The sequence below is a fragment of the Vulpes lagopus genome, chromosome 1 (assembly GCF_018345385.1).
Source record: "Vulpes lagopus strain Blue_001 chromosome 1, ASM1834538v1, whole genome shotgun sequence".
NCBI lineage: Eukaryota > Metazoa > Chordata > Mammalia > Carnivora > Canidae > Vulpes > Vulpes lagopus.
The window spans coordinates 70,972,464-71,044,291 of NC_054824.1; the positions used below are offsets into that span (position 1 = coordinate 70,972,464).

Sequence of the window (71,828 nt, forward strand, 5' to 3'; positions counted from 1 at the left end):
AAAATCCTAGAGGAGAACACAGGCAACACCCTTTCTGAACTCAGCCACAGTAACTCTTGCTAGATACATCCACGAAAGCAAAAGAAACAAAAGCAAAAATGAACTACTGGGACTTCATCAAGATAAGAAGCTTTTGCACAGCAAAGGATACAGTCAACAAAACTGAAAGACAACCTACAGAATGGGAGAAGATATTTGCAAACGACGTATCAGATAAAGGGTTAATTTCCAAGATCTATAAAGAACTTATTAAACTCAACACCAAAGAAACAAACAACCCAATCATGAAATGGGCAAAAGACATGAACAGAAATCTCACAGAGGAAGACATGGACATGGCCAACAAGCACATGAGAAAATGCTCTGCATCACTTGCCATCAGGGAAATACAAATCAAAACCACAATGAGATCCCACTTCACACCAGTGAGAATGGGGAAAATTAACAAGGCAGGAAACCACAAATGTTGGAGACGATGTGGAGAAAGGGAAAGCCTCTTGCACTGTTGGTGGGAATGTGAACTGGTGCAGCCACTCTGGAAAACTGTGTGGAGGTTCGTCAAAGAGTTAAAAATAGACCTGCCCTACGACCTAGCAACTGCACTGTTGGGGATTTACCCCAAAGAAACAGATGCAATGAAACGCCGGGACACCTGCACCCCGATGTTTCTAGCAGCAATGTCCACAATAGCCAAACTGTGGAAGGAGCCTCAGTGGCCATTGAAAGATGAATGGATAAAGAAGATGTGGTTTATATATACAATGGAATATTACTCAGTCATTAGAAACGACAAATACCCATCATTTGCTTCGATGTGGATGGAACTGGAGGTTATTATGCTGAGTGAAGTAAGTCAATCGGAGAAGGACAAACATTATATGTTCTCATTCATTTGGGGAATATAAATAATAGTGAAAGGGAATATAAAGGGAGGGAGAAGAAGTGTGTGGGAAATATCAGAAAGGGAGGCAGAACATAAAGACTCCTAACTCGGGGAAACGAACTAGGGGTGGTGGAAGGGGAGGAGGGCGGGTGTTGGAGGGGAATGGGTGACGGGCACTGAGGCGGACACTTGATGGGATGAGCACTGGGTGTTTTTCTGTATGTTGGTAAATTGAACACCAATAAGAATTAATTAAAAAAAATAAAAATCAGTGTTTGTTCTTAGGGTGATGTTTCTAGTCTTTAAATTCTTTAATGAATTTTATTTCTCTGCTGAAAGTCACTCCTACTGGCTATCAATGTTACTTTTGGAATCAAGAAAATCTACCACTTTGCTTTGCTCTTATATGGATGGATAATTGAGGTTTTCAATATATGTGGATTGCAAGAAACATTGATTATCTTTACTCTGTAAGTGTTCATAGCACCTGTTCTTCTGGTGCTATCCTGTGTGCAATGTTTTGATGCCCAGTGCCAGGGAGATGAGCTGCTGTAGCCTCTTACCCTAGTACAAAGCTGTAAGTTTCCCTAAAGGCCCCTCTTGACCTCAGTTAACAAGATATGGGCAAAAGGTACCTCCATCCCTTACATAGCTTGATCCTCACTTGGGCTCTGGGTCTTTCCCTGAGATTCTGGGGAAAGAGGTGGGGGATACAGTGAGCAGGGAGTCTTCCATGCAAAAGTGAGAGAAGGGTTACCACATTAACCCTTTGGCATGTATTATCCATCATTTGGAGGATATAGTCTTGAGTAGGAGCTTCAGTAGCATCAGGAATCATTGTTGGTTGACCCCACATGAATAGTGGAGGCATGTTCCATTGATTTCTGCTGTATCATGCCACACATGGATCATGCACAAGTGTACTCACTAAACAACCAGCACATCATTAAGTAATCAGGCACTGGATGATGACACTGTGGCACTCCTTTCTTGTTGCAGTTGGGTAGAATTTCTGTCAGTCTTCTGTGAAATTGATGTTATGTGTGGGAAAATAAGTCAACATATCCAGCTACAGCACTATATTTTGCCATAGATGAGACAGCAAAGCAATGGATGGTCACGGCCAGCAGCTAGAAACCACTTATGCAGAGCTTTGTACGTGTGTCTGGAGACCAAAAGGAAACCTAAAAGTGATAATCAGGTACTTAATCAAACTGCAGAGTCAGAGTATCTGCTTTATGCTGGCTCCCATCTAATGAAGGTGTGCAGATAAGGTGTCAGGATGAATGTGCTGTGGCTGGTGGCAAGATTAGGATGGAGGGGAGGTGATAGGTTTGCTGATGGCTCCCATCTCTACCCAGGCTATTCAGAACTCAAATCTGAAATTTTAAGGATGGGTGTCACCAGAGGTCCAGTACCACAATGCAAGAGACACTGGAGAAGAGGTAGGAGACTCAGACATACATTCTTTCTTTCTTTTGTGAAGGATTTGGTACCTTGTGGTGCATTTCCCTGAGAGGCCTGTTCTTTGGATAGTATCCAAGTTCTAGAGGCATCTCTCACACTTGAAAATCTGAGAAGAAAAGTGGCACTACCCACATGCTCAGCAAATCTTAAGGTGAATGGCTTTGGCAAGTTAGAGCAATACTGGTGCAGAAATTCAGTCCATAAATCCATTTTTAAAAATGGCTTTTTTTGTATTTCAACATGATTTAAAGTTAATTGTATGTTGACTTTTGAAAATTAAATGCATTTTGACAACAACAACAAAAAATTAGACCTAAGTTTGGCTCCAATGTGCTAGGGTGCATGCCAGGGCTCAAGGGGCTCCAATACTTTCTTAACAAAGGTTTCTGCCATGCTTCTTCCTTATTTTGTTTTTTTTTTTTTTTTTTTTTTTTTTCTTATTTTTTTTTTCTTATTTTGTTTTATTGCTTCTCAGGCTACCACAGTGAAAGTTGCCCAAGGCCCATCTGGAGCTATTCATGCAAAATTATGTACAATAAGAAAAGACTGAAAACAAAATCCAGATGCCCTTTAAAAGCGACTGGTTGAACAAATGGAGTACAGCCACACAATGCAGCACAGTGCACCTGTTAAAAGTAACCAGTGAGGGAAGGGAGGTGAAGCAGAGAGGTCTTCAAATAAAGGACTTTAAGCCAAGCTTTGCAGCTACTGGTAACTGGAGCAACAGAAGCTGCAACAGAAGTCAGAAGCTAAAACTGGTTCCAGAAATAAAGTGTACCTGAACACTGGAGGAAAATATCTCTTACTATGGAGAGCTGTCTAATTTCTCCAACTATTTTGGATTTCCCTCCATTGCTAATCTTTGCTTACAAAGATGTTTCTTCATGATTCCCATCCTCATCTCCAGGTGGTTCAGTCACCAATTCTGCTAAGGCCCTGAGGAGACCGAAGCATACTGGACCGCAGTAATTTTCCTATACTTGCCCCATTCTCCACAATTTATGAAAAGAAGAGGTTGAAAGTTAAGATCTGGGACGTTTTAGGATACAACTCAGTCTGAAGTCATGGTGCCTACTTAAAACTCAGTGGACAAGCCTGTCATCTACTGGCCACATGAGGAACTACAGTAACCCTCTTGGATGTGGTGTAGAGAGTGGAAAATGAATATAGAAGTTTGGCAGGGCAAGAACCTAGAAGTTTGGCAGGGCAAGCAGGTGCAAATGCAAGGGGTTCGGTAGGATGATGTGCTTCTCTTAACACTCTTTCTCTTAACATTCAGAAGATTCTCCTCATTCCAGTGCAAGACATGCCTAACTATCTCTGTGAGTGCACTCTCTTGGGTCCTGGGAAGAATGGAAAGGCATTAACAGCATTTGTAATTTTTCTAATTCCCCAAGTGAGGCATCAATGCTGGTTTGCAAGTCAACTAGTGCGAGCTTCATTGGTGCTTGTATCTCTTCTCAGGATTTGACTCCTACAGGCACCCACAGTGGAATTCATTTATTTTAATTTTGCCATTTTTAAAAAATCATGGTTGATATTAGTGATTGTTTTTAAACTTTTATAATTTTTTCATAAAAGTAAATTTAAAAGTAAAATAAGTAAAAATTTAATTTTAAAAATACACTATTTTTTTTTTTTAATTTGAGAGGAATGGGATTGTCACATAGGTTTTGGATTCTGAGACAGTGTGGATCTGATAGTACAAAGACCTCTTCCTTTTTGACAGACTGTAGGTCTGTCAGAACCAGGATATACCTCAGTTCCCCATGCCTAGATGTTTGGGTATTTCAAGTACCACTCTGCAGAAGTTCTATTGCCTTTTTAAAAAATTTAACTGACTTCTCAAATAAAAATGAAAACACAGCAGTTCAAAACCTTTGGGATGCAGCAAAGGTGGGCCTAAGAGGGAAGTATATAGCAATACAGGCCTTCCTCAAGAAGCAAGAAAAGTCTCCAATACATAACCTAACCTTGCATCTAAAGGATCTAGAAAAAGAACAGCAAAGATAGTCTCAATTCAGTATGAGAAGAGAAATAATAAAGATTAGAGCAGAAATCGATATAGAAATTTAATTTCTATATCAGATCAACAAAGAGATCAACAGATCAACAAAATTAGGAGTGGGTTTTTTGAAAGAATTAATGAGATTGATAAACCCTTAGCCAGACTTATCAAAAAGAAAGGAAGTTAATAAATAAAGTTGTGAACAAAATAAGAGAGATCACAATCAACCCTGAAGAAATACAATTCTGGAAGGAATGAATAAATTCCTAGAAACATATAAACTACCAAAACTGAAACAAGAAGAAATAGAAAAGCTGAAGAGACACATAACCAGAAAAGAAATTGAACCAGTAATCAAACATCTCCCAATAAACAAGGGTCCAAGGCTGGATGGCTTCCCAGAGGGATTCTACCAAACATTTAAAGAAGAATTAATACCATTCCTCTGAAACTGTTCCAAAAAAATGGAAATGGAAGTAAAACTTCCAAGCCCATTGCATGAGGCCAGATACCAAGCCCATACCTTGATCCCAAAACCAGACAAAGACCCCACCAAAAAGAAGTACTGACCAATATCCCTGATGAACATGGATGCAAAAATTCTCACCAAGACACTAGCTATTCAAATCCAACAGTACATTAAAAGGATTATTCACTATGACCAAGTGGGATTTATTCCTGGGCTGCAGGAGCGGTTCAACATCTGCAAATCAATCAATGTGATACACCAGGTTAACAAAAGAAAGGACAAGAACCATATGATCCTCTCAGTAGATGCAGAAAAAGCATTTGACAAAATACAGCATTATTTTTTGATAAAAAACTCTCCACCGTGTAGGGATAGAGGGAACAGACCTTAACATCATAAGACATACATGAAAGACCCATAGCGAATATCATCCTTGATTGGGAAAAACTGAAAGCTTGTCTCCTAAAAGTAAGGAACAAAACAGGGATGTCCGCTCTCACTACAATTGTTCAATAACACTGGAAGTCCTAGCCTCAGCAATCAGACAACAACAACAACAAAAGTCATCCAACTCAGCAAAGAAATCAAACTTTCACTCTTTGCAATGATGTGATACTCTATAAAGAAAACCCAAAAGACTGCCAAAAAAAATTGCTAGAACAGATGAAATTCAGCAAAGTCGCAGGATATAATATTAATGCACAGAAGTCAGTTGCATTTCTCTACACCAGCAATGAAGCAGAGGAAGGGGAAATCAAGGAATCGATCCCATTTATAATTACACTGAAAACCATAAAATACCTAGGAACAAACCTAACAAAAGAGGTAAAGGATCTGTATTCTGAAGACTATAGAACACTTAGGAAAGAAATTGAGGAAGACACAAAGCAATGGAAAAACATTTCATGCTCATGAATTGAAAGAACAAATATTAAAATGTCTTTGCTACCCAAAGCAGTCTACACATTCAATGCAATCCCTATCAAAATACCCATCAGCATTTTCCACAGAGCTGGAACAAACAATCCTAAAATTTGTATGGAACCAGAAAAGACCCCGAATAGCCACAGGAATGTTGAAAAAGAAAACCAAAGCTGGAAGAACCACAATTCTGGACTTCAAGCTGTAGTACAAAGTTGTAATCATCAATATAGTATTGTACTGGCACAAAAACAGACACATAGATCACTAGAACAGAATAGAGAATCCAGAAAGGGACCCTCAATTCTATGGTCAACTAATCTTTGACAAAGCAGGAAAGAATATCCACTGGAAAAAAGACAATCTCTTCAACAAATGGTGTTGGGAAAATTGGAGAGCCACATACAAAAGGATGAAACAGGGCCACTTTCTTACACCAGACAAAAATAAACTCAAAATATATGAAGACATAAATGTGAGACAGGAATCCATCAGTATCCTAGAGAAGAATGGTAGCAGCACCCACTTCTACCTCAGCCACAGCAACTTCTTGCTAGATATGTCTCCAAAGGCATGAGAAACAAAAGCAAAAATGAACTATTGGGACTTCATAAGGATAAAAAGCTCTTATATTGCAAAGGTAACAATCAACAAAACTAAAATGCCGTCTATGGAATGGGAGAAGATACTTACAAATGACATATCAGATAAAGGGTTAGTATCCAATATCTATAAAGAACTTATCAAACTCAATACCCCAATCCCCCAAAAAATTGAATCAGGAGGTGGGCAGAAGACATGAACAGACATTTTTCCAAAGAAGGCCAACCAATAGTCAACAGACACATGAAAAAATGCTCCACATCACTCAGCATCAGGGAATTACAAGTCAAAACCACAATGAGATACCATCTCACACCAGTCAGAATGACTAAAATGAACAACTCAGGAAATGAAAGATGTGGGTGAGGATTTGGAGAACGGGGAACCCTCTGTTGCAGGAATGTAGACTTGGTGCAGCCATTCTAGGAAAGAGTATGGAGGTTCCTCAAAAAGTTAAAAATAGAACTACCCCATGACCCAGCAATTGCACTATTAGGTATGCATCCAAAGGATACAAACATAGTGATTTGGAGGGGCACATGCACTTCAATATTTATAGCAGCAATGTCCACACTAGCCAACACTTGAAAAGAGCCCAGATGTTCATTGACAAATGAATGGATAAAGAGGATGTTATATATGTATAATGGTTGGCCATCACCTGAATTTCTCCAAATTGTTAGCAAGGCTCCTGACTCCTCTTGCCAAGTCTTTTCTTGCCATTTCCTATCTACTCTTTTTTAGTCACCCTTCTCTCCACAATGTCACTCCCATTACTGAAACCTATACCTAAATAGGAATTTTGTGTCATGATTATATTCTCACACTACCTTTTAGGAACATTTTAATATGAATACTGCATATATTAGCTTTATCCTTATTTTAAAGCTAAGGAAATTAAAGCCCTTAATTAAATTAAAGGAAATTAATTACTTTGAAATTATTCAAAGTAAAGTTTACCTAAATTCATAGCAAAACTAGAATTAAAATCTCAGATATCCTAAGCTCAAGATTCCTTTTGTCATACTGGCTGAGGGAGTCATGAATGTGTCATGCATGACAGCAGTATTTGGAGGAGGAAATAGTGAATCAGGTCTTGGGGAAAAGCCAGTCAAGGCCAAATGGTGAGCGTGTCTCTGCTGCCCTCTAGTGACCATGTAAATACATGATTCTTCTTCCCTTCTGTTCTGTCTTCTCTCAGATCCTTGTTCCGCCTGCCTGGTCTCCTCAGCATCTCCTGCCTTTTTCTCCCACGTGTCAACATGTCCCTACAAAAAACCGGACACCTGTAATTCATAGCATAATTCAGGACAGAGTTCTTATTTCCAAACTGGAAGACCTTGAGAAAGTATATGTAAGGGCTTTTTGAGAAGAGATGTACAAAAATTTAAATGAGCTTCCTTAAGTGGGCAGTTGCTACTACTATGACTGACCATAAATAAAATGCAAAGGTAGGTACTAAAGATTTCTGGGAGAATTCCAGCATCCTATATAATTGAGATGATATGGAATATGTGCAATGGGTAGAATAGTTTCACACCACAAAGTTAAGTGTAAAAAATTTTCTGTATTTTCCTATTACTGATCCTAATTTTTATGTCAAGCACTATAATGCCTTTTGGCAGAGGAATTAAGCTAGTAGTTGCTGGGGAAATTCAGTGGCATTCATAACAATTAATAATTTAAAAACATCCCTCTGCCTAGGGTTATTTCTAAGGTAGGGATGATGCAGGGTTGCTGTGGAAGGCTGTCCTCATATTTCCACCCCTGACTCCCACTATATGCCTTGGTAACATCTTGCCTCCTAGTGGTCACTGTCCTTCCCACATTGGTGCTGATGTTCTTTTCACAACATCCTCTTGCTGTATCATTCCACACCAGCATTTTGGGTTGCAAACTTTCCCTCCAGCATTTGAGCCTTACAAGGTCCACCTCTTCTTACGTTGGGTGACTTTCCTTTGCTGCCTTCATGTTATTGTGGGAGAGGAAGTATGTGGCACTGCAGCCATTCTAGGAATCAGAAGTAAAGTGGAGCACTTGCCTCATCTACCTAACTGAGAGAGAGAAAGAGTCAAGAGATGCTCAACAATGTTTAATTATTTTTCTCTCCTCTTCAAAATCCTCTTTCTCCACAGTGGTAAGGGTCTTTACCTACATCGAAAGATGAAGGGAAAAAATCTTACATTAAGAATAGCAGCTTCAAGTTAGGTGCCCAAATATGGGCTTATCATTCAGATTGTGAAGTGAAGACACTTCAGGAAAAAAATAAACTCAAACCATATCACATCATAATATCACAAATGCTTATATTTTATATTGAAATGAACATCTAACGTTAAATTTTAAATTATTCTGGAGAACTCTTGAATCCCTGAGAACATCTCTGCGGAACCCAGGGAGACTTGCACTCTGATTCAAGAAAATTGACTTAAGGGAAATTTAAGGGAAAATCTAACCTAAACAAAAACACATGCCAAAAAAAAAAAAAAGTGCCTGTAGTTTTAATCATTATTATTTTTGTGCCCAAACATCTGGTTGATAAGCTTATTAAGTTTTCTTAGTATCTCAGAGTCAATATCTGACTCCGCAAAGAGGGATAGAGAATCAAGATAAAAAGAGCAATAAACTTTCACATATGAGACCTTAGCTGGGTGCCATGATGTTGGGGAGGGTAATTCCTTTCTTTAGCCTGTTTTCTCACCAGTAAAAGCAGAGATGGGGCATTTGCTTTTCGGTCTTGCTTTTAACTCTAATCCCTAGCAAACTGCATTCAGAAGCAAACTCGACAGTAGGTGGGGGGACCCTTGATGTGTGGGAGGTGGAGAAAAGGTTGAGGACAGACCACCACTACTAGGTGCTGTGTGAGGGCCAGTTGGAGATGGCACAGACTAGTTGTCAAACTGGGCCCAGTGTTAGTGCCCTGGCTTTCTGGGCCTGATGAGGAGTGCTAATGTTACAATTTTGTCTGCAAGCCTGAAGAACTCATAACGAAACCCAGTCAAAGTCCACTTGTCGGAGTTTCACTTTTCTGAGGATTACAGTCAGTAGGAGGTGAACACGCTATTCTTTTTGGAATCTCATGTTCAGGGTGGGCCTCCAGGACTAGGTTTGTGCTAGTTTAGGTGACACAGCACAGTCTTCCTTCACCCAAAGCCAGGGGTCACCGGGAGCTACCTCCACACCATCTGGCTGTCTCTCAGTTCTCACGCCAGTAAGCACCCTCAGGACCCTGACCTGCTTTTGGACACCTTCTGCATGGATGAAGGGTACACCTGAGACCCACTGAGAAGACCCAGCAGCCTCTGGTTTTATCCTGAAGGAGAGAAGAGACACGTGAGTGGCTTGATGAGTCCCTGGCAGCTGATGACCATGGGAAATTGGGGAAGTCGACTAAGATGAGGAAGTGGAGCATGTGGACAGTCGGCACCCACAGGAAACTCTGCTACTTGCCATTATACCTTCCAACTTTCATCAGATACTTGTACCCCACTCCATGTTTTTCAAAGTCTGCCATAGCTTATGTGATCCTTATAGTATTGCTGTGCAGTGGGAGGGGTGAGGGCACTAGATTACAACTCAGAAAAGTAGGCTCATGTTATTCATTTGTCATGCATGTTGTTGTGCTTGTGTCTCTGGGCCTTGCTTGTGTGTCATGTGGTGATGATACAGCTGAGAAAATGTTAGGGATGAGAGGAGGGAAAGGAGAGTTTCAAGAAAATAAAAGGAGATTCTCAGGTCACAGAAGTAAACACAAAGTCACCTGTCTTCCAGAATTCTTATTTTACTTTGCTTTCTCTCTATAAAAATGTGTTAACATATAATCAATTATATCTATTTTTAAAATTAATACAGATACATAAACTTCAAACTTTGTGAACTTAATAAATTTATTCTCACCAGGTTATTACTGTGGTCACTTGGCATTTTGAGTATTTAACATTTGAGGTTTTTTACTGGAAAAAGAACCCACCTCTAATGACCCATGACATATAGTAATTTGTAAGTTTATTTGGTAGTAATTGTAACAGTGACCTTGGAATTCAGAATTGTTATTCACCTCAACACATGCTACCACTTATCACTCACCATTCCATCTTAATATTAGACTTTATCCAGAAAATTAAATGAAACATGGGTTTTTGAACATTCGATGATATATATACATATTAGATCACATTTCTTGACAATACCCAACTTTACCATATTCTGATTCTCAGCCTATGTTCAAATGGTAAAATAGAAATGTCAAAAGCCTTGTAATGAAAATGTTTTAATTTAAAGTTTGCAATGTAAGTCCAGTTGTTTATTTACAAAAAATCTACCAAAAGTTTTCATCATAGATTTATGATCTATGGCAGTGTTATTCCTTGGCATTATTGACACTTTGGGCTGGATAATTCTTTGATCTAAGGGCTTTTCTGTGAATTGTAGGTTATTTAGCAGCACACTGAATGCCCTCTTACCCCAGTTATGACCACCAAAAACTTCTGCAGAAATTGCTAAAGATCCTCCAAGGGCAAGACTATCAATTTTCCCATTCAGAACCCTAGTCGAAGGCAGTTATTCCCCCCGTTTATGCTTGCTCATGAATTTGTCTCTGAGCACCAATGAAGGTTAAGATGCATTTTCACAACTTTCTTCAAATGTTTTGTTAATTTGAGCAATTTTTTTCCAAGTTACATTTGTAGGTTTCCCCCTGCTTTAACATGAAAGACCTAAAGGAACACATTTATCTATAAACCAGTTTGTAGCAAATGTGCGTCCTTAGTTCACACGACTGAGTAGTGGTGCTTGGGATGAACTTTGCAGGCTTTATTTGCTCTTACCTGGTGGAATGAAAGGTTTCTGCTCTTCACAAGAGGAGGCATTGTCAATCCCCTTCATTCGGAGGGGAAGTGACTGATATGTATCCAGTGGTGAGCTACAGGCTGTCTATGCTGTCTCCTAACGCTCAGTCCTATTTTCATATTGATATTTGTGGGGGGTTTTAAAGATTTTATTTATTTATTCATAGAGACACAGAGAGAGAGAGAGAGAGAGAGAGAGAGAGAGAGAGAGAGAGGCAGAGACACAGGCAGAGGGAGAAGCAGCTCCAGGCAGGGAGCCCAAAGCCCAACATGGTACTCGATCCTAGGTCCCCACGATCACACCCCGGGCTGCAGGTGGCGCTAAACCGCTGCACCACCTGGGCTGCCCTCATATTGATATTTGAACGGCCTTTGAGATCTAGGTGTTGTGACTGGGCTTGTATCAGTTTCCCTAGAGCTATTTTAGATGAAAACATGCATTTTAAAAACAGTTATAAATAATCTCCTGAATCACTTGGTTTATACTCTCTATTTCAGTGACTGTTGCTTTTCCCCTGCCCTCTGGAATCTTACTGGCATTAGCTTCTGGGGAAAGAGAAACAATCATCAGCTTATCGTTGCTCCTCAACAAGTCCTTCTAGTTGGTGAGAGACAGTAAGATCCTGGACACTCAGATGGATTGAGTCTTAGGCTTCTTTCACTCTGCATTTCTCAGTTTTCGAAATTAAAGCTGGCATGTGATTTCTGTCCTGGTAGTCTTAAAACTTTTTAGCTGTGTGGAAATATTTTTATAATGCTGATATAATGAACATGTTGGGTTTGCCAATCTCTGCAGTTGGGCTATTTCTTTTACTCATTCCTAGGTGTTTCAAGACGACACTGAAAGGCCATTGAGGGTGGTCTCCTTGGAGGTATCTTACTGTAGTACCATTTCCATCACTCTTTCTTTCCCTTTCCAAGGTGAACCCCAGACCTTGGCCTCTCCCAAGGCACTAGCGATGGCTTCCTGGCGGAAGAGTGAGGATGCAGAGCCTTCTTGCTCTTTCCTGTACATCTAGGAGAGGGTAGTGATGAAGAACTTTGCAGGAGGGGCTGGGAGGAGGGCAAGAAAAAAATATCTGAATCCTACCCTATAATTTCTGCCTGCTCAGAATAAATGGACCTTAGAAAGTTTTTAAAAACAAATAAATATTGTTGTCGCTTTAACTCAGGAGGGCTTTTCATTTTAATCAGAAATCTTCCCTCAGACCTAAAAAATAGTTTAAAGTACAACACACTAAGTAAGTACTTAGTGTACTTCACTACTTCACAATGCTTACTAAGTAAACAGTCAGAAATGATCCGTAACCATAGAGAAATTGAGCCAAATCCATTCCTTGTTTGACTGTGGAGGTGCTGATGTTGTTGATTCCTCGTTGTGGCTATGTAGCTGTTGAAAACCACAAAGTGAGCTTGCTCCATTATAACCTCATTTGGGTGTACTCATATTTTTCTCTTGTGTTTGTTGCAGGGAGAATGGTGGATTTTCCAGGATACAGTCTGTCAGGTGCAGTTGCCTCTTTCTTCCTTGTACTGCTTACCATGAGACAGCCAGGTAGAATGCCGGTCTTCTCTTTACTGTATACCCCGATGCCCCAGCAATACAGTCCACATGCAGAGTTCCAGATCAAAAGGGATAGGACAATATTGGACTGAGTGTCCAAGAACCAAAGCATCTGTGTTCCAGAGGGTCCTCAACTTCCAGCTGTGTTACCTTTGAAAAGTTACTTGAGTGCCTTCTGCCTTAGTTTCCTCATCTTTGCAATAAGAATAACAACATACCTATGTCTTATAGGCTAGGACAGGCTTTAGAATTAAATGAGGCTGCACATGAAGTAGTATTTAGAACACATTAAGTTGCTCATGTATTTTTCTGTGTCCATGCAGGACAGCACTTTGGGAACAAGAAAAATGGCTGCTTCTTACCATCAATTAAGGAGCATAAAAATACTTGGAAACAAGAAATTAGAAATTTCCATTTCTTGGAAATCTCACTGGCTGAATTGTACCTTATAAAAAGATTATGAAAATTCAGTGTCAGAGGGAAATATCAGAGTCCCCAGAAAAGTACAGCAAAGCAGAAGTGGAAAAAACAGTGGACAGGGGACCAGAAGCGCAGGCTCCAGACTGAGGGCTGCCAGAAGCTATGTGATGTTGCATGAGGCTGTCCTGCCCTCTGTATAAATCAATTTCCTATCCTGTAAAAGAAGTTAATCAGATGGATTAGCTTCAGATTTAGCTTCATATTTAGATTCCATAAATGAAGAATGCAAGCGGGCCTCCCGTAAGTTCTATACTGAGCTGTTGACCAACATCAGTTTGATATTGATCAGCAAGGGAGCAAGTTGAAGTTCCTTCTTGGGATGATTGGGTGTGGCAGAGCAAGTGCAAGTGGCCCTGGAGCATTTTAGGAAGAGAAAGAATATAATATTATGACTTATGAGATTATTAAACATCATAACACCTGGATTATTAAATATCCTTTCGATTTGCAGATAATGACAAAAAGGTCAAACATGACTCAAAATTTTATTAAAAGGCACAGATTCTCTAGACAAACTGCTGTCTTTAATCCATCACAAAAAAAAGCTTCGCAAAAACAGCATTGTACATATAAAGCTCCAGTAACTGGAGTCTTGCCTACTCCAGACCAAAAATCTTTTTTGTTTTTATACCTTATTTTATTCAAATACCAGTCTGATCACACATGGTCCAAGAACACTCAAATAATAAGCCACATAGAAAGAGATGTTAAAGATTGGTCTTCAAACATTATAGCCAATGATGCCACACCTGCCCATGATCTCACTGACATAAAACCACATCCACACGTCGGTGGCCACCAAACCATTCAGCAGAGCTTCCTTAACTGTGAGCTGTTTGAAGCTACCAGTTTGAGCACTCTTGACTATTTTTTTCAAACTCTGAATAGCTGTAGGGATCTCAGCAGGGGTTAGAGGAACCAGCTCAACCGGCATAGTGCCAAAATGTGGCCAATCGAGGCTTCCAGTAAGTCACAGCAGCATTCACCAGCACCGGAGCCTTCTCAGCGAGGTTACGGGATGAACTGGGCCATGATTCCAGGATGGAAGTTCTGTCGCCCCGGACCCAAAAATCTTTTCAAGTTAAAAAATAATCCCAGTTTCTTAACTAGAACTTTACTCCTGAAAAGCTGAAAAATCGAACAAATTTATTTTAGGAAAAATGATTATGAAATCAGTCACTAACAATATAAAGTGAAATCATTAATTATAAAATAAATTACTATAAAATATAAAACACGAACAAAGTTCTCAATGTAAAAAAATCAATTTAAACATTAACTTCTTTGAAAATAAAAACAACCCAGAGATGGTGGCTTTGGTACCTTAAAGATGAAGAAATTGAGATTCCAAATCTCAGACCTCACTGAAAATAATGGGTTTGTCCCCCCAAATCACACAGCTGGTGACAGATTTAGCACTAACACTCAAATTTTTGAACTGCATGCTATTTTAAGTACACAAAATAGTGTTTTTAACAGCCAAATGTGCAAAGCATTGTGCTAGATTTCTCTAAATCACTGAAAATAAAGTCCTCCATCCTCCAGATGCCTCCATTTTGATATATTGGACATCCCAAAGCAAGCATATTAATCTTCCAATTGGCATTTTCTGGTACCTCTTTTTCACTCTGTTTTGTAGAAAACTGGAGAGTGATTGGTCCTACACATCCTATCCTGGCCAGGATTGGGGAAGATGCCCTACTAACCTGTCAGCTCCTCCCCAAGAGGACCGCAATGCACATGAAGGTGACCTGGTACCGCTCAGAGCCCAGCACACCTGTGTTTGCACACTGGGAAGGAGCTGATGTGACCGAGATGCAGATGGAGGAGTACAGAGGCCGGGTAGAGGTGATAAAGGATGGCATTCTTGAGGGAAAAGTGACTCTGAAGATAAAGAATATCCAGCCATCCGATAATGGGGAATACTGGTGCTGTATCCAAGAAAATAACTATTGTCAAGAAACAAGCTTGCTGCTTAAAGTTACAGGTGAATATCTTGGAAAAGACATAGAGTCTTGGAGGGAGAAGTATATTACTTTGTGGTAAGCTTATGGTAATGAACTGAGAAATACGTTGAAAAATTCCCTTTCAATCCTCCAGGTAATTCCTAATGACCAGTCCTCTGTCCTGATTCCTTTGAAGGCAAGTGATTCTGAAGTCTTCAAAGCAAGCTCACTTATAAACAATCTTCTCGAATTTTACTTACACAGTATTGACTATTCTGACTATTCTTGACCACTAATTGCAATCCATGACATCTGGTCATTAGCAATTTTACTGAGGCACAAATTTGTGCTGTATCAGGCTGGTGTGTTAGGGCAGGTCAATCACAGAGTGAGTGAGTCCAGCTAACTGCCCAGCAACCATATCTCAATGGAATGCATTGTTATCTACCCACCCTCCAATATGCAGTAACTAAATGGGAAAATTGTCTTTCTTTGTGGAATGCTCCCAGTTAGAAAGCTAATGCTGGGAACAAAGAGGTTAAGAACTTTATGTTTTTATTGAGATGCAGTTGGACATCCCCACTGTGAATGACAGGCTTTCGTCTGATGTTTTTGTATTAGCAAAGTGGGAAACAGTTAAGAAAAAGGGGATGACTTACAAAACTATTTGTCCTAGGGGAAAAACACGTATCTGAAAAGTAAATAATCATATGGTTCCCTGGCAAGAATAATTCCCCCACATGCTAAAGAGAAAAACAGGCAAATCTATTTATCTTCTCAGGGAAATAGTTCTCTAGAGATATTACCATCTCTGACTCAGACTAAGGCTGCTCCCTAACACCATTTTTTCTTAACACCCATGATTATTATTGTTATGTTCTAGGTGATTGAAGATGGATGTATTTCTGAGATCTATGTATTTCTGAGGTGTGGAGAGAGGAAAGCAGCTGTTCACTATCAGGAACCTTTGAAAATAAACCACACATTTTCTAAGGCTGTAGATGAAGGGAGTGAGTCTCTTTCCCTCAGCAAGTGATAGAGAGAGTTATCATCTATGGGAAATATAGTCCCTTTGTTTGGGTTTGAGAGCGATTTTGAATAAGGAAAGAATTTCATGAAACTAGGATTTCTCAAGAACATTTTCCCATTGATTGTAAGGAATATTTAGAAACCAAGGCTCCTCAAGGGCATCTCATTCTACATGCCCAGGTTATCTGCTTGCTCCCTAAGATCACAACCACCAACAGAAAAAAGTGAAGAGTAATCCCCTTTTAGTAATCCCCCTAAATCATCTCACCCCATTGAGATGATTTCTAGCTTTATAGTAAACATTCTAATTAATCAGAGTCAAGATATCATCTAAAATGCCAGACAGAGTTTGTAGCATGGGAAAGTTCAATGAATAAATTTTTTTTAATTTATTTATTTATGATAGTCACACACAGAGAGAGAGAGAGAGAGAGAGAGAGAGGCAGAGACACAGGCAGAGGGAGAAGCAGGCTCCATGCACCGGGAGCCCGACGTGGGATTCGATCCCGGGTCTCCAGGATCGCGCCCTGGGTCAAAGGCAGGCGCCAAACCGCTGCGCCACCCAGGGATCCCTCAATGAATAAATTTATAACACATCTTTGCTGGCAGTTCTAGTGACATAAGCAAAATGTCATTATGTCCCTTTCTCTTATTCTCTTCCTGTCTGGATCTGAAGAAAAATACTGCTCATATGCTAAAGTTTAAAGATCCAGAATGGGGAACAAGCAAAGTGTATATGAAATCCAATTTGAATGGGAAGAAGACCTTTGGATGACTTGTTCCCTGGACCCATGAACTCCTACCCTCTCCCTATGGGCGATTTCACTGGGATCTTGGTTTCTGTGATTTGTGCTTCCATGGTCTCCAGGCCTCAGGGCTGTGTCTTTCCTATACAGGTCTGGGGTCTGCCCCTTACATCCACATGGAGGCACCTGTTGAAAGTAGAATCCAACTTGTGTGCACTGCAAAAGGCTGGTTCCCAGAACCTCAGGTTTATTGGGAAGATATCACAGGAGAGAAGTTGCTGGCTGCTTCTGAGCATTTAATCCAATATGAAAATGGCCTGTTCTATGTGGAAGCCACTCTGGTGGTCAGGAATGACTCTGTGGAGAATGTGTCCTGTCTCATCCACAACCCCATCCTCAATGAGAAGAAGAGCTCAGTCATCTCCATTCCAGGTCAGAGCTCTGTCTCTAGGACCAGTGTATTCAGATTAGCAGGAAAGTCTCAAAGGACAGTTCCATAGCACCTAATATTTTTTTATCAAGGAAAATATCTAAAATTTAGTAATATGTATTAAAAAGTATAAACTATGACTGGAAATATATACTATATTTTTATTAAATAGTGATTGTTAATTTGTTTAGTTATTTTCAAATTCCACCTTTTCTTCTTTCTGAATTAATTTTCTTTACTCACAAATATACATTACATGATAGAGAATAAAACTATATTCTTTCAATTAAAATGCTTTCCTGTACCACATTGTGCCAATTACTTTTAAGAACCTGTCATGTGAAGATAATCAGAGATGGAGACAGCTATTAAATAATAGTATCTTACTTATAGCCTCATTTATAAATAGCAATAAAACAACAGTTAAAAAGGCACAATACAACAGTGGAGTGTTAAGTATCTTATGTGACTATAAATTATAGCATTGATGAAACATGCTGTTTTCAAATGATTTTAATGGTTGAAAAAATCCTCATGACGGACTATTTATATAAAGATTACATCTATCTATTACCTATCTACCCACCTATGTATCTATCTATAAACATTTCCAATCACATAAGGAATAATGGCTTTAAATAACTTAAAACTGAAAAAAAAATAACTTAAAACTGCACTAAGACTTTTGGTATATCTTCTATATTTAGATATAGAGATTTAGTTATTCTTACTTATATAAATGGATATACTAAATAACTTAAAGAAAACATCACATGTGAATGTTAAAAGCAGCTGAATATATATTATATAAATGCTTTATATATGTTTTGTCTCTCAATTTGGAATTATAGGTGATAATTATCTATGTCCATATATTTTTATAGCTTTTATGCACTTATAAGAATATGTATCAGTTTGACAAGATATTAAATATCAATATGTTAAATATCAGCAGAAATAAACTATGGTGGGGTAATAGAACCAAGAGGCTTTTATTGGAAATAAAAGGAAAAACAGCTGGATCACTAGGTGATCCATGGGAAGGAATATTTTTCTGTGTTTAATTTCTTCTTTACGGGGGCACCTGGGTGGCTCAGTGATTGAGTCTCTGCTGTTGGCTCAGGTCATGATCCTGGGGTCCTGGGATTGATTCTTTTTTTTTTTTTTTTTTTTTTATTTTATGATAGTCACAGAGAGAGAGAGACAGAGACAGAGACAGAGACATAGGCAGAGGGAGAAGCAGGCTCCATGCACCGGGAGCCCGACGTGGGATTCGATCCCGGGTCTCCAGGATCGCGCCCTGGGCCAAAGGCAGGCGCCAAACCGCTGCGCCACCCAGGGATCCCCTGGGATTGATTCTTGTATCGGGCTTCCTGCAGGAAGCCTGCTTCTCCCTCTGCCTATGTCTCTGCCTCTGTGTCTCTCATGAATAAATAAATAAAATCTTTAAAAAAAATTTTATGAATTGAGCTTTTCAATAAAATTTAGAACTTTTTTCTTTTTAAATATTTTCTCTCCTTTCCCTTAGATCAAATTCCTTAATATATTATTCTTGTTTTTTTTCCAGAGAAATTCCAGAATGAGCTAGGTAAGTAGATATTGGATGTGCTAGTATAGAGGAGACCCTGCTTGCCCCAAAGGGAAGCAATAACCTCAGACAAAGCCAGTGGGAGCTACCATGACAACTCATGATCCAGAAGAGAAACTGAGGCATGACTTTACCAAGTCAAGTTCAGTTAGTATCAGAGGGGACTGACAAAACACAGCCCTCCACAGGCTCCCTCAGGTACCTTTGCACTTCATGACTAAGTGTTCACGGGGACCCCAGTAAGCCTCAGATGGACACCTATAAAAGGCACAGACATAATCATTGCTCTATTTGGCTGGAGGAAAGGGTGCTACCTGTGTGTGTAAGGGATGGTATAGGATGGACTGTGGGACTCTGGGAGCCCTTTTAAAATCTTTCTAGTGTGAAGGCAGTGTCATCATGGTAACTAGAGTTCCCCACCTGTCACCTCAACCCTCTGGCCCTGCTGTGGTTTCTGCACACCCCAGTGGATCCAAACCTCATCACTACTGGGAGGGAGCCATAACTTTCCCAGATGTAGCCTGGAACACTGCCTGAGGCAATCAATCATTTTCCTGTTTTTCTTTTTCTTTCTTTACTTAACAGTTGGACTGCAGTATTACTTTACTGTACCTAAGGTAAAGATAAGTGGTTTAAAAAGTAACCAACTGATATTTGAGCCTCTTTCAGTTTCTCCTTTGCCTCCTTACCACTTCCTCCTTTCTGTGACCTCTTCTCCCAGCCCATGATAACCAGCCTGTTTCCTGCTCAGATACATATGACCTTGTATCACTTGTTTTCCACTAATCTCCTGCTCTCCCTCCACTCACTGGTTACAGAAATGTGTGTGTGCGCATATACCTATGTGCACATTAGGTGAGCTTGAGCATACTCTTCAGCCCAAGTAGGAAGTTTTGAGGAAAATCAGGGTGGCAAACACATCCCAATCTCTGCCAGAGTTCTAGTGTGACACTTTCGACCCCATTAGGCCATAAAGATAAATTTAGAGAAGGGCCTCAGGAGGGTCAAAGGTAATTCCACAATCCATGGACAGCTGCACCCCAGTAAGCTGTACCTTCCAAGTCAGATCCCCTGTTGCCTGGGCAGCATCTGCTTATAATAAGACAGAAACCTTGACCAGAAGAACTTGTTAGTTACAGACCAGAATGTCGAGCCAGTGTTTGGGGCAAGTGGACACATGGCTCTGTCCCTCAGGAAGACTTTAGGTGAAGAGTCACTCTGAGTTATTTGAACCAATTTGACAGGTCCATCGGAGACCCAGCATGCTAAGTACAATCTGATGTGTTGTTCCTAGTTGTGCTGACCTTCTGGGACCACAGTAAAGCACGATGAAAATATGGAGCTCCCCCTGGCTCCCTGTTGGGTGGGGGATACAGGGCTGCACCCTCAGGAGCTTTGAGGGCTTTTGATTGAGGACACCAGGAGCTTCACAGATACCACTATGTTAATCCATGAATTAGAACTCAAACACAAGGTCCCACTGCAGGTGGCTGCTGGCAGACTAAGCTTGCTGTAGAAGTCCCATTATGGCAAATAATCTCTTTTTAAATTTAAATTTTAGTTAGTTAACATACAGTGCAATATTGATTTCTGGAGTAGAATTCAGTGATTCATCACTTATATCCAACACCCAGTGCTCATCACAAAAAATGCCTTCCTACATAACTATCACTCACCTATCCCATCCCCCACTCATCTCTATAAAATAATCTTATTATAAAAATAATGACTAATTTAAAAATATTAATTATATGTCTGGTGTGATGCTAAATGCTTTTCAGAGATTATTTCTTTTTCTAACATTAATTTTTTTTAATTTTTTTTTATTTTCTTAATTTAAATTCAGTTTGCCAAAATATAACACCCAGTGCTCATCTCATCATGTGCCCTCCTTCATGCCCATCACCTAGCTACCTCATCTTGCCACCCACTGCCCCTTCAGCAAACCTCAGTTTGTTTCTCAGAGTTAAGAGTCTCTCATGGTTCATCTTCCTTTCTAATTTTTCCCCACTTAGTTTCCCTCCTTTCCCTTATAGTCCCTTTCACTATTTCTTATATTACATGTGTGAGTGAAACCATATGATAATTGTCTTTCTCCAATTAACTTATTTCACTCAACATTATATTCTCCAGTTCCATCTACATCAAAGCAAATGGTAAGTGTTCATCCTTTCCGATGCCTGAGTAATATTCCATAGTGTGTGTGTGTGTGTGTGTGTGTGTGTGTGTATCACATCTTCTTTATCCATTCATCTGTCGAAGGGCATCATGGCTTCTTCCACAGTTAGGCCATTGTGGACATTACTGCTATGAACATTGGGGTGTAGATGTTCCAGAGTTTCACTACATCTATATCTTTGGAGTAAATACTCAGTAGCGCAATTGCTGAGTCATAGAGTAGTTCTATTTTTAACTTCTTGAGGAACCTCCATGTTTAACTTAATCTCTGATGTAGTGTCAGGCTCTAAAACTCTGGATATGATATGTTATGATATAATTAATATAATATTATATAATATAAAAATATAGCATATTGAGGAAATGAGATAGCCATCTTATTTGAATATGCTGTTTGAAAGAGGATTGTATGACATGATGATGATATTATCAGGTTTCAAAGAATTGGTATATTTTTCAGTAAACTGCACACTCCAGAAAGGATTTAATTTTCAGTGAATATTTCAGTAACATTCAGGGCACTTCAGTAACATACATATAATACCCCCCAAATAAAACAAAGCAATAAATGTGAGCATAAACTGTGTGGAAGGCTATGAATAAAAGTATCTAAAGAAGATTATTCAGAGCTTATCTCAAGGAGCTTGTATTCTAGTAGAATATCAATTTTTAGCAGATTGAGTTGCATGATTTTTTCCCTGTTCCTTAAACTTTATTTTCTACTTGGATTCTGAAATAACAGGAGTTTCATATATCTATAATGCATCTACTTATATGGGTGATGGAGATTAGGAAATTGTCTATTTTACTAAGTAATTTACTGTAAAATATATGGAAGGAGAAATAGCAGCAGACTAATCCCTAGTTGAATTTTTTCTGAATCCTACTTTCATCTTCAGATTTTAATGGATACATTTGCAATGGAGATTTTGTTTTATGTAAAATTGAAAGATAAAGCAAACAAAATGCTGGAAATAGTTGGGAGTCAAATTTTAGCTAGAATAGAAGGGAATAATCTGAAAATTAAGATTGTGTAAGTTTTCTTTCTAAAGAAGTACCTAGCAGATTTTATCTAATTACATTTTGTCTTTGGTCATTTTGTCTTTTGTCTTTGGTTACTCCCATGTAACAATATACAAATTTATGCCCATATACCTATTAGAAATTATCATAACCTATGTGAAAGCATTTTTATCATTTGATAGAGAAGGATGACTCTCAATTTAGAACAGAGAAAAACTAGCATGGCCAGAGACTGATGAACTGGAAGCGTAACATAGTTTGGGGTCCAGGAAAGACATCAGAGAAAATCTCCAATTTTCACAATGGGAGTATTAGACTTTTTATGTATTCATTATTGTTTTGTGTTTTGTATTTTGGCAACATCCCCAGTTCTTGCTCTTACAATGTTTCTCAAAATAATCTAAGCACATTGAACCTGGTGTATGTTGAGAGCTCCACATACGTGGGACTTCAGGGAACTAAAATATGGTAGTTGGGTCTGACTTATAAGGTATAAAAATCAAACCAGGGGAAGGTTTCTTCATATTTCATTACTAAAAATTCACCTGAAACTCATCATCATCCCTTCTCTTTATCAAGACAATGGGATTGGTTTCTGTGCCTTCACGTCTCACGGTCTGCATGCCTTCACTCACACTGTATAGTCACCCAAAAGTTTTATATAGATTATTTTGTTTAACTCAGAACAATCTTATGATTTTGATGGTAATATATTTATTTCACAGTTTAAGAAATTGAGGTATATACAGATTGAGAAGTAGTTTAAGGTGGTCATACAGATATGAAGTGATAAAATGTTAATTTTATTCTAGGAGTATTAACTGCAAAATTATTTTATTGGGTTGTAATCTGAATAAAATAGGTAGAGGCAGGTGTGGGTTCTATTAATAGTTCCTTTTTTCAGGGACAAGGTCTATCCTGATTCCCCTGAAACCTCCCTCTCTCTGCAGGATGACCTGGTGCCTCACAGCTCCCCGGGATGCTCATGAGTCTAAACCCCACTGGAGATGTTCTTACTGATGACACTATTTACTCCATGTTGTGTCTTTATTGTGTTTTGTCTATTGTATCTCACAGCTTCCTTAAAAGTGATTGGACCTTCCCAGCCCATCCTTGTCAGAGTGGGAGAAGACATACAATTAACCTGTTATCTGTCCCCTGAGACTAATGCACAAAGCATGGAGGTGAGGTGGATCCAATCACACCGTTATCCTGCTGTGTATGTGTATGTGGATGGGGAACACGTGACTGAAGAGCAGATGTCAGAATATAGAGGAAGGACAGTGTTGGTGAATGATGCCGCTGAGGAGGGGAGACTGACTCTGCAGATACACAATGCTATAGTGTCAGATGATGGGCAGTACCGGTGCCTTTTTGAAAAAGATGGTGTCTATCAGGAGGCCAGTTTCGATCTAAAGGTAGTAGGTAAGGATTCCAGATATTTTGGATTCAACCTCTGCTCCTACTGCTTTAACATGCTAGTCCTTGGAAATTTCCCCTGGCACTTGAAATTTTTGGAATGTCCATTCACTTGTCAAATTTATATGCATAGAAACTGTAGTACATACTTAAAGTTCAGTACTTAGTGGGCTTAAATGGGCCAGATTTAATTAATTCTCTGGGTGTAGAACTTGTACACTCCCCCCAGATCTCTATAAAATGACCATACAATTAGTGAAATTTGAGAATTTTACTCCCGAACTTTACACAGAACTCATTATTTCACAGGGTGTTCTTAAAATTCTGGACAATGAAAAAAAAATTCTGGACAATGTATATAGTTACTAGGAAGAATAATTATGTGAAGACTAGACTGCATTCACATACAAGCAAAAATAATAAGTATCAACAGAACTGGCAGGTTGGAAGAAGAAAGACAAAATTGCTCCCTGCATCATAATCCCCCCCTGTTTTTATTTGTGAATAAGAGTTGACTTTTCAAGGTTAGCAAATAAGGCCAACATCTTGCATAATTGATTTGTTTCTCCCACTGATTTTGGATCTCAATCATAAACATATTCATGAAATATCCACAGGGGCACATGTTGAGAAGTTAAATGGACTCTATCATTTTTTTGCCGCTGGATGCACATATTTATAAAATCTGGATATTTGAGAATATTCTTTTACTCACTTTCTTTCATCCTATCCATGTGATTCATGTCTTGGTCAAAGCTATTTTGTTTTCAGATACAGAAAAGAAAAGATTGGATTTAAAATTTATTGTTCCTCTGACTCTGAGGATGACTTTAGGAACACACACACAAAAAAAAATAAAAATAAAAATAAATGAACATAACAAACCTAGAAACAACTCCAGCTAGTCTCATCCCTAAGTGGAGTTTAATTCCCCTATAAGCTTTGCTCTCTCAACCAAGCCTTTGAATCCCCCTCTTTCTTCTCAGTGAAGTTACTGACTATATAACCTCTTATTAGACACTCTGGGTTTTGTTCCTTGATCTCCACTCCGCAGGTCTGGGTTCTTCTCCGCAGATCACCATAAAAGAACAAAAGGACGGAGAAATAGAGTTGATATGCAGTTCAGAAGGGTGGTTCCCAGAGCCCCATGTAAAGTGGAAGGACATGGAAGGAAAGATAATACCAGCATTTTCAGAGGTTATGACTGAAGGCAGCCATGGGCTATTCCATGTGGAGACATCTCTATTGGTCACGAATAGCTCTATTGTGAATGTAACTTGTACCATTAGCAACCCCCATCTTGATGAGGAGAAAATGGCAACTTTTTCTCTCTCAGGTTGGTGATTCCATGTGTTTCTCTCAACTTTTGGAAATATATATGAAGACAACCCCAAACTTACTTATTTTATTGCTCTACTATTTTTAAATTTTTATTTTCTTCTCTCTGATAAAACCATCTGCTCTTACAAAACTGATCATCAGGACACCTGGAGATCCTACTGACCTCCTTTGACTTGACTAAAGCCCTCAGGTTTTATTGTTATACATACACTAACTTCTAAGAATTTACTCTATCATCACTGTAAGGATAAACTCTCTTCTTCTGATATGAAGCCAATATCACTTTGGGGTTTTTTTTCTTTATTGTGAATTGTCTTCAGGATTAGAAACTTGTTTTTCTTAATACCATCTTCATGCTTGTGGATTAAATAATTTTATCTTTTTGCTATTCTTGTCATTCCAGTGATGGTGGTGATATAATTGGAAAAGAGAAGGGAAAGAAATGTGTGTGTATTTATATGTGTGTGTATTTCTTACAGGAGCAAAGGGTAAAGCTAGCATAAACCTTGTGTCTTTCCTCAGCTTTTGCAGAGTAGGGAGGGACAGATCAGCTTCCTTCTTGAGAGATCCACTTCTCACCCTCTAACTCAGGAGCTGCTTAGATAAAAAGAATGATCTTGGAATTTTTCCAGTTTCATGACTTAATGGGATTCTGGGTTTTCCATTTTAGAGCCCATGATGAATTTTTCATGGAAGATAGTGCTTATTTTGGTATTACTTCTTGCTGCACTTGTGGGCCTGGTCAGGAGAAAAAGCTGTAAAAAAGGTAAGTTAGGTAAATAGTCAAGTATGGAGTACCTTTTGTAGGAGCAGCCTTGCTGTGCACTTTCCCTAACTTCTCTTTTCAGCAGTCACATAGGAGAGGAATTCAGTGAATATTCAACAATTAATGAAACATGAGAGTCCATGGCTTACATTCAAGGAATATCAGTGCTGAATGATATCAGAATTTACAGTGATAATAGAAGCAAAAGTATTAAAAGACAATAATTTGATCCCTCAGTTAACATTTCCAAGTTACCTAGTTAAGGGAGAAGAAGAAAAAAGTAGCATAGCCATCCATTCTTTAAAGGCTGAGAGTTGAGACTCGACTGAGATTCTGTTGGTATGAATATTTCACAAAGATCTTTAAAAATATGGTAACTTGCTTATTGAGGATTCTTGCTCTGTGGAAGAAGAACTTCTATGTGTGATAGGTTGTTTTGTGTGCCCTATAAAGTTCCTTCACTTCAAATTTCTTATGTCACTATAACTTTGGTTTGCTTGTTTGGATGTTGGTATCATGGAATATATTTAAAATACTCCCCACATTGGTTATTATCAGAATGGATTTTCTTTCTCTACAGCAAATATGACATTGTATCTAAATACCACTCACTCAGGACTGATCTTTTCTGAGGGATACAAACATGTGACCCATGAACATTCATGTAGCCATACATCCTACAGAGATTTGACAGCTTGCTCAGTGTGCCAGGCCAAGAAGGGTTCATGTCAGGGAGGTGGTACTGAGAAATAGAGGTTGGGGACAAGACAGCATGGGTCTCATGTATTGCCAAGGACTATATAAGGAGGGAGGGAGTCATACCTGTGTCATATGAGAATGTGTTCAGACAATGAGTTGTTATAGAAACCAGTAATGGGCCATTACCTTTCCTCCACGCATCCTCTCCATAAAAATGGCTCTAAGAAGGGTCAGAATCTTCCTTGACTAGTCTCTGGACACCTTTCCTTTTATAACATGACCAACAAGTGTTCTGTCTACACTTCTCTTTTCTTAAACTCTATACATCTTCATTTTTTGATCCTTAATGTAGGTTCTCCTGACAACTTTCCTACACCCAGGAGATTTTGCAACATCTCCAAGGGAAAAAAATAACTTTGGATTCTGGAAACAAAGCTTGTATTCCAAGTCCCAGTCTTCTTTTACCAGCTGCTTGAACGGGCTCACACCATCACCCAGCTATCAAATCAAGATGCTTTAATGTTACTCTGGCTTCAAATCTGATCTAGAGACTGATCCCTTCAGAGAAATATCCTATCCCAAGCTCTCTGATAGCCTGCCACTAATCACAACCTGATATATGACGATCAAAGACTCTTAGAAAATCCAATGGGAAATGTAATTAGGCCTAGACTGTTTGATAGGTTTCTTTATGAAGCTGACAATTTTCCAAGTGGGTATGAGGAAGTGAAAAATACAGGTAAAAAAGAGTAAAAGAAAATAAAGCTGAATAGAAGGAGGAAATCTGATCACTGAGATATAATCTTGAATATCATATGAAATGTAGAATTCCTATGCCCGACTTTTTCAGAAAGTGGAGACTTGGAGTGGAAATTTTTTTTAGAAATTATATTCCAAGACAAATACCATATGATTTTATTTATATGTGGACTATAAAAGCAAAACAAACGAATAAACAAACAAAAAGCAGAATCAGACTATAAATACAGAGAACAAATTGATGGTAGCCAGAAGGGATGGAGTAGGGGTGTGGGCAAAATGGGTGAAGGGGAGCAGGATGTACAGGCTTCTAGTTATGGAATGAATAAGTCACAAGAATAAAAGGTACAGCTTAGGGAATATAGTCAATAATACTATAACAGTGTTGTATGGTGACAGATGGTAGCTACACTTGTGAGCACTATATAATGTTTAGACTTGTCGAATTACTATGTTGTACACCTGAAACTAATGTAACATTGTGTGTTGACCTAAATAAAAAAAATTTAAGGAAAAAGAAATTCTAGTCCAAGAAGAAAATTAATTTCTTTTCATTGTATCTATATGAGATGATAGATGTTAACTAAATCTGTTGTGGTAATCAATTCACAATATTTGCAACTTGAGCCATCATGCTGCACCCCTTAAATTTATATAGTGATATATGTCAATTATTTTGCAATAAAATTGGAAAAAAAAGAGAAAATTTTGTATTGTGTATATGAAGATGCCAATTTTATTTTTAGAGCAAAAAAGTGCGCAATTAAAATTAATAATTATAAAATAAATAAGCATAAGCAATAAATACAACACATAGTAAAAATATTTTAAAGCCATAATGAATTAAAGAAAAGAAACTGTAGAAGAAGAAAGAATATGGAAAAGAAAGGCTTAGAAAAGTCTTGAAATCTTCTGAAGTGAGAATTAAGAATTCCTATTAATCACACTGCTGCTTTCTAGGAGGTAAACATGATAGTCATTACTGTCCTTCGAAAATCACTCATCTATCACACCCTGTAGTGTCTCTTTTGGTTCACTGCATTTTTTCCCTATTTTTTAAACTCATATGTTTATGTTTGAAACTATATTCTCCTACGTTTCTTTGACTTAGTTTTAAATTTTTTCAGTAGTGAAATATATATAACATAAAACTCATCATTTTAAAGTATACAATTCAGTGGTATATATACCTTCACAATAGTGTGCAACCATCAGCATCATCCAGTTCCAGAATATTACTCCAGAAGAAAACTCCAAACTATTAAGCAGTCACTACCCATTTTTCTCTTCTCCCCTGACCCTGGCAACCATTAATCTATTTTTTGTCTCTATGAATTTACTTATACCAGTTATTTCATATAAATAGAACATAAAATATATGGATTTTCTGTGTCTGGCTTTTCTTTTAACTTAATATTTTTAAGGTTCATCCATGTTGTACCATGTACTGTACTTTATTCCTTTTTTAATTAACAATTTTTATTTTTTAGGAGCTGTTTTGGGTTTATTGAAAAATTTAGTGAAAAATCCAGAGCATTTCCATATCCCTCCTCTCTCTCTCTCCCCATAATTTCCTATTTACACCTTGCCTTGGTATGGTACATTTATTCCAACAGATGAACCAATACTGATGCATTATTTTCAACTATAATCTCTATATAGGGTCCATATTAAGGTTCACTTTTTGTGTGTACATTCTGTGAAGTTTGACAAATGATTTACCACTTTTGGTACATTAATATACCCTTATATGTCCTTTATATTTTTGAAGTCAAATTTATTAGTAAATGTGTTGACTTTGCCTTAAAATATTTTTTATTAAAATATTTTTAATGTTATTCTATTTTGATTTAATGAACTAAAAATGTTTTATTTGATAAAATCTGAAGGTTAACTACCTCCCCTCTTTTTTGTCTTCCTTCATGATCAGTCTAACTTTTTGCATGTTAGTTTTATGTGCTTGTGTAGGCCCAATATATAAATATATAGGTTTTCCCTAGGAAGGTCTCAAAAAAAATTGTGTTTATCAGTAAAATCCTTTCACTATGTATTAAGAAATATGTTTTTCTTTAGCTCACCAAATAGGGGATTAATTTAATTTCTCAGTTCCAATGTCAATTAGAAAAACCTTGGGGGGTAGTGCCTGGGTGGCTCAGTGGTTTGGTGCCTGCCTTTGGCCCAGGGCGTGATCCTGGGGTCCCAGGATCGAGTCCCACATCAGGCTCCCTGCACGGAACCTGCTTGTCCCTCTGCCTATGTCTCTGCCTCTCTGGGTGTCTCTCATGAATAAATAAATAAAATCATAAAAAAAAAAGAAAAACCATGAGGAAGGAGAATGTTGGTGGCTTGATCAAGACACTCCAATCACTGATGCAGTCACTATGCCTGATGGATGAGTGACTGGATTGGCCCCTCAAGGATCCAGGTCCCTGTCACTCCTAATGCGTAGGGAGCTGGTTGCAGTCATGCAAAGCATGGCGACTCTCAGAAAAGATGTATAGATTGGATGCAGCTCAGTTTAAAGGAAAGGACTAGAGGAAACCAGAGACCAAATTTGTTAACCTCTCTGCAGAACTTTTTCCCCATTGTTAGTAGACATTAAGTTCCATTAGGGCAGTGATATTTGTGTGTGTGTGTATCATCACAAAGTAGAAGAGTGACATATATTAGTTGATCAATAAACATTTATGAAATAGAGGAGTAGATTCATAAATAGGATATTTATTTAATATTTTATATTTGGAATACACTGTGCTGGACTGTAGAGATCAAATGCATAGCAAGGCATAATTCCTGCTCTAATATAGTTCTTTATTCTAGTAAAGTCTTTCTTTTTGTTTTTTGAATGTCTTATTATTCCCTTATAGAGCTTACTCAGAATGGGATTGCCAGAGCAGTCCAGCAGTAAATATTTAATTAATGGAGTCAAGTGGTGAGTTCATGGTCACTACTTTGTGAGGAACTGTGGGCTACTTGGAGACCCTTCATTGCTTGTTGATTTACCCATCCTGAGAGATAAGGATATGATGGATGACGTTATCCCTGGTATTTCTACAACTATGATTCCAATGGAACATCAACCTTAACATTTATTTCATTGCCCACCTCTAGCTTTTGATCTCCAGTCTCGAAGCTTAGAAGAGCAAAACCCATTAAAATGAATGGAGGAGCAAGGGCACCTGGCTGGCTCAGTTGGAGAAGCCTGGGACTCTTGATCTTTGAGTCCTGACTTCAGGCCCACAGTGGGCATAGAGCTTACTTAACAACAACAACAACATTTGAGAGTCAAGGAGCCGCCTCCAGGTCACCTGATCGTCAGTATGCCTGATCAGTGTCTGCCACCATGGCACCATGGGAGTGCAGGTGAGACCATCTCCCCAGAGTTGGGCTCACCTTCCCCAAGCACAGTCAGACCTACATGGTGCATTACCTGGGGATACTTAAAGATAGAAAGAAATTTGATTCTTCCAAGAACAGAAACAAGCTCTTTAGGTTTATGTTAGGCAGCAGGAGGTGATCTGAGGCTGGGAAGAAGTGGTTACCCACGTGAGTGTGGGTCAGAGAGCCAAACTGACTATATCCCCAGACTACATCTATGTGTGATGCCACCAAGAACCCAGTCATCATCCCACCAAATGCCACTCTCCTCTTTGACGTAGAGCTTCTGAAACTGGAATGACAAGAATGGCCTCCTTCCTGAGTTCCCCATTCGCTGTGCCTGGAGGGATCTGGTGCATCTAGACGCATGCATGAATCCTGTGGAGGTTTTCCTGACTTTCCACTACACTCTTTGTATAAACATGACACTGACTGAATGTGTTCTGACACTCAGCTTTGCTCTTTCCCTTTCTCCTTTCTATGTGTCGACACTAAACTATATGCCAAAACCTTAAGTTTATCATATTATTTTGTTTTTGTTTTGGGGTGAAGGTTCAGTTTCAATCTTTTGGATCTAGGTTTCCACTTAAGTACTGGTAAGGTATTAACAGCACAAATAATGGGTTAACTTTAGGATAGAAATTGATGATGGTGGAGGGGAGGAGGCAAGAATATTTTATTTTATTGAATGAAAATTTTATGTATTATATATTAAACATTTTTGCTGCTGCACAGCAAAGTCATAGCAAATTTGAGGTGCTGTTGAGGGCCAAATTATTCTCCAAGTTGAGGGATGTCCTTGGGTCTAATTAAAAGCTCTACTTGAAACTGAAGTGGAGAGGGGAAGAAGCTTTGCCTCCGCTGACTGTTCCCAGCCTCCCCTTAAACCCTATGCCTTTTGAAAGTAGATCACTCTCACTGAGATGTTGGATACTACAGGTATCTGTCCCCAGGCCAGCAGGACCTCTGAACCTTCCTTGTGGCCTGATGTATTATTATTATTATTATTATTATTATTATTATTATCCACTCTGTGCTTTTTCTGATGGATATTTAGGAGACTTTTATAATCTCATAGGTATCCAAGCTTCACTTCCCAAATTTTAAGAACTTTAATTGAAAGTTTACATTGAAGGTGCTATTTGTAGACACCCAATGAAAGCCCAGCCATCATGACAAATCCTTGAGTGTCGTCTTGAGAAAATGATGCTGGTCATCACAGCTTTAGCATCTCCTGGTTTTTGATGTTTGATGTTCAGCTTTCCCTGCTGAGCTCGGTTTTCTGGCTCTTTGTCCTCCTCTCACCTCTTTGCTGTCCTGTATAGTGATTTGGTGAGAGAAATTATTGCTGTCTATCTCACACCTCCCCACACTATATAAGTGCTTCAAGTTTTATAATTACAATAAAAGTGTTTATGCTGACTTTTCTAAAAAAAAATGAGTGGAGGAGTGACAGGTGAAGGAATCTCATTGTAGAACAAAATATGGATTTAGTTTCTTCAGGTGAGATATTTAAAAGCTCATTTGGAAACCTCATGCTGATTGTTCTGAGTATGTAACAAAAGTAAAATATCCAAAATGGAACCCATTATCCTTTCTGTTCTATATCATTCCAATCCCATTTGTTCCTATTTTGTGGTTATCTCCATGTAAAGGGTTCTCATGTCCAGAAATCCCTTCTCATCCACTAAATCCATTTGATTATAGCTATTAACATTTGTCCACTATTCATTTACCTCTGTCTTGCCTTCATTTTTGCTTACTTTTTATATAACTCCTCCCTTTACTGTCTGTAAAGTTAATATTCTGGGCTCTGGTTTCATTCTTCCTAGGTTCCAATACTGGTTTTACCTCTAAGTTTGTCAATGAAATTTTGCTAAGAAGATATATTTTCCCAGAGAGATTGATAATGGGAGTTGTGGTTTGAAGATCTGTTAAAAGTGTAGAAAAACCTAAGTGGTCCTTCTAGCTCCAGGAAGAGGGGGCTCATTTAACAAAAGAAGCTTATATTTTATATCCTTGAAGACATAAACTTAGTGAAGCCTTAGTTGCATTAAAGGCAAAGAAACTCTCAATAGTGAGAAGAAGATGGTCAGAAAGAAAAAAAAAATATGCCAGTGTTAGCAATGACTTTCTCCATGAAGTCTGCAAATATTTCTTCATACATATTTGACTATTTTTCCCTGAAAATATAAACCACAAACAACATCAATTACTTTTTCCTTTTTTAAAGATTATTTATTTATTCATAAGAGACACAGGGAGAGAGGCAGACATAGGCAGAGGGAGAGGCAGGCTCCTCACAGGGAGCCCGATGCAGGACTCAGTCCCCAGACCCAGGATCATACTCTGAGCCAAAAGCAGACATTCAACCGCTGAACCACCCAGGTGTTCCATCAATTCCTTTTTCATTCATATATTCATATAGGACACAATTCATTACTTACTAACCAATGAGATTTTGTTTAAAAATATATGTGTTGTGTGTGTGTGTGTGTGTGTGTGTGTGTGTGTGTGTGTGTGATTTCCCTTACAGAAGGCCTGGGATTCTGATCAAATGGTTTATAGTTCTACATCCATCCTGCCCACTCCATGGCAAACTCTAGGTTTAGAGGTTGATGGGCATGGACCTGAAGAAAAGCAAACTGAACTATTAATTTTCACAAGACTTGAACAAATTTGTGTATCTCCAACATTAGTAACATGTATTAAGAATTCACTCAACTATGATTCTTCCCTTCAAACACCATCCCTCCTTCATATGAAAATAGTAAGAAGAGAGATATTTCTCTTAAAATGTACCTTTAAAAATATTTATTTCAAAAACCGTTTATCTCAATACACTCTGAGTGCTAGAACAGAAGAGAGATCATGCATTTGTTTGGAATTTTCTTGGGACAAATTGTTGCTACTCAAAAAGACGCTGTATATCCCCAAAAATAACACGAGAGGACATTCCCTCAGACATTTTGCAGTTGTCCCATTCCTCTTTCTGCCTCTTCCTCTCTGGAAGGGGTTGAAATCATACTTAGTGAAGCTGACCTACTCTCCACACAGGGACAGCTTTCTTGGAGAACATACCACTAGAAGCCTGAGCACATGTGCTGACACTTCTTATGGAAGTAATAGAGGCTTAGCTTCTTGGGGGGCACCTGTATCACAACTCCTTAAATGAGTTACAGAGGTATTTGGAGAAGAATCAGGACAATTTTCAGTGTAATCTAAACCTGAGCAGATGGTCACAGATGTGCCAGTGCCCCGAAGGCTAAAATAAGGACAGAGGGTCCCATAGAAGGTAAGTCCAGTAAAGGAACAAATGTGGGACCCATCAGCCATGTTGTAAAATGACACATCTCCATCTTCCCAGTCCAAGAAAACTCCTATCCTTTGAGGATGCTGCTTCAGTGACAGAGACTCTGGGGAGGTAGGAAACTTGACTTCTCCTTTCTCATATGCTACCACCCAGATATTCTTCTCTGGACCTTCTACAAACCAGCCCTCTCTTCTTACTGTATTTGAGCAAACACCCACAGCCCATTTATTTACAGGTCCAGCTACTGTCCCCATATTGACTTGTACCTCCCAGTAATGTCTTCCTGTGTTAAAGCAATTCTGGCCCAGAACACTGAAGACAGCTTCACATTCCTCTTGCCCTTGGTATACTGAGGCATCACAGTTCTGAGGAACATTTTCCATTAAAGAAACTTGTTTTCTATTCTCAGATAGGATGAGATTGGGATGAGCGCTGTCTGGATCCAGAGTAATAGCAGCTGCAGGTGTAGGGGGGAATACAGGTCATATCACAGTGGCCTTAGGAAAGATGCAAATACAGGGAAAGGAGAATGAAAGAAAATAGGAGGGAGAGCCACAAAGGAGGAGGTAAAACAATTTATGTTCTGTCTTGTGTCCATCCACATATCTCCTATGGTAACATGCACTAGAAACTGATAATCAACTAATAATTAATTATGGAAAGACTCTAAGATTTTTCCACTTACACTGGGATACAACAAGCTCTTCTTCGTCTCAGGTTGGTGTAACAGACTTCCTTCTGACTGAACTGCCCTTGCAGTTCACAATGTTATTCACAGGAATAAATCCATATATATCACTTAAGTCTCAGATTAAAGTCAGTTCCTCAGGGAAATTCCTTCAATCCACCATTTTTTTCTCATGGAAATCTCTTATTCCTTCATAACCTTCATCACAATTTGTACATGTACTTTCCCACGAAGTGAGAAATCAGATCTGCTTTATTTATTTGGCCTTAATTAAATAGTTCTATAGATTAATGCTGAATGAATGAATGACACCAGAAAAGTAAGAAATCTATTCGCATTTCAGCATGAGATTGAGACTGAACTGAAAGCCATGAAATGAATACCCAACCAGGTTTTATTGGGAGTTTATATAAATGTAAGATTTTCTCATTTGTATAGAAGAGATTATGTGGGACAAAATAATAAGGTCACTCACCTACTTTGAATTGTTCCTTTCTCCAGTCTAAAAAGAAAAAAAATCATATGGGAAACTATATCAAAAACATGTCTTCTCAACTAGTTGGATGCTTTACTCTTATTCCCTTATTTTTTTGGACTCCTACCTACCTTCAAAATAAAATTTCCAGAATATAGCACATCTCTGAAAATTGCCCTGGATATGCCTCATGAAATTCTGAGGTGTCTGAAGTCCTAAGACAACATCAATTACTCACCAGCATATAATTTTGCTTTTCTCCAGTCTGAAATTTAAAAAAAAGGAATTAGATTCTCCCATTAATAGTACCTTCACTCTAGGGTATTAAACTGCTGCAACCCTCTAAAATATGAAGATGTATGATAGTGCTATATTTTGTGTTCATCACCTCAATGACAATTCTGGGGTATTTGTCTTCTTTAATCTCCTATTCTATTTCTCACATTTTCCACATTGCACTAACATACTTGTGATAAAATATGAGGTTCTGATTCATTTGGGAGAGGAGAAGATAAACTTTGTGAGAGTGTACTGTAAAGCCTAAAATTTCATGTGCTGATGTCTTTAAGCCTCAAATGGCTCTAAATGCCTGTAAGCTCTCCTGCTTTCACCAGATATGTCTCCACTCAGCAGGAAAAACTTCACACTCAACTAATTTTCCATCAGTCAAGCCAGCTGAACCCGCCCTGGTCCTCAAACTAATGAGTTTCACTTCCCTGTCAGCCTGGAAAATTACTCAAACAAGCCAGTCACACATTTCCACAGAAACCAGTAGCACCTCATCTTGTTGTTACTAAAAAGCTTATCTCCCTCAGCCCCTGCTGCTTCACTCTGTTTCCAAGTGCAACATGTGGTTCCACATGACTTGTAGTGTCCTCCTCCCCCAGAGTGTGAGTATAGGTGATTACTAAACTGCTGTCAAGCTCATATGTCCAGTGTTGAGTGTCCTGTATATAACCACCTTATCTTACTTAGAGTAGGGAATTCTTCCCTCACTAGCAAGGTGAACGGGACATGATCAGGACAGAGGGACAGATGAGATGATTGGTCCAACTATAACATTGATATAACTCACCTTGCTGATACAATTGCTTCCTTTTGACTGAAAAGGAATAATAACCTGTGAGATGCAAAATACACAGCATGCAGTAGGGACTCTATTTCATTTACTAGAACAAAGAAAAATGGAAAACTTACCAAGCTCTGTTTCAAGCAGTTCTAAAAAGGAAAGAAAGTAACAAAACATTTTATAGATAACAAGTCCAAGGTTTATTTTCTAGACCGTGTTACTTACACCCAGATCCTGAATGCTACTTCCATATACCTAGATCAAGAAATTCACCCTGAGAATACTATAACCATTTTTTCTAACTCCATGTTTATACCAGTGAGTTTTCTCTTTCCATTGGACTATATTATAATATTTTTCTCATAAAGGTCTTTGGCTTCATGTCTTGTTGGAAGTCTTGGGGCTCTAGGTAAGTCCAATCATGTTTCTATTTTCCAAAAGATTCCATCCATATGCACAGCTAACAAACTCATAAATTCATAGATCCCACCAACTCTGATTCACAGTTTTACCTTTGGCTTTGCTTTCTTCCTTTTTTTCCTTCTGGACTTCCCATACTCTTCTCTTCTCCTGTTGTTGTTTCCAGGCCAAAAACATAACAGCAACCACAAAACCCCCAAGTATGAGGAAAGTCCCAACAAATGCTATCTTCCAAGGAGAGGTCCTAGGGAAGAAGGATTCTGATACAGAGGCCCCCAAAACCTGATTAAAAACATATACAAAATAATCCTGTCCCATCCCAGCTCCTAAATATTCCCTCCTTACTCTTATTCTGTCCCTCAAATGAACAACACTGACCTGGAATAGAAATGGTTTCCACCTGTCCTTGTCCAAAGAAAGGATTCTTCATGGAGCAGGATACTTCTGTCTTTGAACTGTCTCTCACAATGAGGGATGCCTCTATTTGAAACAACCCATCATCATCTTGGGTCTCATCCTCAGAGAGAGATGGTATCTTCTCTCCCCTTGCATCTGTCCATTGTACCTCAGGCTGAGGAAACCATCCCTTGCCTCTGCATGTCAGCCTTATTCCTTTATCTTCTGGACCCACCATGAAAACATGAGGACCAGAACCCAGACCTGGAGAGGAGAAAGTCATTCATCTGAAACCTGGACACTTTTGGTCCAGAGTCCCTAATCTTACACAGTAACATCAGTGTGGGGATATGGACAAAGCATCATCATTCTTGGTGGGAAGAGAGTTTCTTTTCTTCTCTCATGAGATAAATGTGTAACTGTAGCTGGATATCAAGAAATTTGAAGCTGGAGGGGGAGGGGCAAGATGGCGGAGGAGCAGGGTCTCCAGGTCACCTGTCCTCAGCAAATTACCTAGAAAACCATCCAATCATCCTGAAAACCTACGAATTCGGCCTGAGATTTAAAGAGAGACCAGCTGGAGCGCTCCAGTGAGAAGAGTTCGCGCTTCTATCGAGGTAGGAAGACGGGGAAAAAGAAATAAAGGAACAAAAGGCCTCCAAGGGGGAGGGGCCCCGCGAGGAGCCGGGCTGAGGCCGGGGCGAGTGTCCCCAGGACAGGAGAGCCCCGTCCCGGAGGAGCAGGAGCTGCACCGACCTTCCCCGCGGAAAGGGGCTCCCCGGGAATTGGAGCAGGATCCCCAGGAAGGCGGGGACGCCCTCGGGCTCCCTGGGACAGTAACAGAGGAACTGCGCCCCGGAGAGTGTGCCGAGCTCCCTAAGGGCTGCAGCGCTCGGCGGGACCCGGAGCAGCTCGGAGGGGCTCGGGCGGCGGCTCCGCGGAGGGGGCTGCGCGGCTCCGGGAACAGCTCAGCGGCGGCGGCTCGGGCGGAGGAAGAAGCTCCGCGCGGAGGGGGCTGCGCGGCTCCGGGAACAGCTCGGAGGGGCTCGGGCGGCGGCTCCGCGGAGGGGGCTGCGCGGCTCCGGGAACAGCTCAGCGGCGGCGGCTCGCGCAGAGGAAGAAGCTCCGCGCGGAGGGGGCTGCGCGGCTCCGGGAACAGCTCGGAGAGGCTCGGGCGGCGGCTCCGCGGAGGGGGCTGCGGGGCGGGAGCGCGAATCCAACAGCGCAGGCCCCGGAGCACAGGGCGCCGGGACACAGCCCAGGATCCGGCCTCCCCCGGGACAGGCAGAGGCCGGGAGGGCCCAGGACAGCAAGGACGCTCCTGCCTGGAACTGAGCAGATCAGCGGCCCCGCCCCGGAGCCCCCAGGCCCTGCAGAAGGAGAGCCCCGGAGCTACTGTGGGGGCTGACTCCAGGGTCCCAGAGCTGCCCCCGCCACTGTGGCTTCCTCCCGGGGCCTCACGGGGTGAACAACCCCCACCGAGCCCTGCACCAGGCAGGGGCAGAGCAGCTCCCCCAAGTGCCAACACCTGAGAATCAGCACAGCAGGCCCCTCCCCCAGAAGACCAGCGAGACGGACCAGTTCCAAGGGAAGTCAAGGGACTTAAACTACACAGAATCGGAAGATACTCCCCCGTGGTTTTTTTTGTTTTTTGTTTTTTTGTTTTTGTTTTTTTTTTTGTTTGTTTGTTTTGTTTTGTGCTTTTTTTTTTCTCTCTTTCTTCTTGATTTCTGATTGCTTCCCCCACCCCCCCTTTTTTCTTTTTTCTCCTTTCTTTCTTTTTCTTTCTTTTTCTTCTCTTTTTCCCCTATTTTTTTCTTCTTTCTCTTTTTTCTTTTTCTCTTTTCTTTCCTTCTCTCTCTTTTTCTCCTTTTCCCAATACAACTTGTTTTTGGCCACTCTGCACTGAGCAAAATGACTAGAAGGAAAACCCCTCAAAAAAAAGAATCAGAAACAGCCCACTCTCCCACAGAGTTACAAAATATGGATTACAATTCAATGTCAGAAAGCCAATTCAGAAGCACTATTTTACAGCTACTGGTGGCTCTAGAAAAAACCATAAAGGACTCAAGAGACTTCATGACTGCAGAATTTAGATCTAATCAGGCAGAAATTAAAAATCAATTAAATGAGATGCAATCCAAGCTAGAAGTCCTAACGACGAGGCTTGACGAGGTGGAAGAACGAGTGAGTGACATAGAAGACAAGTTGATGGCAAAGAGGGAAACTGAGGAAAAAAGAGACAGGCAATTAAAAGACCATGAGGATAGATTAAGGGAAATAAATGATAGCCTGAGGAAGAAAAACCTACGTTTAATTGGGGTTCCCGAGGGCGCGGAAAGGGACAGAGGGCCAGAATATGTATTTGAACAAATCCTAGCTGAAAACTTTCCGAATCTGGGAAGGGAAACAGGCATTCAGATCCAGGAAATAGAGAGATCCCCCCCTAAAATCAACAAAAACCAAAAAAAAAAAAACAAAAAAAAAAAACAAAAAAAAAAACAAAAAAAAAAAACAAAAACCGTTCAACACCTCGACATTTAATAGTGAAGCTTGCAAATTCCAAAGATAAGGAGAAGATCCTTAAAGCAGCAAGAGAAAAAAAGTCCCTGACTTTTATGGGGAGGAATATTAGGGTAACAGCAGACCTCTCCACAGAGACCTGGCAGGCCAGAAAGGGCTGGCAGGATATATTCAGGGTCCTAAATGAAAAGAACATGCAACCAAGAATACTTTACCCCGCAAGGCTCTCATTCAAAATGGAAGGAGAGATAAAGAGCTTCCAAGACAGGCAGGAACTGAAAGAATATGTAACCTCCAAACCAGCTCTGCAAGAAATTTTAAGGGGGACTCTTAAAATTCCCCTTTAAGAAGAAGTTCAGTGGAACAATCCACAGAAACAAGGACTGAATAGATATGATGACACTAAACTCATATCTATCAATAGTAACTCTGAATGTGAACGGGCTTAATGACCCCATCAAAAGGCGCAGGGTTTCAGACTGGATAAAAAAGCAGGACCCATCTATTTGCTGTCTACAAGAGACTCATTTTAGACAGAAGGACACCTACAACCTGAAAATAAAAGGTTGGAGAACCATTTACCATTCAAATGGTCCTCAAAAGAAAGCAGGGGTTGCCATCCTTATATCAGATAAATTAAAATTTACCCCGAAGACTATAGTGAGAGATGAAGAGGGACACTATCTCATACTCAAAGGATCTATCCAACAAGAGGACTTAACACTCCTCAATATATATGCCCCGAATGTGGGAGCTGCCAAATATTTAAACCAATTAATAACCAAACTCAAGAAATACCTTGATAATAATACACTTATACTTGGTGACTTCAATCTAGCTCTTTCTACCCTGGATAGGTCTTCTAAGCACAACATCTCCAAAGAAACGAGAGCTTTAAATGATACACTGGACCAGATGGATTTCACAGATATCTACAGAACTTTACATCCAAACTCAACTGAATACACATTCTTCTCAAGTGCACATGGAACTTTCTCCAGAATAGACCACATACTGGGTCACAAATCGGGTCTGAACCGATACCAAAAGATCGGGATAGTCCCCTGTATATTCTCAGACCATAATGCCTTGAAATTAGAACTTAATCACAACAAGAAATATGGAAGGACCACAAACACGTGGAGGTTAAGGACCATCCTGCTAAAAGATGAAAAGGTCAACCAGGAAATTAAGGAAGAATTAAAAAGATTCATGGAAACTAATGAAAATGAAGATACAACCGTTCAAAATCTTTGGGATGCAGCAAAAGCAGTCCTGAGGGGGAAATACATCGCAATACAAGCATACATTCAAAAACTGGAAAGATCTCAAATTCAAAAGCTCACCTTACACATAAAGGAACTAGAGAAAAAGCAACAAATAGACCCCACCCCCAGCAGAAGAAGAGAGTTAATTAAAATTCGAGCAGAACTCAATGATATCGAGACCAAAAGAACTGTGGAACAGATCAACAGAACCAGGAGTTGGTTCTTTGAAAGAATTAATAAGATAGATAAACCATTAGCCAACCTTATTAAAAAGAAGAGAGAGAAGACTCAAATTAATAAAATCATGAATGAGAAAGGGGACATCACTACCAACACCAAGGAAATACAAACGATTTTAAAAACATATTATGAACAGCTGTACGCCAATAAATTAGGAAATCTAGAAGAAATGGACGCATTCCTGGAAAGCCACAAACTACCAAAACTGGAGCAGGAAGAAATAGAAAACCTGAACAGGCCAATAACCAGGGAGGAAATTGAAGCAGTCATCAAAAACCTCCCAAGACACAAGAGTCCAGGGCCAGATGGCTTCCCAGGGGAATTCTATCAAACGTTTAAAGAAGAAATCATACCTATTCTACTAAAGCTGTTTGGAAAGATAGAAAGAGATGGAGTACTTCCAAATTCGTTCTATGAGGCCAGCATCACCTTAATTCCGAAACCAGACAAAGACCCCACCAAAAAGGAGAATTACAGACCAATATCCCTGATGAACATGGATGCAAAAATTCTCAACAAGATACTAGCCAATAGGATCCAACAACACATTAAGAAAATTATTCACCATGACCAAGTAGGATTTATCCCTGGGACACAAGGCTGGTTCAACACTCGTAAAACCATCAATGTGATTCATCATATCAGCAAGAGAAAAACCAAGAACCATATGATACTCTCATTAGATGCAGAGAAAGCATTTGACAAAATACAGCATCCATTCCTGATCAAAACCCTTCAGAGTGTTGGGATAGAGGGAACTTTCCTCGACATCTTAAAAGCCATCTACGAAAAGCCCACAGCAAATATCATTCTCAATGGGGAAGCACTGGGAGCCTTTCCCCTAAGATCAGGAACAAGACAGGGATGTCCACTCTCACCACTGCTGTTCAACATAGTTCTGGAAGTCCTCGCCTCAGCAATCAGACAACAAAAAGACATTAAAGGCATTCAAATTGGCAAAGAAGAAGTCAAACTCTCCCTCTTCGCCGATGACATGATACTCTACATAGAAAACCCAAAAGCCTCCACCCCCAGATTGCTAGAACTCATACAGCAATTTGGTAGCGTGGCAGGATACAAAATCAATGCCCAGAAATCAATGGCATTTCTATACACTAACAATGAGACTGAAGAAAGAGAAATTAAGGAGTCAATCCCATTTACAATTGCACCCAAAAGCATAAGATACCTAGGAATAAACCTAACCAAAGAGGTAAAAGATCTATACCCTAAAAACTATAGAACACTTCTGAAAGAAATTGAGGAAGACACAAAGAGATGGAAAAATATTCCATGCTCATGGATTGGCAGAATTAATATTGTAAAAATGTCAATGTTACCCAGGGCAATTTATACGTTTAATGCAATCCCTATCAAAATACCATGGACTTTCTTCAGAGAGTTAGAACAAATTATTTTAAGATTTGTGTGGAATCAGAAAAGACCCCGAATAGCCAGGGGAATTTTAAAAAAGAAAACCTTAGCTGGGGGCATCACAATGCCAGATTTCAGGTTGTATTACAAAGCTGTGGTCATCAAGACAGTGTGGTACTGGCACAAAAACAGACACATAGATCAATGGAACAGAATAGAGAACCCAGAAGTGGACCCTGAAATGTATGGCCATCTAATATTCGATAAAGGAGGAAAGACTATCCATTGGAAGAAAGACAGTCTCTTCAATAAATGGTGCTGGGAAAATTGGACATCCACATGCAGAAGAATGAAACTGGACCACTCTCTTTCACCATACACAAAGATAAACTCAAAATGGATGAGAGATCTAAATGTGAGACAAGATTCCATCAAAATCCTAGAGGAGAACACAGGCAACACCCTTTTTGAACTTGGCCACAGTAACTTCTTGCAAGATACATCCACGAAGGCAAAAGAAACAAAAGCAAAAATGAACTATTGGGACTTCATCAAGATAAGAAGCTTTTGCACAGCAAAGGATACAGTCAACAAAACTAAAAGACAACCTACAGAATGGGAGAAGATATTTGTAAATGACATATCAGATAAAGGGCTAGTTTCCAAAATCTATAAAGAACTTATTAAACTCAACACCAAAGAAACAAACAATCCAATCATGAAATGGGCAAAAGACATGAAGAGAAACCTCACAGAGGAAGACATGGACATGGCCAACATGCACATGAGAAAATGCTCTGCATCACTTGCCATCAGGGAAATACAAATCAAAACCACAATGAGATACCACCTCACACCAGTGAGAATGGGGAAAATTAACAAGGCAGGAAACAACAAATGTTGGAGAGGATGCGGAGAAAAGGGAACCCTCTTACACTGTTGGTGGGAATGTGAACTGGTGCAGCCACTCTGGAAAACTGTGTGGAGGTTCCTCAAAGAGTTAAAAATAGACCTGCCCTACGACCCAGCAATTGCACTGTTGGGGATTTACCCCAAAGATTCAGATGCAATGAAACGTCGGGACACCTGCACCCCGATGTTTCTATCAGCAATGGCCACAATAGCCAAACTGTGGAAGGAGCCTCGGTGTCCATCGAAAGATGAATGGATAAAGAAGATGTGGTTTATGTATACAATGGGATATTACTCAGCAATTAGAAACGACAAATACCCACCATTTGCTTCAACGTGGATGGAACTGGAGGGTATTATGCTGAGTGAAATAAGTCAATCGGAGAAGGACAAACAGTGTATGTTCTCATTCATTTGGGGAATATGAATAATAGTGAAAGGGAATATAAAGGAAGGGAAAAGAAATGTTGGGAAATATCAGGAAGGGAGACAGAACATAAAGACTCCTAACTCGGGGAAACGAACTAGGGGTGGTGGAAGGGGAGGAGGGCGGGTGTTGGAGGGGAATGGGTGACGGGCACTGAGGTGGACACTTGACGGGATGAGCACTGGGTGTTTTTCTGTATGTTGGTAAATTAAACACCAATAAAAGTTAATAAAAAAAAAAAAAAAAAGAAATTTGAAGCTGATGCTAGGATTCCATAGTGATGCTTATCACACCTGCTCTACCCATGCACACCTGCAATTGGTCATAAAAGGAAAAGGGCGGAGTAAATTTTACCAATGTTATGTTCTTTCAGGAAAACACCAATATACCTATATCTATCCTATATCTATCTATCTATTCCACTTATTGAAGCCTTAAGGAAGACTACTTTTCTGTGATTCAGTTGAGTCTTGTAATCACTACCTTAAACATCTCATTTTGTAATGTTTTCCAAGTTTACTTTGTTCCTCTGAGTAGAGAACATCTAAAAGATGAAGGTGGCCAGGTGCAGTTATTCCATAGAGGGATATATATATATATATTTTAACTTTTCCACTCTCATTTATTTCTTTTCATATTTCTTCTCTTCAACTTTGCACAGTCTACTAGTGGGTATACTAGTGGATCCATGTCACCAGCACCTATATTAAAACATTATATTACTAGAATGCTAGAAGACTCCAATTTCTCCTTGAGAATAATGACTATCCTGGCATTTAAGGCTATATATTATTTTGTCTTTTTTAAACTTAATATCTCATGACATGGATCCTATTAGACCTGGCTCAGTCCTACTCTGATCACTCAGATGTAGAAAATATCTTAGAACCCTCAGAGATTTTTTTTTTGGCTAAAAATTATAATGAAATTAATAATTTAAACTATCAGATCCCAACCTGCCTGGGAGGGATACACTTCTAAAAAACAGAAAACAATCTAAAAGACAGTCTTCAGAATTGCTTAAGGGAGTTACCAAATCTCTTGAACAAAGAAAATTAATAGAAGTGAGTGAAACTTGTCATGAGAAAAACAGACTCTTAACTATACAGAACATATTAATGGTTACCAGAAGGGAAGGGTGGGGGGATGGGTGAAATTGGAAGAGAAAATAGGAAGAAAGACATCAAAGGGGAAAAAAAGAAACTGGTCATGAGCAAAATGCAGCAGTCAAAGCTTAGGAAGCAAATATTATTAGACAAAATAGACCTTGCGTCTCGTGGAAGAATATAACCATTGAATCTCCAAGTTGAAATAAGCAAAAACTATACCTATGTTGAAAAAGAGGAACAGAAAGGCATGCTCATTCCTGAGCATAGAAGCAGCTGTACTAGGCAAAGTTTAACTGAACAGAAGGTAAGTCTAGATATACAATCAACCAACTGTTTCTAAACTTTGGACTTTAAATCCATTGGTCAATGAACAGTTATGGGAAAGGTACTGAAAAAATAGCATGACTTCTATGAAGCCATGTTTGGAACTGTGAAAGCTTTGACTTCCTACTTAAAAGATACTAGAGTGAGATCACAGTAACGGCTCAGGAGAGTTTGTTACTCTTTCCTTCAAGACCTACTAGATTTAGATTCTTCTTATCATAATGAAGATGGATAAAATAAGCCTATAGATATCTTGTCAGATAAAATCAAATCAGAGGTATTAATTTAAGATAGGCCTAACATATGCAAAAATGAAGAAAAACATTGCAAATAAAAAGTTTGGGCAGAGAATAAGTTTTAAAAATGGAAACACTATTATACTGTCAAAGAAATAAACAGATAAATTATAAACACATAGATAATTTATAATTTTCCCTGATATCTATGAGTATATGGAAAATATGCATTTGTAAATCAGTACAGATTTTCTACATCATTTGCTAATAGCATAGAAGTGAGTGAAAATAATTAGGAACAAATATTTTGAGCATTCTATAAAGTTTAATACCAAAATAATACTTACATAGATTAAAGATCTAAATGTAAAAATCAATGCAATAAAAGTGAGATAGAAATGAACTAAAACTACATACACTTAACCACATAGAAAAGTCTCACAAATATAATGGTAAAAAACGCCAGACATAAAAAAGCCCACATATGTGAATTCAAAAACAGACAAAAACTAATCTATGAAATTAGAAATCAAAATACTGATTACCCTTGAGGAAATCATATTGAAAAGGAAAAAAAATGGATTTTCCTAGATTCTAACTAAACTCTCTTTCTTGATTTGGGTGCTGGTTTCTCAGGTGTGTTCACTTTGTGAATATTCATTATGTGTTACATTTAAAATCAGTAGTAGATTCTCTGCATATGTTATATTTCAGTATATTTGCTGAAAAGATATTAGAAGAAAGGAAGATGAGATATTTTTGTTATGTTGGTATACAGGTGTACATCTAAGAGCACTAAAAAACTAAAAAGACATAAAAGGTAATGTTGATAGTTAAGACTGTGTAATACTTCTAAACTTCTACAATTGAAAGATATTACATGACTTCACTTATATGTAGGATCTAAAAACAAGTGAAGAAATAAACAAAACACACAAAAACTGAATTCATAAATACAGAGAACAAACTGGCAGTTGCCAGAAGGGAAGGGATGGGAGAAACTGGTAAAAAAGATTAAGAGGAACAAACTTCCATTGGAAAGAAGAAGATGGCAGATGAGTAGGAGGACCCTAGGCTCACCTTGTCCCATGAATACAACTAGATAATTATTAAATCATCCTAAATACCCCAGAAATTGACCTGAAGGATGACAGAACAAACTCCATCATTAAAGGGAGATGAGAGCCACATTGAACTATGTAAGGGTTTGGGACAAGGAAACCATGGCTTTGATTGACACACTGGACCAGATGGACTTAATAGATATAATCAGAACATTTCATCCTAAAATAGCAAAATACATGTTCTTATCAATTGCATATGGAACATTTTCCAGAATAGATCACATATTAGGTCACAAATCAGGCTTCAACACATACAAAAAGATTGAAGTCATGCCGTGCAACTTCTCTGAGCACAATGCTATGAAATGAAGTCAACCACAAGAAAAAAATCCGGAAAGACCACAAATCAAAGGAAAAAAAAGCAAAATGGTCACGAGCAAAATGCAGCAGTCAAAGCTTAAACAACATGCTAATAAGCAATGGATGGGTCAACCAGGAAATCAAAAAATAAATAAAAAATACATGGAAACAAATTAAAATGAAAACACAATGGTTCAAAACCTTTGGAATGCAGCAAAAGCAGTCCTAACATGGAAGTATATAGCAATACAAGCCTACCCTAACAAGCAAGAAAAATCTCAAATAACCAACCTAACCATATATGATAAGGAGCTAAGGGGAAAAAAATGGAGCCCAAAGACAGTAAAGGGAAGGCAATAATAAAGAATACAGCAGGGGAACCTGGTTGGCTCAGTGGTGTAAGCATCTGACTCTTGACTTCAGCTCAGGTTATGATCTCAGGGTCAAGATCAAGCCCCTCATTGGGCTCTGCACTTGGCATGGAGTCTCCTTTAGATCCTCTCTCTCTCTCTCTCTCTCTCTCTCTCTCTGTTTCTCCCCCACGTGCTCTCTCTCTCACTCTCAAAAAAAAAAAAAAAAGAATGGAGAAGAAAAAAAAGATATGGAAACTAAAAAAACAATAGAATGTATCAATGAAATCAGGTTCTGATTCCTTTAAGAAATTAAAACCGGTGAACCTGTAGCCAGACTTATCAAAAAGAGAAAGGACCCAAGTAAATAAAATCATAAATGAGAGAGGAGAAATAATAACCAACATCACAGAAATACAAATGATTATAAAATAACATTATGAAAAACGATTTGCCAATAAATTCCTAGAAACATATAAACTACCAAAACCGAAACAGGAAGAAATAGAACAGAACGTGAACAGACTGATAACCAGCGAAGAAATTGAATCAGTAATCAAGAACGTCCCAACAAACAAAAGTCTAGGTCCAGATGGCTTCATGGGTGAAATCTACCAAACATTTCAAGAAATGTTAATACCCATTCTTCTCAAAATATTTCAAAAATAGAATAGTAAGGAAAACTTCCAAATTCATTCAATGAGGTTAGCATTTCCCTGACACCAAAACCAGATAAAGACTCAACTGGAAGAGAACTACAGGTCAATATCCCTGATAAACATGGATGGGAAAATTCTCAGTAAAATACTAGCAAACCATAGCCAACAATACATTAAAGAAAATTGTTCACCACGATCAGGTGCTATTTATTCCTGAGTTGCAAGGGTGGTTCAATATTTGAAAATCAATCAACATGTTATGCCACATTAATAAAAGAAAGATAAAGAACCATATGATCATTTCAATAGATACAGAAAAGCATTTGACAAAGTACAACATCCATTCATGATCAATACCCTCAACAAAGTCAGTTTATTTTTTTCCATTTTTAAAATTGTTTTTAACTTTTTAAATTTAAATTTTAAGTAGTTAATTTAGAGTGCAGTAACAGTTTCTGGAGTAAAATTCAGTGATTCATTACTTACATACAACACCTAGTGCTCATCACAAGTAAGTGTCCTCCTTAATTTTCATCACCCATCTAATCTACCCCCCACCCACATTCCTCCATCAACCACCAGTTTATTCTGTATGGTTAAGAGTCTCTCATGATTTGATTCCCTTTCTCTCACTCTACATTTCCTTCTCCTGCCTGCTCATCTATTTTGTTTCTTAAATTCCACATATACATAAGATCATATGGTATTTATCTTTCTCTGACTTATTTCACTTAGTATAATACACTCTAGCTCCATCCACATTGCTGCAAATGGCAAGATCTCATCATTTTTGATGGCTAAGTAATATTCCATTGTATGTATATACCACATCTTCTTTATCTATTCATCAGTCAATGGACATTTGACTCTCTCCATAGTTTGGTTATTGTTGATGATGATGCTATAAATATTGGGGTGCATGTATTCCTTTGAATCTATATTTTTGTATCCTTTGGGTAAATACCTAGTAGTACAATTGCTGGATTGTAGGGTAGTTCTATTTTTAACTTTTTAAAGAATCTCAGCATTGTTCTCCCTCAGCTGCACCAGTTTGCATTCCCACCAACAGTGTAAGAGAATTCCCCTTTCTCCATATTCTCACCAAAACCTATTGTTCCTTGTGTTGTTAATTTTAGCCATTCTGAGAGGTGTGAGTTGGAATTTCATTGTGGTTTTGATTTGTATTTCCCTGATGATGAGTCATGCTGAGCATCTTTTTATGTGTCTGTTGCTGTCTGGATGCTTTCTTTGAAAAGGTATGTACTTATTTCTTCTGCCCATTTTTTTTTTTATCTGGGTTGTTTGTTTTTTGGGTGTTGAGTTTGATAAGTTCTTTGTAGATTTTGGATGCTAATCTTTTATCAGATATGTCATTTGCAAATATCTTCTCCCATTCCATAGACTGCTTTTTAGTTTCATTGATTGCTACCTTTGCTATGAGGAAGCTTTTTATCTTGATGAGGTCCCAATTAGTTCATTTTCCTTTGTTCCCCTTGTCTGTGGTAATGTGTCTAATAAGTTGTTCAGGCCAAGGTCAAAGAGTTTCTGCCTGTGTTCTCTAGAATTCTGATGGTGTCTTGTCTCACATTTAGAATTTTAATCCATTTTTAATTTAGTTTTGTGTATGGTGTGAGAATGTGGTCCAGTTTCATTCTTCTGCATGTTGCTGTCCAATTTTCCCAACACCGTTTGTTGGAGAGACTATCTTTTCTCCACTGGAAATTCTTTTCTGCTCTGTTGAAGGTTAGTTGACCATTTCTGGGTTTTCTTTTCTGTTCCATTGATCTACGAGTCTTTTTTTTTTTTTTTTTTTAATGCCAGCACCATACTGTCTTGATGACTACAGCTTTGTAATATAGCTTGAAATCTGGGATAGTGATGCCTCCAGTTTTGTTTTTCTTTTTTAGAATTGCTTTGGCTATTTGGGGTCTTTTGTGGTTCCATCCCAATTTTAGGATTGTTTGTTCTAGCTCTGTGAAAAATGTTGGTGGTGTTTTTATAGGGTTGCTTTAAATGTGTAGGTTGCTTTGGGCAGTATAGGCATTTTAATAATGTTTGTTCTTCCAATCCATGAACATGGAATGTTTTTCCATTTTTGTGTGTGTGTCCTCTTTAGTGTTCTGGAGTTTTCATAGTACAAAACTTTTGCTTCTTTAGTTAGATTTATTCCTAGGTTTCTTATTGTTTTTTGGTGCAAATCAAAAACAGTGGGATTGATTCCTTGATTTCTTCTTCTGTGGCTTCATTATTGTTGTATAAAAAAGTAATAGATTTCTGCACATTGATTTTATATCCTGCGACTTTCTTGAATTCATGTATGAGTTCTAGCAATATTTTGGTAGAGTCTTTCAGGTAGGTCTTTCATGATACATAGGGTATCATGTTGTCTGGAGATAGTGAAAGTTTGACCTTTTATTTGACAATTTGGATGCTCTTTTCCCCTTTTATTGTCTGATTGCTGAGAATTTCCAGTACTATGTTATATAGTAATGGTGATAGTGGACACCCTTGTTTTGTTCCTGCCTGTATGGGAAGTCTCTCAGTTTTTCCCCATTGAGAATGAAATTAGCTGTGGGTCTTACACATATGGACTTTATGATGGTAAGGTATGTTCCCTCTATTCCTACTTTGTTGAGGATTTTTACCAAGAAAGGATGCTGTATTTTGTCAAATGTTTTTTTTCTATATCTATTGAAAGATCATATGGTTGTTATCCTTTCTTTTATTAATATGGTATAGTACAGTATTGATTTGCAAATGTTGAACCACCCTTGCAGTCTAGGAATAAATCCCACTTGATCATGGTGAATACTTTCCAGGTACTGTTGAATTTGATTTGCTAGCATTTTACTGAGAATTTTTGTATCCATGTCCACCAGGGATATTCATCTGTAATTTTCCTTTGTAGTGGGTCTTTGGTTTTGGAATCAAGGTAATACTGGCTTCATAAAATGAGTTTGGAAGTTTTCCCTCCATTTTTATTTTTTGGGAACTGTTTCAGAAGAATTGGCACTAACCCCTCTTTAAATGTTTGGTAGAATTCCCCTGGGAAGCCATTTGACTTATTTTTATTGGGAGATTTTATTTTTTATTACTGACTCAATTTCTCTGTTGGTTATGGATCTGTTCAGACTTTTTATTTCTTCCTGTTTCAGTTTTAGTAGTTTGCAAGCTTCTAGGACTTTGTCCATTTTTTCCAGATTGCCCAGTTTGTTGGCATATAATTTTTCATAATATTTTATTTGTTTATATTCCTTTGGTGTTGGTCATGATCTATCCTTTTTCATAGGTGATTTTATCTATGTGGGTCATTTCTCTTTTCTTTTTGATAAGTCTGGGTAGGAGTTTATAAATTTTATTAATTCTTTTGAGGAAGCAGCTCTTAGTTTCATTTATCTGTTTTACTGGTTTTTGTTTGTGTCTATATAATTTATTTCTGCTCTAATCTTTATTATTTCTCTTCTTTAGCTGACTTTAGGCTTCATTTGCTCCTTTTCTAGCTCCTTTAGGCGTAAAGTTAGTTTGTGTATTTGAGATGCTTTTGCTTCTTGAGATAGGCTTATATTATAATATACTTCCCTCTTGGGACTACTTTTGCTGTATCCCAAAATAGCATTGGTTTTGGTTTTGGACTGTCATGCTTTCATTTGCATTTACTTGCATGTATTTTTTAAAAGATATGAATTTAGTGCCATTGTTTTACCTATAGAATTAGTGTTTCTAGTGATGTTGTCTGGTCCTTTCTATCTTTGTTGTTTTTGTTTTTGTTTTTTTCTCCAAAGAGCCCCTGTTAAAATTTCTTGCAAGGCTGGTTTACTGGTCACAAACTCCTTTAGTTTTTGTTTGTCTGGAAAACTCTTTATCTCTCCTTCTATTCTGAATGACAGCCTTCTAGATAAAGAATTCTTGGTGTCATATTTTTCCCATTTATCATATTGAATATTCCCTTCTACTCTTTTCTGGCCTGCCAAATCTCTGTGGAGAGATTAGCTGCTAATCTCATCTGCCTTACCTTTTAGAGTAAGCATCTGTTTTTCCTTGCTGCTTTCAGAATTCTTTATTTGTCTGTTTATTTTATGAATTTGACTATGGTGTTTATTGGCAATGGCCAGCTTTTGTTGAATTTAGTGGGTGTTCTCTGTGCTTCTTGGATTTTGATGTCTGTACCTTTCCCCAGATTAGGGCAGTTTTCAGCTATAATCTGTGGAAATAAACCTTCTGTCTCTTTATCTCCCTCTTCATCTTCTGGGACTCCTATAATACAAATATTATTATCTTTTACGAAGTCATTGTGTCCCCTATGTCTACCTTCATAATCCATTACCTTTCTTTCCCTCTTCTTTTTCGCTTCATTGTTTTCCTTAATTTCATCTTCTATATCACCTATTCGAACCTCTGCTCCACCCTTGTTTTTATGGCCTCCATTTTTGTTTGCATCTTGGTTATAATATTTTTAATTTCAGCTTGACATGATTTTAGTTCTTTTATCTCTGTAATAAGGGATTCTCTAGTGTCTTTATGTGTTTTTTTTTGAGGTACAAATTAGTGAAAGCAATTGTGTAATACAGGTGGGGAAATCATGTCAATGAAGGAAGCTTTGATAACAATGAGACATTTCTCAAAACCTAATAAAGAGATAGAGATCCTCAGGTGCTTCTTGATGTGTTGCATCTAAGTCTTTAATAGGGGTGTCTTGGTGGCTCAGTCAGTTAAGCATCTGACTCTTGATTTCAGTTCAGGTCATGATCTGAGATGGCACCCTGCATTGGGCTCTTCTCTCTGAATAAATAAATAAAATCTTTTTTTTGTAAGTCTAATAATATCTGTGACTTAATCTTTGGAGTCAACGGGAGAGATGTAACAAAACCTGGGACGATGAGCCTCCTAGGACCAACCAGAGAGGGCCGAAGACTGGAGCTAACTCCTGAATGCTTTGGGCTACATAGGACCTTTGCACAGTTATTACTCATGGGGAGAGGATCTGGAAGCTCCAGTAAGAACTAAGACAAAAATTCACCCTAGCCTGATTGGCTGAGGGCTCAAAGACTCAATTTTGTCTTTAAACAAGTTAATATAAACATTTTAAAGATGGATTTAGGACAGTGATTAAGGTCTGCTACATAAATACATAATATTATGATATTGATATATATTATATATCAAGATATTATATAATATATAATAATATGATATAATATGTTTATTATATTATAATACACAATTATTGATATCTTTATATAAATATATTAAAAAGAGAGATAATTGAAAGCACATAGAACAATTTGGTATTAATAGTTACTTTGGAGTAGAAAAAGGAATACTGAAGGGAAATGAAGGATTATCAATTTATATTTCATGTTTCTGAATTGTTTGAGTTCAAGCCAATGAGTTATAATTTTATTATAATTAAAAATGAAACAATACCAATGATGATAAACCTTAGAGTGGCCAAGTCAATGTCCTGTGGACTAATCTCAGTCCATTCCAGCTTTTCACACTAGCCATTCTCTTCAAGAACCTTTCTATTCCCCAAAAGCTACTCCTGCTTCACTTAGCCACTGTGCATTGGTTATTTTCTGGCCTCAATCCTCTGATGACAACTTTTGTTCTCTGCAATCCCAGTCCACTCTGTCACAACCACCACAGTCACTTCCTTCAAACAGTGCATTCAAGACTCTACCATTGACATTCCCAGCTGAACCTCTGTCCATCACAGCGGCCAACTGGGATTCCGGTCTCTGAGAGTAATGGTACATTTTGGTAATCATGGTGCCTTCCTTCAAAATGTGCAGGGAGAGACATACCAGGGAAATAAATGATCTATTATTATGGTAGATATTTATGGAAGTCATTGAATTTTAAACTACAGTACAATAAATGTATAAATAGATTAGGAGAATTTCAGGTTAAATCCCATGTCAAGGATGTTGACCAGCTCCAAGAATATCTGCCTTTTCATCTCTGTCCTATTCATCATTTTCCCCTGAAATCAAATGCAGAACACTTACATTCCTGTAGAGTGATCAGTATTCTCTGGTAATTACTCACCAATCACCTTCAGCTCCAAAGTGGCTACTTCAAAGTCACTGTCTTTTTTAAAAAAACACTTGTACATTCCATTGTCTGAGATCCGGAGACTGTAGATTCTCACAGCTACTCTTCCTTCAGTGATGTAATCTTTCACCAGCTCTGCTCTCCCCTTGAAATCTACCAGCTGCTCTCCAGCCTGCTCCATTCTATTCCTATACACATACACAGCCTCGGAGAACTGGGAGTGGAACCACCTCAGCTCCATGCTCTCCAAATTCAGGGCTGGGGACACACGACAGGGCAGCACCGTGTCAGTGCCCAGCATGGCCACAATTGGCTCGGAGGGGCCAATAACCAAGAATGAATCTGTGGAATAGAGCCACAGTGAAAAGAATATCAATGAACTGCCCAGGCATTTTGGAACACAGCAGCATTACTGGCCCAGTAAACCCCGTAGACATTCTGCCATTCATTCACCACTTCTCTGCAGCACACATTCAGGCTGAAGATGGCAGCGAACAAGACAAAAAGGATCTCCACCCAGTCAATAGGGTAACCTCTTGTTAGACAAATGATTTTTAAAATTGCAATGGTGATAAATTCTATGAAGGAGGAGGGAATAATGCTGGGAAATCATGAAACCAGAGTTTTTAATTAGGTCTTGGGCATCAGAAAATGCATTCTCCATGAAGCAGAGACCTGAGTGAATTAGAAGAAATTAGTGAAATAATTCCACCTGCTCCTTCTCTCTAAAGTAACCATATAATGACTTATTTGCCCTCGTGTGTGGGCAGATAAATCATTATACCAAAATAAAGGATTTAGAATTAACCTAGGCATATATGAGTAGTGCTGGAGTAATTTAATCCTTCTGTTTAAGAATAAGAGAATCTAATAATATAAAATCCTAAATATTCTTACCGGAGCCCCACATGGATACCTGGAGAAGTAGGATAGAGAAGAAATCTCTTAGCAGAGAGGAGTCCAGGGAATTCACCATCTTTCCCAGAGTAGACAACAGTATGACACAGAGTAAGGTCTGAAAATAGCTGGACTGAAGACAAAAATGGGATTCATAAAGTAAAAACAATCACAGTTCAGGCAGTTCACAGTGATTCTAGGAAATGGCTTCCAGAAGCTCTCAAACATCTGTTGTGTGTCTCTCCCAGGGAATATTACAGAAGTTTTAACAGTCACAAAAAAATACATTTTGTTTCCCTTTTTCAAGGAAACAGTCTTCATCTCAACAGCCATGTTCTACAGTGATAAATCTGTCCACAATTTCCCTGAACTCTTTTTCTAACTCAAGAACACTTTGTCCAGGGGATAAAGAGACAAAGAGACAGTGAGGAGGCAGTGAACAATCACAGAAACAGATGACTTTAGCACAAACATTAATTTGGCCTCAATGAATTCCACTCTCCCCACTTTCCTAGAATTCTAGAATGTGAGCATATATAACGTGGCCTCTTCTGTGCCAACCCCTAGGATCCTTGCCCAAATGCTCTCACTTCTCTCTCTCTTGCCCATCACCCATAAAATGCAACACTCACATCTTTTAAATTCTTCTTACAGAGATGAAGGCATCCTGAAACTTCCTAGACTTATGGCCACAGGCACCAGGGATAAATACTCTCTGCCATTCCTCCACTTACCTGTTCTTGGCTGCCCACAGGTGTCTCCCGTGAGACTTTCTCCAAAATGCCCACAGGATATCAGACTTTACAAAACATGGAGCCCAGGAGGAAGCCTGGGGTAGTTTTTTAAGGTAGTTCAAACAACTGAGAGAAAGACACCCCACGGCACGGGAATCTCCCAGCAGTACACGTCTCTTTGGCCACCCTGACACACTCAAAACTGAAAGTAAAATAAGTTAAAGAAAGCAAACTTTGACCTGTCATGTATAATAAGTCTATTTAATAATTACATACTTAACAAAGTATAGAGAGGATCAAAAGCAAGTGATTTCTTTCTTTCTGAGAAGTATATTGTCTAGATTAATAGCATAGATATAGAAGAGTTAAATATGAGTTAAAATGCTGGTGAGGCTATTTACAACTTAAGATTTTGAGTCAGTTATACAACCTCTCTGTGCCTCAGTTTCCTCATGTGAGAATGGGTTGAATAATAGTATCTACCTTAAGTTTTGGGTGAAGAGCATATGAATGTATTTAAAGCACTTAGAAGAGTATCAATAACTTATAAATTGTGTGTAGGCCATTAGCAATTTTTATTTTAATGTCTTCCTTACCACAATATATCTGCCATTCTGATGATGAATCTTCATTTCCCAGTTGGACCCCTTATTCCATTAGGCAATGAACTGAGAAGACATGGGCACATTCACACTCTCTGACTCTTCTCCCAGACGGAAATTTTCCCCACTGACATCTGGCTTTTATCCATCTCAACCAGGATAAAAGAAAAACAGTATAAAATTCCCCAAATGATTCTCTGAGACTTTCATCTTCCTTCGGTGCTGCAAATAATGGAAGGAGTAAGGATGAGATTACTGTCCCCTATCTACGTAAATTATTTTTGTTTCAAAGAGCCTTCAAGTTCTATGAATTCTAGAATAATTGTTTCTTGCTTAGAATGACCGAAAGAAATTCTGAGTTAGAGACTGAAAAAATTTTTAAAATTCTAATCTACATTTTTGAAATTCTGAATCTAAGATTGAATATCTATATATGGTTTATAAGAGACATAGCAAAACAAGAAGTAAACAAATACAAACCAGACATATTCTATACAATTGTAGATATGGTACTATTAACTTTAAAATAAAAGTAACATTCAGAGAGAAATAATTCAAAGAAACAGAATTGCCATTTCAAATAGATACATTTATTAACAACATGGACTTTCAAGTGGTGCTAATGACATACAGATGGATTGAATAACGCAAAATCAGTTGGGAACTCCTAAAGAAAGTTATAGTCATAGTCAGAAATGAACAGAATCATTATAGAACATATAAATGAAGTTATAGAAGTTTTAAATTATATAAACTATGCTATGCCAAATCTTTATGACTTTATGAGATCCAATAATTTCTCTTAATTTTTTATTAATATACTCCACTGCAGGCAATTAAGATGGATTAGTAGAAATGACTCAGTGTGATACTTACCTAACCCCTTCCTACACTGTGTTGGGAGTGCCAGATCTTTCCCAGGTGTTCTTTTATAAATAAATACCAAAATTATCTTCTTATTTCGAGGATTCTTTTTGCAACTTGCTTCTCAATTGCAACTATTGCAATCTCAATAGAGATTTGGATTCACATTTTCTAAACAGTCAGGGATTTGACATGCATATGAATGATACTTGAATTTAAATTCATGAAGTAAATCACTACCACAAGGAAAACCACATAATCTCCCTTGGGGGGGTCTACTCTATTGAGAAAGGCTACCAGAAAAAGGAAAACAGATATAGTCAGCATGTGGCTTCTCCATTCCTAGGTAACTAACTTTAATAGACAATATCTACCAAATCTATCCTTCCACCTTACTCCAACTCAAATAACAGTGGCCACCCAAAGTGGAATAAATGGAATTTGGGATGTAGCTCCAAAACCTTTTCCCTGCTCCAAGCCCCTGCATTCAAAACCTGCAACACTTACTCTTTAGATACGAAAAGTTTTGAGGCAGAAACTTCTAATTCTTTGCCTGTTCAGAAACTTCTTTCCTATGCCCCGACATTTAGATGTTCATTTTGTTGTTTAGATCATTCTTATTTCTACTAGGAAATGTAAAGACTACATTCAACGTGACAAATGTACGATGGAAGCTGATTCTTTTTTCTTTTGTACATAACAGGTATTTTGGACTGTAGAAGCTTTGAGGCTTTTGTTTGTAGTTCTAAAACTTTTAAAAAATTCACATATAAATGGCATTTTTTTCTTCCAATAATTGAACTCTTTATAAAGTGCCCTTTCTTCTGATTCTGCTCCTAATATGCTTCCCAGTTTAGAAAACCTACCTATTAGATGAATGTTGAAGTTCTGGATCTGATGTGCTTATTTAAACTTATGTTTCTTAGATATTATCTCTTTGATTTAAAATATCATATTCTTGAAGAATCCAGTAACTCCATTTTTCTAGCCCCAAAAATATATATTTTTAAAGTTTTAATTTAAATCCCACTTAGTTAACATGTAATGTGAGTTTCAGGTGTATGATTTAGTGATTCAACACTTTCATGCAACACTCAGTGCTCTACCCCAATATTTTGACTTTAGACGTGTCTACTCTAATATCTGACTGTGCTAGTTGGTTTCTATTTTAAGTCAGTTATCCACTCCCAAGAATGCAAATTATTTCTTTAGTCCTGCATTTTCTACAAATGAATCCTTCTTATTGTGTTTCACATTTGTATTTTAAAAAATCTTCATATACATATTAGTCTTTACTTTTTCATGAGAGAAATCTAAATTTTTGACATAAGTAAAAACAACAGAAACATCATATCACTCAGAAAAAAATGTCATATCACACCATATCATTTTTTGTGATTTTGATGTCTATCCTTTCGTATTTCTTACACAAATAAGATTATACTGTTCATGCCATTTTGAAACTGCTTTTTGACAGTATCAGACAAATCCAAAGTGATGAATATTCTAAAAGTAGCTGCCCTTTATTCTTCAAAATTGTCAATGCCACTAATGACAACTAAAACTTAGAAATCTGTTCCTGTATCAAGAGAGACAATAATGACTAGTTGAAACATGTGATCCTGGGCTGGGATCTAGAGAGGGAAAAAAACAATAAAGAATAATATTGAAACAATAAAAAATTTTTTTAATCAAACTACTTTTTGAAATCAATAATATCTTGTAGTGCTTTTTCCCTTCCTCTCCTCTTCCTCCTTAAACGTGTGAGCATTCTTATAGACATGATGTAATTCCCTTAAAGTATTCTCCACAAATTAATGGACTTTCCTCAAATAATTCTCTATCATTGGGAAAACTATCTAAGATTTTTATATGAATTTTTCACATTTATATTTCTAGCTTTACTGGAAATGCATATTAAACTATTTACATTTTGGAATAGAATATACCCACATGCATATTCACAAATTTCAAAGTAAACAAGAGGCAAGTAGTAACTTTAATCCTTACATTTCTTATTCAGTGTTCTCTTCCCATTCCCAAATACTTCAGACCTAAACTATTAAGTGGATGTCAGAGGCCAAGTGAGACAGAGGGCCTCAGTGGGGAGGGCTGATTGGGCCAGGAGGGCATGAGTGAGGTGGGGAGTCAGTCCTGAAAACAACTGCAGAAGAATATATTGTACTATAGTCAAAAAATGCCATATTATACAGCAATAAAAAAACTTTTACATGTATTGATAAACATAACATGGTTGAATCTCAAAAAACATTGTTTTTCCAAAAAAGCCAAACATAGAAGTAGACATACTGTATAATTTCTTTTTTGTTGTTGTTTTTTGAAGTTTTAGAATAGGCAAGGTTAAACTATCATAATTTATATCAGAGTACTGTTTGTTTTTCCTGGAGTGAATTGACAAAGGAGATGAGGGAAATTTGCAAGAGACAGACATATTCCATATATATATTTTTAAGTTTTTAGTTATTTATTCATGGGAGACACAGAGAGAGAGGCAGAGACACAGGCAGAGGGAGAAGCAGGCCCCCTGTAGGGAGCCTGAAGTGGGACAGGATCCCAGGACCTCAGGATCATAACCTGAGCCAAAAGCAGACGCTCAGCCACTGAACCACCCAAATGCCCGGACATGTTCCATATTTTGAGGGAAGTGGTAGTTACATGAGTGTAAACATTTGTAAACTTCATTGAAATGTACATTTCAAAACCATGCATTCCACTGTATGCAAATTATATCTCCATAAATTTGATTTCTAAAAGGTCAGATGTACCTCACTGTTTCTAGAGAATATTTATTTAGGATCTTGGTATTCCTTTGGCCAGATTGTTAGTGGCTTTCTTCTTTCTTTCTTTCTTTCTTTCTTTCTTTCTTTCTTTCTTTCTTCTTTCTTTCTTTCTTTCTTTCTTCTTTTTTTTTTGAATTTTTCTTTTTATTTTTTTTCTTTTCCTTTTTTTTTTACATATGTTTTTAAATTGGAATTCAATTTGCCAACATATAGCATAACACCCAGTGTTCATCCCATCAAGTGCCCCCTTCAGTGCCCATCACCCAGTCACCCCCACCCCTGCCCACCTCCCTTTCCACAACCCCTTGTTCGTTTCCCAGTTAGGAGTCTCTCATGTTCTGTCTCCCTTTCTTATATTTCCCACTCATTTTTTCTCCTTTCCCCTTTATTCCCTTTCACTATTTTTTATATTCCCCAAATGAATGAGACCATATAATGTTTGTCCTTCTCCGACTGACTTATTTCACTCAGCATAATACCCTCCAGTTCCATCCACATCGAAGCAAATGGTGGGTATTTGTCGTTTCTAATGGCTGAGTAATATTCCATTGTATACATAGATCACATCTTCTTTATCCATTCATCTTTCTGTTAGTGGTTTTCATACTAATATTTATGCAACTGCTATTTGTGTCCTTAATTATCTGTAAGCCTTGTGTGACATGAAAAAACATGACTTGGATGTGGAAAGAATTGAAGTAGTAAGAAATGCCTTTTGAGCACATTCCATGTCTAAGACCATATAACCGTATTATTATTCCCATTTTACTTTGGGGAGCCCTAAAGATTTTGAAAATACAGCCCTAAGCTTTACAGAGCACAAAGTCCTCTATTTTCCAACTCTTATTTTTCCCTGCACAGCTTTCAGTGCCAGTTAGGGTATGGTAGGAAGAAGCCTGTATCTCTTATTCTTGTTCCCTCAATCGGTTAACTTTGTGAGTTCAACATTGGGATGACCAACATCCTTGAATATCACACAGGAAAAGGATTCTCTCTTCCTGAATAATGTGATTTCAGCCCTTTGCAGGTAGGAGGAGGAAGCTACACTGAGCTTTTTTTTTTTTTTTTTTTTTTTTTTTTTTAACCAAGACACACTATTGTTCTATAGCCCCACCAGTCCAAAGTCCCCTAGGATGACCTTTCTTACCTCCACTTTCAAAGTAGCTGCAAGAACTGCAGACAGGTTGTGACTTTTTCACTGGATCCATTCTAGGAGAGGCATTCACATGTCAGTGCCTGTAACCCCCTTCCTAAGGACATTTTTCCAGTCTAGGAATGGGTTAGAAACCTACTATTCAAAAAAAAAAAAAAAAAAAGAAACCTACTATTCCCAACCCTTCCAGCCATATCTTTGGATGCTGACCACAGGAGCAACCAGGTACCAATTGTGTCTGGAGCTGGACCTTGTAGTCTGAGGAGATCAGAAACTTCCAGGAAGTCTCTTGGCTCAATCTGAATGGTGAGAGAGAAATGTGTGGTGATGTGGAGATGTGTCTGTGGGAGATGTAGGTCATAAAAACAAAAAGGCTTGGGATCCTGGTCACATGGTAAAAAAAACTCCCTTCTCTTTCTGGAGTTAAGCCACAAGAGTGTTTGTGGTCAAAATAAACATGTGAATGTATGAATGAATCAATGAATGAATGCAAGAAAGAGGAAGTTAGATTGGCTAATAGGAGTGGATTAATTTTGTATCTGCCTTTATTTCTCAAAATGAACTCGAGCTTTTCAATTTCAAGAGAGCCCGTGGGTCACAAGACAATGGTTTATAGTTTTCTATACCTGCTGGGGAAATAGTTGGTTTTCAGAAAGAAGGAAGGAAAATGCATTGGGAGAGGTTGAAGTTGGTAGTGGTCTGTGAAGAACAGGCCAAAACTGTGTATAAAAGTAAATTTTTGAACAGGGGATTTTTTTTTCTTGAAAGTTTTCACTCTTGTGGCTTTCTCACCACCTTGTCTTACACAGTACTTCCTTGTCAGAGGAAACATTTTGTCCTTTCACTTTCTGCTCTGAAGAAGATGGTGGGTTCTCCTGGTTATTCTCCTGCTGGCTTCCTCCTCCCTCTCCTCCTTCTTGAGGTGTCTACATGGTACTCAGCAGGTCAGTGTTCTCTCTCCTCTTTTTTTATTGGCTTGTTTTTAATGGTTCTTCTTAGATGATGACAAAACTCAGATCATGTATCAGTTGTCATGTACCTCCTCTCCAAGGCACTTATATTGGAGAAAACTGTGACTGTGTTTCCAGACTGGAAGGTTCTGGCCAAGAATGGGAGTGGTCTTTATATCAACACCCCTTATTACTCTGGATAGATCTTATAAAACTCATAGCTACAATGTTTATCTAAATCTTTATTTATTGATTTCGGGTGATTTAAACCTGCTTAATTTCAATGTAATATTATCAGTTAAATATACTTTATAACATTCCCCACTGCGAGGAAAACCCAAGTCTGAGCACAAAGAATTTGGAAACCCTGGGCTCTATCTGGCTATGATCTTTGAAAAATAATTTTTGTTTTCCTCTGGGATTTGAGTCCTTCTTTCATAAAATAGAAAGGACCCTCAGGATAAAGTTTTCAGACTAGAGTTTGGAGAGAAATCAACCATGAGATTACAGTAATGAGATTTTTAAATTAAAATCTCTTTAATCTGATGTCAGTTAGCAGGGAGTATTAAAATGTTTGATGTCCATACATGTTGACTCAGTAATTATACAACAATTTATCATAAAAAAGGTTCTCCTTGGAGCAGCCCATGTGGCTCAGAGGTTTAGCGCCGCCTTCAGTCCAGGGCGTGATCCTGGACACCCAGGATTGAGTCCCACATCAGGCTCCCTGCATGGAGCCTGCTTCTCCCTCCACCTCTGTCTCTGTCTCTGTCTGTCTCTGTCTCTCTCTCTCTCTCTCTGTGTCTCTCATGAATAAATAAATAAAATCTTTAAAAAAAAAGGTTCTCCCATGTGTATATGTACATATGTATTAAATGTTTATTGTGGGACTGTTTATAGTAATAATAAATTGGAAGCAACATAAATATTTACACTGATACAGGAAAAGCTTAAACATGATGCTATATGCTGTGTCAAAAACAATAGGTAGAGCTAAACTATCTGTACTAAAATTATTAGATGTTCCTTATTACAGAAACTGGTATGTAATGACTCCATTTAAGAGAAATAAAATAACTTTTACACTACATTGTGGCTATGAGTAATGTCAAATATCTTTCCCTAAATTAAATGACTCATACAACATGTACAGCCAGTAGCTCTGTGTTAACTAAGAACACGTATCTGTTGAGTACTCTGGGTTTTACATAGGAATGGGAGAGAAGGGAGACCAGGGAAGGGATGGAAGGGAGACCATCCAGCCTGATGGCCAATGTCATGCTCCTTGCCTAGCCTAGTCCACCCTCTCTAAGACAGATTGGCCATGGGATTTTTCCTTTAAGCTCATGTGGCCTTGCCATTGGTGCTCAACACTCCTGGGTCCCCTCATAGCCATGCCTTTCTGAATTCTTCCCACTCCAGAGTCACCATATTTGTGGGCCTTTAAGCTTTAACCATAGAAAAAAGCTACATCTTTGGCCTCTGCCAGTACGAGTTTTGCCCAGGGGACATCAGTCACCTTTTAGTTATGATTGATTTCTGTACTAAAGTAATTTTCAGGGGCAGCTGGGAGTCTCAGTCCATTGAGTGTCTGCCTTTGGCTCAGGTCATTATTCCAGGGTTCTGGGATGGAGCCCCACATCATCAGGTTCCCTGTTCAGAGGGAGTCTTCTTCTCTCTCTCCCTCTGACCCTCTACCCTACTTGTGTTCTCTCTCTCAAATAAGTAAATAAAAATCTTTTTTTAAAAATAAAGTAATTTTCAAGCAGATGCCTTAAGTGACTTGACAAAGGAGCTTATTCCATAATTAAGCAAAGTCTTCATTTTCAGCTTGCAGCATCCTCCTTCCCTGCCCCAGGGAATCCAACCATCCTCTCTGGTAAAGACTGCTCTGCTCTTACAACCTGGAACCACTGGCTTCTAAGTCCTCTCAAAAAAATAATTTTTATGAAAAATTATTCTTTAAGATTCCAAGCATTCAGTTATTAAGAAAAAAAGCAACTTAACCTTATAAATTCTACCTTTCACTTTGAGATGAAAAACACTGCTAATCCTTTCCCTCCTCAGCACAGAGTAACCTAAATCTTCAGATCAGAAATGACTAATTATCCTCCTAGGAGCAGAGTTTGGGAGAGAAAGAGATGGGTGTGGAGAGAAGTACCTTCTACTCCTCTCCTACCAAAAGAAGGGATAATTGCTTAATGAACTACTTTGCCACATTTAATTCTAAATAAATCTCTTTTAAATAGGTTTTACAAAAAATAAATAAATAAATAAATAAATAAATAAATAAATAAATAGGTTTTACATAATTTACATACAAATACTATCTGTAAACGCATAGAAAAATTGTCCTTTCAAATGCCAAACTATCAGTAGTTGTTACTTCTGGAGAATATAGTTAAAGAAGTTAGGTTTTATATATATATATATATATATATATATATATATATATGACATATATAACTTTTTTTTCATATTATATATGATATATGACATATATAACTTTTTTGGGAAACAATGCAAATAAGAAAGAAATTAAGATGGGTGTTTTTGTCTTATCCCCCTCACTCATTTCCCTATTCTGTCTTTGATTTTCATGCAGTGTCTGGGTTTTCTGTGAAGGGACCAGCTGAGCCCATCATGGTTCTGCTAGGGGCAAATGCCACTCTGCCCTGCCAGCTGTCCCCAGAGCAGAGTGCAGCTGACATGCACATTCGGTGGTACAGAACCCAATTCTCTCCAGCTGTGTTTGTGTACCAGAATGGACAGGAACACGGTGGGGAGCAAATGCTGGAGTACCATGGCAGGACAGAGTTGGTGAGGGACTCCATCAACAGAGGAGGTGTGGCCCTGCTGATCCAACATGTTCGTGCCTCTGATCATGGCCAGTACCAGTGTCATTTTAAGGATGGTCAGAGCTCCCAAGAGGCTATTGTGGAGCTTCATGTCATAGGTATGTTAACTTGGCATAGAATGTATATATCATGGTATAAAGCAAAAAGAAAAATGAGGATGTCTGGATTCCTACCTTGGCATTTCTTATGATCATCCTTAAATTCTTAATTTACCTTGCAGAATATCAATTTTCTAAGCTGTGCAGTGAGGATAAGACTATATACTCTATTCACTTTAAACACCAAAAAAGGCAATATTTCTGAATATGTTTTGGTATCCTAAAAGACCCCAGAAAATTAATTGACTAGTATTAATTCAGACAGGTACTGACACCCTCAGACATTAGTTTTCACCCAATCAGTAGAGAAAGACAATTTATAGAATTAAGCTTCTTTTTCTAACTTTAATTGTACCTGTTTTTTTCCTCTCCTTGAAATGACCCCAAGCTCTCTTAGTCTAAGTATAGTGCAAAGACATCAAGTTTTCAAGATTTCAAAATTGAATCACAGGTTGTCCTAACATTTACTGTGAGAGGTTTATTGACCTCTGAGCTTCAGTTTACTTATCAGTATAGTGAGGGCACTTCAACCTTCAGCCTCAGGGACTCCTAAGCCCCAAGGACCACAGTCCTTAAACACATGCCTTATCTCCTCAGGGTTGGGCTCTGTGCCTCATGTTCACATGATGGGACCTGAGGATGGTGGGATCCGAGTGCTATGCTCTTCAGATGGCTGGTTTCCAAAACCCAAGGTACAGTGGAATGACATGTTGGGAGTGAATCTACAGTCCCTCTCTGAGTCTCAGACCCAAGATGAAGATGGGCTCTTCCATGTGGAAGCATCTCTTGTGGTTATGGACAGCTCTCTGGGCAATGTGACCTGTTCCATCCAGAATCCCCTCTCCGGACAAGAGAAAGTATCATGCATCTTCCTCCCAGGTGAATGAGGTACAATCCCCAAAGCAGAGTTGGGAGTGTGATGAGGGAAGGGAAGAGGGAAAGAGGGCTCAGGAAGCTTTGGGGAAAGGGCAGGATGGCCTCCAGGCTAGTCCTCACTGTGTCTTCACATGCCTGTGTCAGAGCCTTTCTTCCCCAAGATGGACCCATGGAAGGCAGCTTTGGCTGGGACAGTCCCTGTGCTGATGCTCCTCCTCATTGGAATCAGCTACACTGGCTGGAGAGAACATCAAGCCAAAGAAAAGGAAGTAAAGAAAAAGAAGAGAGAATTTAATGAAAGAGATCAGATGAAAAATGAAAAGGAAATGGCACAGAAGGCCACAGGTAAATCGAGGAAGCAGAGCAAATAGGGTTCATGGAAAAGCTGGGGGTACAGGTTGTATAAGGCAGACGAGGAAATAAAAGGTTGCCAAAGGACCCCAAGGGAAACATGGAGTACCCTTGTTTCATAAATTCAAATTCCATAAAGCTGGAGCCCTATGAAAAGGAGGAAACGATGTGAGAAGCTTGGATAGTTGTGGACAGTGGCTATCAGGCCTCTAAGGTGGGGCTCTTCAAACCACACCATGGCCTTCATACGTCTGTACCCAAACTGTGCTGTTATGTCTCCTTGTAGAAATGTCTTCCCCTGTCTTCTCCTCCTATTCTTCCTTCAAGAATAAGCTTCTTAAACACCTAAGAAATCTTGAATTCCCATTGAAGCATGGGCACTCCTTCCTCAATGAGTTTATGACGTTTCCCATGTAACTTTTCCTAGCACTTGTCATTTTAGATTCTGAATGTGTGTTTGCTAATTGTTCTCACCTACTTAACTATGGGACCTCTGAGGGAGGGCCACATTGAATTCATTCAGCTACTCCATGAACTCAAGAGAAGCCAAAACCCAATTTGATGGATTTTATATCTCTTCTTTCAGAGAAACTCAAGGCAGAGCTTGGTGAGTCTTACTTCTTCTCATGCCCTGTGTAGAATTTTCTCCCCTTTCTACATCTGTTCTGGGACTCACTGAATGTTCTTTCTTTCAGAACAGCGAAAGGCACTATACCTTGAAGGTAAGAGACTGGGTTTTCCTCACCACTCAAGGTTTGATGTCTAGCACTTTCTTAGCTCCCTCTCTTCAAAGGGAAAGACTGAAAGATTTAAGAGTGACTAGTGAAAAAAAATAAGGGGGAGGGAGGAGAATGTGAGGCTCTGGATGTCTTGCCTTGTCTGAACTGGATCTGTTATGTTTTAGATTGGAAGAAGGCCCTGCTGTATCCTGGTAAGTAACTTAGATCTTGCTATGTGTCTCTGATATTCTGAGTGCAATAAACAGAGATATAAGCACACATACACACATCTACTTGCAAGTTGTAAAGATTTATTTGGTATCAATCTATAGTATTTTGTATTTGGAAGCTCAAATATTCAGTTGTTTTTTATAGCTATGGTTAAAGGAGAAATAACTGTTGACTTATAAATTCTATATTATCGAGTATGACTCGACATCAATTGTTAACCCATCCACTATGGAGAAGGGAAGGAATGAACTCAGAGTGATTTTGATGAGATTTAAGAAGACTAAAGAATACGCTATATTATATCAGCATTGCTATACTCTCAATAAAGTTTTAAAAAGCAGATAATATATTATATTTTCTATTTGGGAAAATATATTAATTATTATTTTATTTATTTTACCTATTTGAAATAAGGAAGGGAAAGTTCAATATACAGGAACAAGGTTTATATTTGCAAAAGTTTGAAAAACAATCTTTCAAAGTATTTTACTACCACTGTAAAGATATATTTGTCTGATGGTAGAGGGAATTGGCTATTTTATGTATTCTAATCTCTGGTCCATGTACTGTGTGTGTTTAAGACAGTGTGTGTGCATGTGCAATACAGAGTTAGACCTCAAAAGCATACTAGGTCTTTCCTTAAATATATAGTTGTGAAATTTTTATAAGCTCACTATTGTTCTAGATGTTGATGGCATAAACCATAATCTCTGACTGTGTAGAAATTAAGATCCATTGGAAGAAGTAAGGTAAGAACCAGCCAACTGCTCACAGCGTGATAAGTACTTTGATAAGATAGGTCAAGGTGCCCCTCCCAAGGGTTAAAGTCAGTATGCAATTTCTACTAAGAGTTTTCTTTCAGAAGATGCTTAAAAATGTTCCCATGATTCTAGAGGAGAGAACAAAGTATAGTAAGGATGAGGACATACAGATTTTAGTTTTAGCTCCATCACAGCTGAAGAATTTAATCATTTTTTGCTTTCCTGATCTCAGCCTCCTTATATATTCATCAATTCTATGTATAGAGGGCTACCCTTCTTTGAAGAAGCATCTCAGTGAAAGACCATCAAGAATTATGGATAAATTCTTTTTTTTAAGTTTTATTTATTTATTTATTTATTTATTTATTTATTTATTTATTCATAAGAGACCCAGAGAGAGGCAGAGACATAGGCAGAGGGAGAAGTAGGCTTCCTACAGGGAGCCCGATGTGGGACTCCATTCTAGAATTCTAGAATCACGCCCTGAGCCAAAGGCAGACACTCAACCGCTGAGCCACCCAGACATCCCTATGGATAAATTCTTACTGCCTATTGCCCCAAGACACTAAGAGAATATCCAGTCTTTAAATAAAGTCACAAGTTCTGTCATAAGAAAAGTGGGTCCAGGCAGAAGCAGATGTAGTTCTATTCCTCATGAAGAAATTTCTGGAGAAAAATATTAAAAATGTGATTACAAGCATTTAAATAAAAAAGGACTGTTTAAAAGCCCTGGTTATAAGCTTAAACTCTACTCTGAGGTGGTCACTGGCTGGGAAAACCCTGAAATAAAATAAAATAATAAAATAAAATGAAAGGACATCGTATAGCTTTCATCCTCAATGAGGAGTGCCACAAAAGTATTAAAAGCATAGGTGCCTAGAACACTAGACCCTGTTCTAGATGTTCTCCAGACTTACTCCTCCAGCATCTGCCCAATGAGGGGATCATTTCTAATTGAGACACATGCAGGTAGTACACCCTTTGTCTTGTAGTTTCTGGACACTGCAGAGTTCAAAGGGCTCAAAGGAGGAGGAAAAGAGAGCTGAGAAGAGATAGGAAAGGAAGTGTGTCCCTCCTTTTCATTCTGTGGGCATGCTTCCATCACAGGTTCAATTTGTATTGCTCTTTTTCAGACTGGAGGAAGAAACACTTCCAGTGTGGTGAGTAGCTCTTTTTTTTTTTTTTTTTTAATCTTTTTGACCCCTTTCTAACCTGCCTTCTGTTATCCCATTTTTCCCTCTCAACATTATCTCCTAGTTAAAAAGACAGAGGCAAAGAAAGGAAAGAACGTGAAGATCATTAATTGTTGGCCTCAAATGAAAATTGCTGCTAGGATTAGCTACTCTGGTTATATTTCCACCTTCACATATTGGCCATGCTTTTTCACCTGTGGTGGTGGGGGCACTTGGTTCTGAACAGAAATTATAGCCCCTCAGTTGAGGAGATCTCCAACTGAGTAAAAAGTGCTCAAAATGATGAGTAACACAGCTGCTCTTTTAAAAGAGGCCAGCTGACATGGAGCCTATTACTAATTGAAGAACATAGTCGGAATTTGTAGAGAATTTGGGAAGAACACTATTCTCAAGTAAACACTGCAAGTCCCAGCTCACTCTGATACTCTGCCAAGACACTGATAATAGCATAGGTAAGATAAAATGAGCTAAGTAGCATTGAACCCATGGTGAGAGCACTCCACAGCGCCACCTTTCCCATTACACACACATTCAGAGGACAGGGGTTCTTTCACTACTTGATTAATTTCTTTAAGGTTTCACCAGCACAACAGCTTTCTGAAATATATATATAACATATATAATATATAATACTGACCCTTCCTTTCCCTTTTCTTTCTCCCCAGCCAATGTGACTGTGAACATGGAAATCTTTCATCAGAATAATTCTGACTCAGAGAGAAATGAGAACTTTAGAGTGGAAACACAGGATCTGTCTCCTAGTGATAAGCAAGGAGACTGCAACCTTATCACACTTAATCAGGAAGACTTCACTTCAGGAAAACACTACTGGGAAGTAATTATTAAAGACATTGATGAGTGGACTCTCGGTGTTTATGAGAAACTCACAGACAAGACTGAGCTATCCACAGATCTACAAAACAAGAAATTCAGAGTCTTAGAGAAGAAAGGAAGTGAATACCGGACTCTCACCTGTTGCCCCCCAAACATTTCCCAGGATGACTGTCTCCAGATAGGAAAGTGTCCACAAAAGATTGTGATTTTTTTGGATTATGAAGACAATGACATTTCTTTCTATGACATGACTGAGGGTACCCACATCTTTTCCTTCACCCAGACAAACTTCTCTGGGTCAGTCTATCCTTACTTCAACCTTAAATGCATGGAGCATTCCCATCTCTGCAATATTAAGTGACTTACAGGAAGAATCTATACTGTGAAGACAATAGCCCATTCTCGGTAAACCCTAGCATGCCAGTTCTAATCGGTGACCTCAGCCACACTGATTATGAGGCCTCTCGGGCTGAGGCTCCATAAGTCCTCAGGAACACAGTTCCTGACTATATTAAGCAGTATTTCTTAATTGCAGAGAAGAATTTTTATGCTGTAGTTGCTATTGTTATAAATGCTGTTTCTTGCTTTATATTTAATATATCACAGACTGATAATTTTCCTTTTTTTTTTTTTTAAGATTTTATTTATTCATGAGAGACACAGAGAGGGGCAGAGACACAGGCAGAGGGAGAAGCAGGCTCCATGCAGGGAGCCCAATGTGGGACTTGATCCCGTGACCCCAGGATCACGCCCTGGGCTGAAGGCAGGCGCTAAACCGTGGAGCCACCCAGGGATCCCCAAAGACTGATAATTTTCTAAAATAAATTACTAGAAATATGAAGTTAATAAAAAACATGCATACAATTACAAGTTGTATTTATTTTATTGTTAGATTCAATATGTTTAAAATTTCTCTGTTGATTTGTTCTAAAACATCTGTAATATTCTATTTCTGTATTTGTCTCATAAAGAACTGGTAAGAAATAGTTAATATAGCTCACTGGTCTGTGAACAACACTTTGAGTAGCACTGTTAAAGCAGTATTCAAAGGAGTAAAAATTAGAAAAGCCTCCTCCCATTTCTCCATAGCAATGCTAAATAAAAGCGACAAAATAGTGCTATTTTCAAATGTTGGAGAAAAGTTATAATTTGATACATGCTAAGCTATATCTTAAATACAAGGATAATTTGAGGAAAGAAAAAGACAAATATCTAAGCACAAACCAGTTCTAACAAATATGATGACATCAACATGGTAGAGGTCTAGGAAAACCAAAGAGGAGAGAATATATTGAAGTATTTAAAGAAAGACATTTTATTGCTTTGCCAAAGATATTAATAAGGGAAATGACTACTTTGGGGAATTCTAAGTATATTCACCAGTGGAAGTAAGGAAAGGCCCTTCTTCCCCCTCTAATAAGATGATTAGAGGAAATAGTACTTAAGGTTTAAACAGGGGTAAGAAGAGAATGTACTTTCATGAGCTAGACTGAAAAACCTGGTAAATTCTGTGGATATAGGGTAGAATACCCAGAAAAATCTTGCCCTAGTAGCAGAGAATAATTAGCACTACACTAAAAACTGATCCAATATCCAATACGGATGAACAAATCTTAAAAGCAAGACTCAAAAGGATCAATTTATTTACAAGTATCTACCTTCATTCCAGAGCAGAGCTCAGCATGATAAAATTCACAGTGTCTGACATCCAATAAAAAATTAACAGATTTGAAAAGAAGCAGGAAAACCCAACTCAAATTGAACAGAAAAATCAATAAATTGAAATTGACACAGAACTGATACAGGTGTTAGATTTAACAAACAAGGACATGAAAACAAAAGTTATAACTATATTTCAGATACTCAAAAAATTCACTAGAGATATCCATTTAAAAAAAACAAATTTAACTTCTTTAGATGGAAATGACAATGTGTGAGATGAAAATTATATTGAATATGGCTAGCAGTAGATTAACCATTGCAGAAATAAGTGATCAGTGAACTTGGAAGACATAGAAACAGAAACTATCCAAAATAAAACACACACGCAAAAAAAAAAAAAAAAAAGAATTGAAAAAAAATAAAGCCTATCAATAGTCAT

At 38.3% G+C, this 71,828-nt stretch overlaps 3 protein-coding genes and 2 pseudogenes across 7 annotated transcripts; 3 read left to right on the forward strand and 2 right to left on the reverse strand.

Annotated features, from left to right (window-relative positions):
• Positions 1-9,194: 9,194 nt before the first annotated feature.
• BTNL2 (butyrophilin like 2) lies at positions 9,195-27,687 on the forward strand. Of its 2 annotated transcripts, none has more exons than XM_041724198.1 (9): positions 9,195-9,684; positions 12,670-12,753; positions 14,882-15,229; positions 17,114-17,395; positions 18,961-18,981; positions 23,260-23,607; positions 24,656-24,937; positions 25,613-25,708; positions 26,760-27,687. In XM_041724198.1, exons 2-9 carry the CDS (start codon positions 12,675-12,677, stop codon positions 26,819-26,821), a joined length of 1,518 nt encoding a protein of 505 aa, XP_041580132.1. In that variant the 5' UTR covers positions 9,195-9,684; positions 12,670-12,674; the 3' UTR covers positions 26,822-27,687. The 2 variants fall into 2 exon arrangements, with proteins under 2 accessions (XP_041580132.1, XP_041580143.1); XM_041724209.1 differs by having other exon boundaries at positions 9,196-9,684; positions 12,670-12,705.
• Positions 12,763-14,686, reverse strand: LOC121471880 (annotated as a pseudogene).
• Positions 27,688-30,142: 2,455 nt separating the features above from the next.
• Positions 30,143-32,563, forward strand: LOC121497590 (annotated as a pseudogene).
• Positions 32,564-32,851: 288 nt separating this feature from the next.
• Positions 32,852-55,622, reverse strand: LOC121474085 (butyrophilin subfamily 1 member A1-like). 2 transcript variants are annotated; one of them, XM_041726892.1, is made up of 10 exons: positions 55,437-55,622; positions 54,703-54,835; positions 53,800-54,147; positions 36,888-37,169; positions 36,602-36,769; positions 36,218-36,238; positions 36,096-36,122; positions 35,259-35,285; positions 35,021-35,047; positions 32,852-34,314 (listed from the first exon to the last, which is right to left on the reverse strand). In XM_041726892.1, the coding sequence occupies exons 2-10, from the start codon at positions 54,779-54,781 to the stop codon at positions 33,659-33,661; spliced, it is 1,635 nt and encodes a 544-aa protein (XP_041582826.1). In that variant the 5' UTR covers positions 54,782-54,835; positions 55,437-55,622; the 3' UTR covers positions 32,852-33,658. The 2 variants fall into 2 exon arrangements, with proteins under 2 accessions (XP_041582826.1, XP_041582834.1); XM_041726900.1 differs by lacking the exon at positions 54,703-54,835.
• A 5,260-nt stretch (positions 55,623-60,882) lies between these two features.
• LOC121492109 (butyrophilin-like protein 1) lies at positions 60,883-70,434 on the forward strand. 3 transcript variants are annotated; one of them, XM_041757455.1, is made up of 10 exons: positions 60,883-61,162; positions 61,666-61,800; positions 64,412-64,762; positions 65,360-65,641; positions 65,783-65,983; positions 66,576-66,596; positions 66,685-66,711; positions 66,894-66,920; positions 68,834-68,860; positions 69,559-70,434. In XM_041757455.1, the coding sequence occupies exons 2-10, from the start codon at positions 61,719-61,721 to the stop codon at positions 70,086-70,088; spliced, it is 1,548 nt and encodes a 515-aa protein (XP_041613389.1). In that variant the 5' UTR covers positions 60,883-61,162; positions 61,666-61,718; the 3' UTR covers positions 70,089-70,434. The 3 variants fall into 3 exon arrangements, with proteins under 3 accessions (XP_041613389.1, XP_041613456.1, XP_041613524.1); XM_041757522.1 differs by having other exon boundaries at positions 60,883-61,081; XM_041757590.1 differs by lacking the exon at positions 61,666-61,800.
• The last annotated feature ends 1,394 nt before the right edge of the window (positions 70,435-71,828 follow it).

Bases quoted from the DNA above. Each gene is read 5' to 3' on its own strand.
- LOC121474085 (XM_041726892.1), bottom strand. From the start codon at position 54,781: ATGGTGAATTCCCTGGACTCCTCTCTGCTAAGAGATTTCTTCTCTATC. The intron at 37,170-53,799 runs GTGAGTAATTAC...TCTCCTCTCCAG, and splicing joins TTTGGAGCTGAAGGTGATTG to GTCTGGGTTCTGGTCCTCAT. The intron at 36,770-36,887 runs GTCAGTGTTGTT...CCTCTGTATCAG, and splicing joins GGAAACCATTTCTATTCCAG to AATCCTTCTTCCCTAGGACC.
- BTNL2 (XM_041724198.1), top strand. From the start codon at position 12,675: ATGGTGGATTTTCCAGGATACAGTCTGTCAGGTGCAGTTGCCTCTTTC. The intron at 12,754-14,881 runs GTAGAATGCCGG...TCTGTTTTGTAG, and splicing joins GCTTACCATGAGACAGCCAG to AAAACTGGAGAGTGATTGGT. The intron at 15,230-17,113 runs GTGAATATCTTG...TTTCCTATACAG, and splicing joins CTTGCTGCTTAAAGTTACAG to GTCTGGGGTCTGCCCCTTAC.
- LOC121492109 (XM_041757455.1), top strand. From the start codon at position 61,719: ATGGTGGGTTCTCCTGGTTATTCTCCTGCTGGCTTCCTCCTCCCTCTC. The intron at 64,763-65,359 runs GTATGTTAACTT...TTATCTCCTCAG, and splicing joins TGTGGAGCTTCATGTCATAG to GGTTGGGCTCTGTGCCTCAT. The intron at 65,984-66,575 runs GTAAATCGAGGA...CTCTTCTTTCAG, and splicing joins AATGGCACAGAAGGCCACAG to AGAAACTCAAGGCAGAGCTT.